At 41.6% G+C, this 72089-nt stretch overlaps 1 protein-coding gene and 1 pseudogene across 1 annotated transcript; both read left to right on the forward strand.

Annotated features, from left to right (window-relative positions):
* The first annotated feature begins 22134 nt into the window (after window positions 1–22134).
* On the forward strand, window positions 22135–23196 carry LOC143274047 (speckle-type POZ protein-like). The gene has a single exon (XM_076575320.1). The coding sequence runs from the start codon at window positions 22135–22137 to the stop codon at window positions 23194–23196; it is 1062 nt and encodes a 353-aa protein (XP_076431435.1).
* Window positions 23197–45222: 22026 nt separating this feature from the next.
* On the forward strand, window positions 45223–46311 carry LOC143273758 (speckle-type POZ protein pseudogene; annotated as a pseudogene).
* Window positions 46312–72089: the final 25778 nt, after the last annotated feature.

The raw sequence follows: 72089 nt of genomic DNA on the forward strand, positions 1-72089 counted from the left end.
CACTCAAGAAAACTCTGGGGATGTGTGAGGTAGGTGGGTAAACACCCCACACAGGAGGAAGTTTTTTTTTTTCCCCAAGAGATCACTAGGGGTCATAGTGAGGGGTATTATTCCCTTTTCTACTACCTGGTGCCTGGACCCACGGATCTGGGCTGTGGAGAAACCGGCCTCCTGACTAATCCTACACCAGCCCTCGGGGTTGTTGTCACTTCATTGGCTCTATAACTGTGTCTTCAAAAGTTCTTAACAGCTGTTTCAAGAAGTTAGTGAACCAGGTACATCCAGTGGAATCCATGATTGTGGGGCATAGTTACACCTCTCTGTCTGAGAATTGAGCATCTTGGTCAGAAACTACACTGTGTGGAATATGTGAGAGTTGACAAAGTTAGTCTCTGTGTGGTAGTTTTGGTAAAATCATTACAGGCAGGAAATGCAAATATATAACTAGAGTAAGTATCTACTCCAGGAAAGACAGAGTATTGTCCATTCCACAGAGGAATTAGCCCAATGTAGTCATTGTTTCATGACTTTGTTGGCTGGTCAGCCTGGAGAATGGTGACATATCTGGGGCTCTGTATTGGTCTCTGTTGTTGGCAGATCTGGCATTCTGCAGCAGGTGTGGCAGCTGCTATAACCAGGTCACTCTTGATGAGTGGATAGCTATGTTGTCAATCCATGCATAACCCATATCTCAGCTACCACAGGTACTTTGATCATGGGCCCATTGTGTAATAATGAGGATAGCTTGTTACAGAATCTGAATGTACACTAAGTGGGTCATCCTATCGACTTGATTATTGACCTTCTCTGATGAAGGCATCTTTCATGGGCATTAAGAGGGGACAAAAGATCTTCACATTCTCTGCTCCTTTGCACATCTGTCCAAATACTACTACCCCGCATGTCTTTATAATTTTTACTTTTTTTTGTTTTTATTTTCTCTTCACTCAAACAGTCCCATCTGACCACAGTCTCCCCTCCCTCCACTCCACATATATGTACTGCTCCTGTTTCCCTTCAGAAAAGCAAAGGTCTCCTGGGGATATCAAATGAACACAAGATAACAAGTGTAATAATAGTAGGCACAAACCCTCATATCAAGGCTGGAGGAGCCAACTCAGAAGGAAGAAAAGTTTCCAATATCCTACAAACAGTTCTGAGATTCCACACACTCCTGCTGTTAGGACTCTCACAAACCCCCTGAGCTGAATTAGCACAGTAAGTCGAGAGGATTTAGTATAGACCAATGCAGGCTTTGTGATGGACTCTTCTGTTTCTGTGAACCCCTATGAAGCCTGTATAGTTGAATCTGTGAGTTCTGTACCCCTTGTGTCTTTGATACCTTTTACAACTCTGCCTTCTCCTCTTCCTTGAGGTTCACTGAGTTCTGCTCAATGTTTGGCTGTGTATCTCAGTATATGCTCCCAACATATAGATGTTGGAGAAATCCCAACTGATGTTCATTGAACTAGGCAACAATCTGAGTATAACAGAATTCATTAGGTATTGTCTCATTGATTGTGTTTATGTGTGTGTCAGTGAAGACACTGCACCAACTTCTACAGCTGAGCACAGCTGGAGGGAAAAAAATAGCCGTTTTCAAACAAACGCCACTGGAATCCAAAAGCTGATTTTACAATTTTAATTCATTTGATATTTTATTTGGGTATTTTATTTAATCAAGATGGATGTGCCCATGGAGAAAAGAAGAGTACTGAACAAAAGGTCCTCTGCAAGAGCAACCGTTGCTTTTGCGAACTGAGTCATCTCTCCTGTCCCAAACACTGAGTTAGGAGAAAAACTTTCGTCATTATCTTTGCTTCTATTGTAATCAAATGTTCAGGTTTGTTTTCTCCTTTCTGACTCCTTGACCATATCTCCTGCTCAGTTCAATCCATTTAGGTTTTTCCAAAGAAACCCTGTTGTAATGTGCTTGGTGCCAGCAGTTAAAATGAATTTCAGATTCTAACTCCTCAGACAAAAATCAACCCAGTATAACAACAGGGTAGAGGCTATGTAGATTGTACCAGAATCCAAGGCTCCCTGTACCTCAACCTGACATTGACTCCTTTACATCTGTTTAAAGCCTCAGCCACAATGCTGTTATTCCATAGATCCACTGGAAATTTTCCACACATCCCATAGTCTAGCCAGGTATTGGTAACACCATGAGTACTGCCTCTGGGAAACAAGTGTAGGACAAGGTTTGCCAGGTCCTAGGATCACTTCAAGCATTTAATAGGGTGCTCCAGGAAAGGGTGGTGAGCAGGTAAGGAACCATAAACTTCAAACACTAAGTGGGGACATGAGCCCACCATTGTCTTCCAGTCTGAGGTCTCAGAGACCTCAGAAGCATGAGCTGTAATGAAATCCAGTGTCTGGGTTTTCAGCTGCCCTGAGCTGTGGTGGTCAGCCAGGAAGAGAGTGTGGGCAGCATTCTCCACAGAGAGGTCCCTGAAGAGGGCATCGTTACACATGACCTTCAAACGCTCCAGGCCATACTTGTCAGCAGCTGCCAGCAAGGCAGCTGCCATGCTATTGAGGTCTGGTACTGTTCCTGTGTAAATGAAGTCCATCATTACCTTGAAGACTTGTGGCTCCAGGTCAGGGATCTCAACATGATTCTTTCTGCTCTCCTCCATGTCATGTTGAAACCTGGCTCTGAAAACTGGAGAGCAAGCTGCTAAAATGGCCTTGTGAGCCCAGAATTCCTGGCCGGCTACCACTAGGCAGCAGTCTGTCAACTGGGAATTCTCCCATAGCTCTCCTAGCTCCTCTGCCAATGTGCATCTGGGAACCAGAATTCCTGCCTTCTTGTTCTGGTCAGAGAGGCTCACAGAGACCGGGGCCACGCTCACCTTGCAGACAAGGGTGATCTGGTCATCTGGGAGAAGCCAAAATGCATGGGACAAGAGAAAATCTTGAAGAATAAACTTTTTGTAACCCCAGTCTTGTCCTGGCACTAACCTAAATGCTCTTGGGCTCTTCTTGACTTGTGTATTCTCTCCTTCTGCACTTATGATTCAGAACTGGAACTTTGCCCAAACAGGACTCTTTAGACAGCTGAGCAACACTAGGTAAACTGACAGGTAATCTGCACTTTCTTCATCGACTCTGTTCGGGTGTACTCTCAAACACCATTTGTCATTGGCTCCTATTGAGAAAGTTGGGCTTCTAATGCTTTGCCACATTTCCTCAGCAACAAAAGGGAAGTTGCTGATGGTCCACCTGTAGGAAAAATCCTGAATGCTGATTTGTGTGTGGTCCCATCTCTGGGCGATCTCATCTCCTGCCATTTCTCCTGCAGGTAGTTTGAAGGTTCAACTGGATTGAAAATGAAGAACTCGCAATTGTTTTCTCTTCACCCTGTTAGACACAATAACAGACAGGATTTTGATTTTAGTTTTTGTTTCTTATCTGTTTCCTCTTCTACCAGTTTGGAAACTTGGGTCTCTGATATTTTCTATGCAGATTTCAATGCTAATTTCAGAGAACACAGTCTAGGCTACTTGATACCCTTACATTACTCCATTATTTTCTAGATTGAATCTTAGGTCAATAGGTAACTTGTTTTGACAATTATACACAGCTTTTGGATAGTTTTGATCACTCATTCTATTAATTCATATCAAAAATGTTGCTCTAGGTTTCTCTAGAGGAACAGAATATATACAAGGAATATGAATATATATATATGTAGATGTAACCAACCGTCTTATTAAATAAGAAACACAGAAACAATGTAAAAGAGAAAGCCGAGAAGTCAGAGCTCAGAGCTAAAATCTCACCCTTCCTCCTGCTGTCCCAGCTTCGCCAAAAGAGACCTACTTCCTGTCGGTTCGTTTTTTTATAGTATGTTGTTCTGCCTTCTCATTGGTTGTAAACCCAAACACATGACTGCCTCGTCACTGTCTGAATGTACAGCCCCCTAGGTCTTAAAGGCATATGTCTCCAATGCTGACTGTATCCCTGAACACACAGAGATCTTATGGGATTAAAGGCGTGTGCCACCAAAGCCACACTCTTGCTATGGCTCTAATAGCTCTGACCCTGAACACACAGATATCTATGGGATTAAAGGCGTGTGCTACCACCGCCACACTCTTGCTATGGCTCTAATAGCTCTGACCCCCAGACAACTTTATTTATTAACATACAATCAAAATAATATTTCAGTACAATTAGATTACCACCACATTTCCCCTTTTCTATTTTAATAAAAAGAAAAAAAAGCAAAAGGTTATAACTAACAAAAGAAAAACTATATACAAAAGTACAATAACTATATACAATATATATTTCTCTAGAGGAACAGAATATATACAAGGAATATGAATATATATATATATATATATATATATATATATATTCTCATCAAAGGGGATTTATTAGAATAACTTTGGCCTGCAGTCCTGCTAATCCCACATTACTTGTGAAGGGAAAGACCAAGAATCCAGTACTTAACTCAGTCCAAGAACTTTGGATGTATCTGCTGGTCTTCAATGTATGCTGGTGTTCCAAAAATTTTGTATGGCCAGGGTAGGGATGTACTTGTAAAATGTAAAATGTATGGAAATAGAAAATATAATTGTGAGTGAGGTAATCCAGACTCAGAAAGACAAACATGGTATGTACTCACTCATAAGTGGAGACTGGAGGTAAAACAAAAGATAATCAGATTAATCCCACACATTCAGAGAAGCTAGGAAACAAGGAGTAACCTAAGAGGGATTCAGATCATCTTGGGAAGGGGAAACAGAGGAGATCCCCATGATTGTACTGGGGATGAGGTGTGGGCAATAGAGGATAGGGAACGGGGGATGTGATGTGAGGAAACGTGAAGATTGAAGTGGGGAAAAGATGGAGTGGGAGAGCAATGAAGGAGATGTCTTGATAGAGGGAGATGTTATGGGATAAGGGAGAAACCTGGTGCTAGGGAAATTATCATTAATCCACAACCCCAGATTAGACTAATAGCAATAGTAGTGATGGTGCCTGAACTGGCCTACCCTGGTAATAAGGCTGATGAATACTTTGTGTTATCATAGAGCCTTTGTCCATTAACTGATGGAAGCAGATACAGAGATTCACACCCAAGCACCTGGCTGAGCTCCAGGTGTCCAGTTGAAGAAGGGAAAGAGGGATTATATGAGAAAGGGGGTCAAGATTATGATGGAAAAATCTAGAGAGACAACTGAACCAAGCTCAAAGAAACTCATGAACATTACACCTATAGGTGTGGAACCTCCATGGAACCAGACTAGAACCTCTGCATACGTGAGCAGGTGTGTAGCTGGGTGGGTTTGAGGTGCCCATGGCAGTGGATCAGGATCTATCCCTGGTCCATGAGCTGGCTTTCTGGATCACATTACCTAGGGCTAGACACCTTGCTCACCCTTGATGCATTGGGGAGGGGCTTGGTCCTACCTCAACTGAATGTACCAAGCTTAGTTTGTCCCCTAATGAGAGAACTTACCCTGTTGGAAGAGGGGATGATTGCTCGGGGAAAGGAGGGAAGTCGGGGTGGGGGAGTGACAGCATGAAGAAGGATGAGAGGGTAATCTGTTGTTATATACATTGAAAAAAACTAAAAAAAAATAATAGGTCCCATATAGCACAAATGAAATCAAGATCATATATGTATTATAAACAGACAGAAGAACACTAGTAAAATAGAATGATCACTAGAAGCCTCCCCACCAAATGAAACCCCGAAAAAGATAGCTTTGGTACAGCAATTTACCTGCTATTTGAAGACAAGTTATTTCCCATCCTCCTCAAATTATTCCAGAAAATAAAAACATTGGATACTTGCCCAATTTATTGTACGAGTCTAAAATTACACTGATACCTAAATCACAGACCAATTCACTTATAAACACTGAAAATATACTCATTAAATAAATGGGAATTGAGTCCCAAATTATTCAAAAATAATTTACCATGATGAATTAGGCTTTGTCCCAGATGTATAGGGATTGTTCTATATACAAAAATCAAAAAATATAATTGACCATATAAACCCACAAATGATTAAATCTCAGGAAGACATAAACCACATTATCATATCATAAAATTCAGGAACAGCATTTTTCAAAACTCAATATTTCTTCATGATAAAAGACAAGGAGAGATTGGCACATAGGTGACATACCTAAATATAATGATGACAGTTTAAAACCTTTCCATAGTCAACATCAACTTAATGAAGAGAAACTCAAACAATTCCACTAAGGCCTGAAAAATGACAAGGTGTTTCATTTCTTTCTATCTGTTCAATATGACAATTGAAGTCTTAATTAAATCAGTAAGGCAAGTGACAATAAAAAGGATACAATTTGAAAAGGAAGAAGAAAGAATCTTTATTTGTAGAAAACACTATAATACACATAAGTTATGTCAATGATTCAACAGGGAATTTCCTACAGCTAATAAACACTATCAACAAATCAGCTTGATAAAAAACTAAGGAAGTGAAAAGTCTGATTAGGATGCATTGTCTAAGTAAAGAATCTACTTTCAGTAATAAAATATTTTAAAAACATCAGTAGTCCTCCTAAATACTAATGAGAGACAAACTGGGAAAGAAATCAGAGAAAAACACCTTTCACAATAGCCCAAATACTAACAAAAATACCTTGGGGATAACTCTACCAAAGTAAGTGAAAGACTTGTATGATAAAACTTCAAGTCTTTTAGGAAGAAATTGGAGAAGATATGAGAAAATAAAAAGATCTCCCATGCCCATTGTCAGTAGATTAACATCGAAAATTGGCCATACTACAAAAGCAATCTACAGATACAAAGCAATCTGTTTCAAAATGACAATACAATTCTTTCCATATCTTTTAACAACCATTCTCAGCTTCACATGGAAATACAGAAAGCTTTGGATCACTAAAATATTACAGAATGATAATAGAATTGTTGCAGGTCTCATCATTCTTGATTTCAAATTTTACTTTAAAGAGCAGATGATTGGAAGGAGTCCATGGAAGACTAAGTCAAGTCTACAATACAGAGGCCATGCCATTCCAAGGGGTGTGTGACTCAGGTTCATGGTGACTTCCAGGACCTAACTGCTTTGGGAGGTTATGTCTGGGTCCATGGCCCTAATGCAGCAAGGTTCTTTGCCCCAACATGGTTCTTTGACTCTTTGGACAGTTGAGCAACACCAAATAAACAGACAGGAAATCTTGGCTTTGTTCATAGATCATTTCAGGCATTCTCTCAAACACTTATTTCTCTTTGTCACTGGCTCCTGGTGAATAAAATTAGCCAAGTCCCTACATCACCAAAATTCATCTGCAACACTCTCACCAACTCTCAGAAAACCCTTAGCCTTGCATTTTTAGAATTTCAAAAACCCTACTTCTCCTATGTTCCTGGCTATTTTCTCAGTCCAACCATTAGGGAAAAACCTACCATGGCAGGAAATAGCTTATTTAATTTGACTCAAATATTTTGACTCAATTAATATTGAAATGAATAAAAGTTCTTGCTATTCATTAAATTAATATTAAAGGTAACCTTTCAATATCATTTTTTTTAAAGTTAACAGTATTGGTTACTGTGATTAAAGAGAAATTCATGAACTAGGCATGATCTGAAAGTCTATGGCATTGATCAGAGCAGTCTGAAGGGAGAGACTGACTGAACTCGCTAGTCTGAGGTCTAACTTGGTCCATAGAGCAACATCTAGGGGAGCCAGACATGGAGAGTAGAAAGCAATTAAAAATGAAATCAATAGGAATGAAATCATGATTACCTCTGAATTCCTGCTAAAATATTTCAGATGACAATGATTTAGAAAGGATTTAGTCTTTCAGAGCTGTTCCATCCTCCTTAAGAAAGTAACTGTGATGGTATGGAGAAATGGTTCAGCAGTCAAAGGTGCTGAATACCTTTCCAGAAGACTGCCATCCAACTCACTTCATTAACAAGTCAGCTGACAACAGTCAGTAATGCAGTTATCCAGTTATCCAGGGCATCCAACAGAGTCTTTCAGCCTGTGAGGTACCATATGCTCATGGTGCACTGACCCACATGTGTAAGAGGGACCAGACATTAGCAGGCCAACATGGGTAAGCACAACTGTCTCCATGAAGGAAGTACCATTCTAGGTGTAAAACCCAGCACTTGCTGAAAAAAACAGTAACCCCTGACACAGCTAAAACAAAGGCTTAATCCACCAAACTCCATAGTTCTAGGAATATCTCTATATGTTCAAACCTTGCTTCAAATATAGTAACAATTTTGGCTTCTGTAGTGCCACTTTGGGCTATCTTCTTATTAACTGAAGTTTGTCAACCCAGAATATGGAATTTTGCTTAAAAGCCCACACTAAGAAAGGCCTAGTTGCTTCACTAGAATCCCAAATATCTCATGTGTTTGCCAGCTGGCTAAGAAAGATTTTCTATTTTCCTAAATCCATTTTCAAACAGTCTCTTCTCTCTGTCTCTGTCTCATATATATATATATATATATATATATATATATATATATATATATATGTGTGTGTGTGTGTGTGTGTGTGTGTGTGTGTGTGTGTGTGTGTGTGTTGTTGTTGTTGTTGTGTTGTGTTTTTTTCAAGTCATTCTACATGTTACTTTTATTGTTTTTCTGTATTGACTGTTGGATTTCTCTGGTGGGGACACCTCTGCTGCTTAAGACTTTGTCTTTTCCTGTTGGGAATCTGAATCACTTTGGCTTTAGCATGTCCCCCAGAGAACTGTCTACCTGAAATAAAACCTACGCTTGTTCCATTCCTGGAATGAGAAACTATATGAAAAGATCTTGTACTTGAGACCCAGGCAGGAGTCAGTTCCCCATTGAGAGAATTGCTCCCACTCTGCAGGAGCATGCTCATGGAAGGTCAGGACTTACAGGTGGAGCACTTGACTTAAAAATGAGGGGTCTTGTAGGAATTGTCAAACTTCATTACAAATGAGATATTTGAGGGAAGGGGTTTCTGCCACCCTGGCCCTTAACACATACAGAAAAGTCACAGAGGCTACTAGCTAGCCTCCTGCCAAAGGTTCCAAAATGAGTAACCAAAAATTCAGAGATCAAAACCAATTGATTTATTCTGAACTGAGGGATGAGCAGCATTAGAACCAGATTTCAGGAGAGCTAGGAAGGGAATTGCTGAGTTTATTGAATCACTGAAGGTATTTCCCAGTCCTCTAGGCTTAGTGAGTCCCTCTAGACATGATAAAATAGAGAGAGGTGATAGATGTGGGGAGCATTTTACAGATCACATTCTAAGAAGAACTGTTTCAAAACCCCTTCTTCAGTAATTGTTGAATATATCTGCACCCTTTGAAAAGCAGAATACTGTCTCACTTTTAAGGTCCATCAGAGTAAGCATGGAAGTTCAAAGTTTAAAGAAAACAGAACTCACCAGTGGAGGATGAAAATTATGAGGTATTGAGAATCTGAATCATGGCAGTCAGGTTCATGGAACTGAGAACTTAGGATCTTCCCATAGCACACCCTTAGTAGATCTAGAACTGTTTTTGCAAGGAGGATTATCTGACAGGGAGGGGCAAGATCACCACTGAAATTATATGGAGACATCCCAGGGAATGTAAGTCTGGATGAAAGAAAACTGCCACTTTCAGAGTTGCTGCCTGGCTCTGCTACTTGATCACCACATATGAATTCTTCCACACTGAACTCCATGTTGTGAACACTGAGACCCCTGACAGAGTAAGAAAGCACCTCTCTCCCGATCATGATAGTGGGAGGACTTATTGCAAAACCCTGAGAAGAGGAAATAACTGCTGTGTAGCAATAGACACCATCCCTGTTTTATTTACCATGTATCCACAATAAGCAAAATACACTTGTGCTGGTTTTTGCTGGTTCCCAACTTAACAAGACATGGAATTAAATAAAACCCTACAATGGAGGCCACAACAGAGAGAAGGGTTTTGCTTCATTTGATGTAGGTAGATCCATTTAAAGGACAGACTTTGGAGGTAAAATGACACAAACATTTAATCGGAATCTCAAGACCTGAAGACAAACACATCTTTAATCCAGATCTTAAGGCTGGAAGACACACCCTAAATTGGGCCACACCTTCTGTTAGAAGCACATAAAATGACATGGAAGAAGGAAGCTCTTGCTATTTGCCTGCTTGCCCTCACCTTGCAGCAAGTCCATCCCTACCCTGGCAATAGAGAATTTTTGGAACACCAGCATATACTGAAGACCAGCAGACATATCCAAAGTCCTTGGACAGAGTAAGTACTGGAATCTTGGCCTTTCCCTTCAAAGGTAATGTGGGCATTGCAGGACTGCAGCCCATAGTCATTCTAATAAATCCCCTTTGATTATAAATATATATATATATATATATATATATATATATATATATATATATATATATATATGTATATGAGACAGGGGGGATGCTTTGTATATATTCTGTTCCTCTAGAGAACCCTAGTGCAACATTTTTGATATGAATTAATAGAATGAGTGATCAAAACTATCCAAAAGCTGTGTATAATTGTCAAAACAAGTTACCTATTGACCTAAGATTCAATCTAGAAAATAATGGAGTAATGTAAGGGTATCAAGTAGCCTAGACTGTGTTCTCTGAAATTAGCATTGAAATCTGCATAAAAAATATCAGAGACCCAAGTTTCCAAACTGGTAGAAGAGGAAACAGATGAGAAAGAAAAACTAAAATCAAAATCCTGTCTGTTTTTGTATCACAGGGTGAAGAGAAAACAATTGCGAGTTCTTCATTTTCAATCCAGTTGAACCTTCGAACTATCTGCAGGAGAAATGGCAGGAGATGAGATCGCCCAGAGATGGGAGCACAGAAAATCAGCGATCAGGATTTCTCCTACAGGTGGACCATCAGCAACTTCCCTTTTTTGCTGAGGAAATGCAGCAAAGCATTAGAAGCCCCACTTTCTCAATAGGAGCCAATGACAAATGGTGTTTGAGAGTACACCCGAACAGAGTCGATGAAGAAAGTGCAGATTGCCTGTCAGTTTACCTAGTGTTGCTCAGCTGTCTAAAGAGTCCTGTTTGGGCAAAGTTCCAGTTCTGAATCATAAGTGCAGAAGGAGAGAATACACAAGTCAAGAAGAGCCCAAGAGCATTTAGGTTAGTGCCAGGACAAGACTGGGGTTACAAAAAGTTTATTCTTCAAGATTTTCTCTTGTCCCATGCATTTTGGCTTCTCCCAGATGACCAGATCACCCTTGTCTGCAAGGTGAGCATGGCCCCGGTCTCTTTGAGCCTCTCTGACCAGAACAAGAAGGCAGGAATTCTGGTTCCCAGATGCACATTGGCAGAGGAGCTAGGAGAGCTGTGGGAGAATTCCCAGTTGACAGACTGCTGCCTAGTGGTAGCTGGCCAGGAAATCTGGGCTCATAAGGCCATCTTAACAGCTTGCTCTCCAGTTTTCAGAGCCATGTTTCAACAAGACATGGAGGAGAGCAGAAAGAATCATGTTGAGATCCCTGACCTGGAGCCACAAGTCTTCAAGGTAATGATGGACTTCATTTACACAGGAACAGCACCAGACCTCAATAGCATGGCAGCTGCCTTGCTGGCAGCTGCTGACAAGTATGGCCTGGAGCGTTTGAAAGTCATGTGTGAGGATGCCCTCTTCAGGGACCTCTCTGTGGAGAATGCTGCCCACACTCTCTTCCTGGCTGACCACCACAGCTCAGGGCAGGTAAAAACCCAGACACTGGATTTCATTACGGCTCATGCTTCTGAGGTCTCTGAGACCTCAGACTGGAAGACAATGGTGGGCTCATGTCCCCACTTAGTGTTTGAAGTTTATGGTTTCAGGCCTGCTCACTGCCCTTTCCTGGAGCACCCTATTAAATGCTTGAAGTTATCCTAGGACCTGGCAAACCTTGTCCTACACTTGTCTCCCAGATGCAGTACTCATGGTGTTACCAATACCTGGCTACTATGGGATGTGTGGAAAATTTCCAGTGGATCTATGGAATAACAGCATTGTGGCTGAGGCTTTAAACAGATGTAAAGGAGTCAATGTCAGGTTGAGGTACAGGGAGCCTTGGACTCTGGTACCATCTACATAGCCTCTACCCTGTTGTTATACTGGGTTGATTTTTGTCTAAGGAGTTAGAATCTGAAATTCATTTTAACTGCTGGCACCAAGCACATTACCACAGGATTTCTTTGGAGAAACCTCTCTGGATTGGATAGAGCAGAAGATATGATCAAGGACTCAGAAAGGAGAAAACAAATATGAATGTTTGATTACAAGAGAAGCAAAGATAATGAAGAAAGTTTTTCTCCTAACTCAGTGTTTGGGACAGGGGAGATGACTCACTTGGCAAAAGCAATTGTTGATCTTGCACAGGTCCTTTTCTTCAGTCCTCCTCTTGTCTCCATATGCACATCTATCTCTACTAAATAAATTACCAAAATAAAATATCCAATGAATCAAAATTGTAAAATCAGCTTATGGATTCCCGTGGTGTTTTTGTTTGAAAACGGCCATTTTAGTCCATCCAGCTGTGCTCAGCTGGAAAAGTTGGTGCAGTTCTTCACTGCCCCCCCCACACCCATACACACTCTTACACACACAATCCATGAGACAATACCTAATGAATTCTGTTACACTGGGATATTGGTGCTTAGTAAAATGGACATCAGGTGGGATTTCTCCAACAGCTGTTGGGAGCAGATACTGAGATTCATAGCCAAACAATGAGCAGAACTCAGTGAACCTCAAGGAAGAGGGAAAGGCTGGGTTGTAGGAGGCATCAAAGACACAAGGGGTACAGAGCTCACAGAGTCAACTAAACAGTGTTTATAGGGGCTCATAGACACTGAAGAGGCCATCACAAAGCCTGCATGGGTCTGTACTAAGTCCTCTGTGTATTTAATGTGCTTGTTCAGCTCAGGGGGTTTGTGGAAATCCTAATGGCAGGAGTGTGTGGAGTCTCTGAACTGTTTGTCGGATATTGGCTCCTTCTGAGTTGGCTCCTCCAGCCTTGATATGAGGGTTTGTGCCTACTCTTATTACATTTTGTTATCCTGTGTTCATTTGATATCCCCAGGAGACCTTTGCTTTTCTGAAGGGAAACAGAGTAGTATATGTATGTGGAGTGGAGGGAGGGGAGACTATGGTCAGATGGGACTCTATGAGAGAAGAAAAAATAAAATCGAAAAAGGAAACTAGAAATATGGAAATACATTTCAGGAAGTAGTATTTACACAGATCTGCAAAGGAGCAGCTAATGTGAAGTTCTTTTGTCCCCTGTAAATGCTCATAAAAATTGCCTTCATCTGAGGAGTTTAAAAATCAAGTAGATGGGATGACCCACTTAATGTACAGTCAGACTCTGTAACAAGCTATCCTCATTATTACACAATGGGCCCATGATCAAAGTACCTGTGGTAGCTGAGATAGGGGTTATGCATGGAATCACAACATGGATATCCACTTAAGAGTGACCTAGTTACAGCTGCTGGACACCAGCTGCTGAATGCCACATCTGCCAATAACAGAGACCAACACAGAGCCCCAGATATGTCATCATTCTCCAGGCTGACCAGCCAACAAAGTTATGAAACAATGACTATATTGGGCTGCTTCCTCTGTGGAATGGACACCACTTTGTCCTTCCTGGAGTAGATACTTATTCTAGTTACATATTTGTAACTGTAATGATTTTACCAAAACTACCACACAGGGACAAACAGAATGCCTTGTCAACTCTCATGGTATTCTATACAGTATAGCTTCTGACCAAGATACTAAATTCTCAGAGAGGTGTAACTCTGGCCCAAGTTCATGGATTCCACTGGGACACACAGGTTACAAACCACAACTCTAGGCCATGTGTGCCAGAAAACGAGGTAGGCTGCCTTCAGCTCTTTTCTGCTCTCTGTTCTTTCACATCCAATCCCCCAGTCTCATCCCAAGCTCTGCAGCAGAGCACCCTGAAACCTTCTCTGCACCCATGTGTGCAGATCCCATACATCTTCCCCTTCTAACTTCCCCACCCCCCGACTCATTGCTTTGTCCCAGCTCCCAACTCAGCAAGGCACCCTTGCTAACCCACTCTTTCCAGGGAAACAAGTAGGCTGAATGCAGATTCACACCTCTACTTTTGCTCCTCTACTTTCAATTTTCCTGGTGTCATCCTCTCCTCTGTAGTAGAAAATCTGCTGTGGTCTCTTTCCTGTGAGACCCTGTCCCCACTTGTTCACAAAGATCTTCTTCCCCAATCTTCCTTCCCCCGACTCAACCCATCATCCCAGCCTCCAACACCAGCAGGCATTCACTAAGAACACACCAGCAGAACAAGACAAAGAAATAGGTAAGCCAACTGAAGAACTTCCTCCTTCCCTGCAAATCCAATCCCCCAGACTCATCCCTAGAATTGCAACAGAACACCAGCTGCAGCTTTCTTCCCCACCCACCCACCCACCCACCCAGCTAAAATCTCCTATGGATTCCACACAAATTCTCCCCTGATTTTTTCAAAATATTTTTACTGATTATTTGGAAATTTCACATCATGGATCCTGAGCATTCTTGCTTCCCAGTCCCACTAGTTCTGACACCCCACCAGGACACCAGTTCTGATACCTCACAAGGACAACAAAGTAGATCTGATCTTGTTGGTGGGGTGGTGATGCAGGTGAGACAGCCTGAGGGTGAGAGGACAGGAGAGGTGACTGTACTCCTTGCTGCCTGCTGCAGTGGGTGAGCTAGCAACAGCAATGCTAGACAACTCACCTTGTTGGTGTTCATGAAGGAAAGCTGGGAGGCTGACCAACCCAGCTACCACCCAAGCCCAGAACCAGGACTGTGAGGTGGCCCATCCAACATTCTCCTCATGTATGAACTGCTGGAGCATGTGAAGTGGCTGGACCTACAGATCCAAAGCTGCAGGATCTCTGTGACACAAAGGATCTCTATGACACAAGGCAACAATGAAGGTTATCGAAGAGGAGTCCCAGTGAGGACCCATGTAGCAGTATAGGAGAAGCCAGAGACCTCAGACCAGAACACTGACTCATTGCAATGAACACTTACAAGTAAAGATGTAAAGTAAAGTAAAGATGGACTAAAGGGTACACTGTGGGACTCACTATGTCACACTACAACTTCCACCCTGGGACTTTATTTTTGTGTGGTAGTTAGTTTGGTTGTTTTTGTTTTGATTTTTTGTTTCTCTTTTGAATTTTGTTTTGTTTTGTGGGAGAGGTTGTAAGGGTGGAGGGTGGATATGAAGGGACAGGGAGATGGATGACTCTGGATGTATGACATGAAACCCACCAAGAATCAATAAAAAATTGAATTAAAAAAAGCCAAGTATTTAATCTCAGCACTCAGGAGGCTGAGGAAGGCAGATCTCTGCATTTTTGAGTCCAGCTTTCTCTTTAGATTGGGTTCAGACAGCCATGATGTTCGAACAGCTCTGAAAAACTAGTCTGTTCTCTAAAGCTTTGGCAGTCTGAAATATTATAGCAGGAATTCAAGCGGTGTGGGGGACAAGCCCCCACCTTTTACAGGGTTCCTATGAGGAGGAGAGAGGAATACAGAACTTGGAATGGTAGGCCTAGCCAAGAAGAAGGAAGACAGAAATACAAGATAGCTTCAGGAGTACCTGGGTCAATACCCAATGGCCCAGAACTTTATTCAAAAGTGCTTTTTATAACCATGGCAATGGGAGGAAAAAAGTCCTCCCCCTTGATAGATACAACCAAGTATAGACCCTTCCAAACACCTGGCTTCTAGGCCCATGATCCAGTCATCCTCTTATGCAGTCCTGCTAGGTAAAGCAAGCACAGATCTCACTAGGAAACCTCTGTAGGCTCCCACAAAGAGGTAGGTAGTCATGATTCGTTTCCTATGTCCCTTGTTCTTTCTTTTTTGATGGATTTTCACTCTGCATGTCTGGCTCTCCTAGAAGATGCTCTATGGACCAAGTTAGCTTCAGACACATAGAATTGAGTCAGCCTTTGCCTTCAGACTACTGTGGTCAAAGCCATAGACTACCACATCATGCCAAATTCATGAATTTCTATTTAATTACCTTAACCACACTGTTAGTGTTTAGCAAATGGTATAGAAAGCTTGTGTTTAACATTAATAAAGAACATCAAGACTTTATTATTATTATTATAATTATTATTATTTTATTTTTAAATTACACTAATGATATTCATTAATTATACTCATGATATAATCACATTTGTGGTATTCATAGATTTCATTCGCAGTATTCACAATTATCTATATATTTTAATTTTAAATGATGAATGTCATTTATTGAAGGAGGGAGGAGGTCTTAAATACAGGCATACAAAACAATGGGAGAACCCCGGAGGGCAGAAGTTCGCTACTGATGTGTTACAATCTTGCATCTAAGCTGTTAATGCCCATTATTCAGGATACACAGACAAGGAACTTCCCTTAAGCATTCAGGAGGGTGGAACCTGGCAGGGAATTAGCACAGGGAGGATATCAAGGTCAAGGGCAGCAAGCAAGGCAACAGTTACATAAATGGGGGCCAGGGACCTACAGGTCCCACTTTTATTAAAAAATGAGCTTCTGACTTGGGTTGCTTGAGATGTCAACAGGTCACCTTACCCTTCATGGAGATGCCTGCCCAGGCCACACAGGTGCTCTGTCTCAGGTTGGTGAGTGCCCCCCAGGCATTACCTGTCTCTGAATACTCATTATTATACAGGCTCAATCATGTGTGAGCTGCAGAGTTAACTGCTGCCAAAGATGTCAAAGTGGCACTGGGCTTGCAATCTGTGTGTTCAACACAGAAAAGACCAACAGAGGTCCTATCTCACCCATAGCCAGTAGGCTAAAGGCAGCTGAGCCATTCCCTTCCTTAATGAGCCATTATAGTCCTTGTAAGATAGTATCACAAAAGCAGCTGGAACTTGAGTTTATAAATTTATAATTTTCAAAGCCAATCGGGATGTATGTAACTACTGATCATTATTATTATTTTTATTAGTATACTTAAAGCATCATCATCATCATCATTACTATTAGTTTGTGATATGATCTCACTAGGTAGTTGTGCCTATCTAGAATTCCTGATGTAGAGCAGATTGGTCCCCAAATCTTACACTCTGTGAGTGCTGAGATTAGAGACGTGAATCCCCATGTCCCCATACAACAAAGAATGAGTAACATCCATCTCAGAATTACAGTGCCAAGTATTCTGTGTTCTTGCTAGAACCAGTTCTCTCTGGGACAGTGATGAGCCTTAAGAAAGGAAGAAATGAAGGGAAGGCCCAAGGAGGGTAAAGTGTGAAAATATAGTTCAGAAGTAGGGAACTTGCCTAACATGTTGGACATTCCTGACTTTATCTCCTGCAAAACACACAGATGCAGCTGCTCACAGATGAGAGCATGCATATGTGCAATACCACAGAGAGAAGAATGCTGCCTGGAGATCAAGTGGAGGCTGTCAGAGACTCATTGAATATTTCGATTTATTTATTCCCCAGAGCATTCCTTAAAGGGGTCAAGAGTCAGGATGGGTGGTGCTCATGCATAATCTTCTTACCTGCAAGGATGAGGTAAAAGGATTGTAGGTTCAAGGCTAGCCTGGCTCTGCATCAAGACAGTCTTAAAATAAAAACAAATCAATGAAGTTAATATATATACATATATGGAGAAACAGAGATCATGAGAAAAATCTCTTTCGCTTTGGGCTGGGGGCAAGAGAAAAATCAAGCAAAATTCAAAGGTGGAGAGAAATGTCTTAATGTCTCCCTGTTGTTTTCTTTCATTTCTTCATGCTGTGGTGAAACTCAGTATACAGCGCAGGCCAGAGGACTCTTGAATACATTCCCTCAGGCTCTGAGTGCTAGAGTACATAGGGCCTACCACCCACATTCCACTAATTTAGGAGTAATTTTTGGCCGGGCAGTGGTAGTGCAGGCCTTTAATCCCAGCACTCTGGAGGCAGAGGCAGGCAGATTTCTGTGAGTTAGAGTCTGGCCTGGTCTACAAAGCGAGTTCCAGGAAAGGCACAAAGCTACACAGAGAAACCCTGTCGCGAAAAACCAAAAAAAGGAAAAGAATATTTTTTTAGTATGTCTTAATCCTACCCTTGCCAATCATTTTACTGTTGTCTCTCTAATAATTTAAGAATTCAAACATTTGATACCAGGCCTCAAAAGGCAGAGGTAGGCAGATCTCTATGTTTTTCATCCAGCTCGGTCTATACAATGAGTTCAAAGACAGTCAAGACTGTGGAAGGACACTCCATTTCAAAAACAGAAAGGGAAAGAACCCAAATCAGGCTGAAAACTACTTTTCATTGTGTGTGTGGTTAACCCTTACAGCTCAAGATACTCTTGGGACTGGCTTAGGAAGATTGCGTATATGCAGGAAGGTCATTGTGAAAAATGTCTAGAAATAGGTCAAATTCACTATATTTCCTCCATATATGTAATAAATGTATAATTTAATCTTCCTTCTTTGGCTTAGGCTTGCATTGGGAAACAGAGGAAGTAGGAATCCTGGATGTTTGAGGTCCACATCCTTTAATATGACCTCCTCCTCAAAGAACAGATTCGGAGGCTGGAAATAGTGATGTCCTTTTTAATTATATTCAGGAGACAATGGCAATCTGCAGAGGCAGCCTAGAATACATAGGGAGTTTAAGGGGAGCCCTGGGAAACAGTTCATTTGAGTTGAGACTGTCCTTCTTAAGTGGCTTAAACTCAAAAACCCAAACACACAAAAATTAAATGTAAGAGGAAGCAAATCAAAGGTATAGTATAATTTTTTAAAACAATTTAGCAGAGACATCATCATGAAGAAGAATATATAAGTGGTGAATAATATGTAATTATTAAAAAATTGAAGTAGCACCAATTAAAGGTGTATCCCCAAGCCTCTAGGTCTGGATTAAAGGTGTGTGTCTTCCTTCCTCAAAAGTCCTTGTTTAACATGGATCTATCTACTTCAATGTAAGCAATAATTTCTCACAGGTGTGCTCTCAATTTTGGTGTTTTGTTAATTCCAGATATAGTGAAGTTGAGAACCAAGATCACAAGGGTGTGTTATTTCTTGTGGTTTGTCTTCCATCAGTGTGGGATCATGTCAACATTTGCATAGCTATTATTTACTCTTGTATGTTGTTACAATGACTGCTGCTATAAACACCATCAGGGAAGGGGTGTTTTTCTTAACTTGTCAGTGGTCTTAGTTTTCACAACATGGATGGCTGGTGAAAACCTCATACATGGTGAGGTGGAATCAGAGCCAGGAACTCCTGAGGGTGACTCTATTCTTTCCTCCTTTTATTCCAGGCAGACCCAGAGTCCCAGGATGACTCCAACAAACTTTAGTGATGGTCTTTCCCCTGCCTCTCAGATAATCCTTCTGAAAGACCCTAACCCTTCAGGCTTACACCCCCAAGCCCCAGAAAATAAGGAACTAAAAAGAAAACTAGTTTCAAGGGCTACCTGACTCAGCCATTATTCAACCTGTAACAATGTAACAATGTAAAAAGATTTCTGTTAAGAGATGTGCTCAACTGTGACTGGGATAGTTGCAAGTGTTCCAGGAAGGACCACTGTGACCTTTATGTATACTCCACTACCACCCTGATAACCACCTTGAGGTTTCCAGAAGAATGTACATGGGGACCTGACTGTATCCACTCTGTAATCAGACTATGATCCTGTGAAATGAAATTGTATGGGAATTGTAATCTTATGGCTTTTGTGTGTTTTCCTTTAAAAACCCCCATGTGGCTGCAGTAAGATGTGGCTCTTGCTCTTAGGAGTAGAGTTTGCCTGTCTGTACAGTTGCTTCAATAAAAACCTCGTGCTGTTGCATCAACTGGACTGGAGTCTGGGTTCTTGGGACACCCACTCAGACCCTAAACCCTTGGGGTACAACACTGCTTAGAAACAGTCTTCCAGATCCATCTAAGGGAACCAACATAAACAAAGTCAGAAACAATAGGTCCCACTTAGCAAAATAAAATCAAGGTCAGACATGTGTTCTAAACAAACCAATAAATCCTAGTAAAATAGCATAATCACTAAAAATCTCCCCACCAGAAAAAAAAAGCCCAGGACCAGAGAGTTTGAGGGAAGCAGTATCTGCCACTCTGACCCCAAATCCACTTGGAGAATAGTCACTGATATTACTAGATAGTCACTTTCCAAAGGTTCCTAAGAGGAAACAAAAATTTAGGCATCAAATCCAGTTGATTGATGTGTTCTGTATTGAGGGATGAAAAGCACTGAAGTCAGACTTTAGGAGAGCTAGGCTGGGAATTGCTGAGTTGATTGAATCACTGATGTATCTTCATGTCTTCAAGGCTTAGTGAATCTCTCCAGACCTGAAGAACTGGAGAGAGATGACAGATGTGGAGAGCATTTAAGACATCACATTCTAAGGGGAACAGTCTCAAAACCCCTTCTTTGGTAACTGTTGAATATTTTCTGCACTATTTGGAAACCAGAATGGGGTCTCTCTTTTTAAAAATGGTTTGCTTACTTATTTAAAGTTTTTTTTTTTCATTTTGCATACCACACACTGTTATCCTATCTCTCTTTGAAGTCCTAGCAAAGTAAGCATGGAAGTTGAAAGTTTAAAGAGGACAGAACTCATCAGTGAAGGATGAAAATTATGAGGTATTAAGAAGCTGAAACTTGGCAGTAAGCATGATGGAATTGAGAAGCACTTAGGATCTTCTCCTAGCACACCCTTAGCTGGATCTGGAAGAGTGTTTCTAAAGAGGATTATCTGAGGGGGAGGGAGTGACCACTATCAAAAGTTGGTGGTGCACGCCTTTAATCCCAGCACTCGGGAGGCAGAGCCAGGCGGATCTCTGTGAGTTCGAGGCCAGCCTGGTCTACCAAGTGAGTTCCAGGAAAAGCGCAAAGCTACACAGAGAAACCCTGTCTTGAAAAACCAAAAAAAAAAAAAAAAAAACAAAAGTTGGTGGTGCCATCCTGGGGACTGTCAGTCTGGATGAATAAAAGTCAGGAAAAAAGATTGTCACTTTCAGGGTTCCTGCCTGGCTCTGCTTCTTACCCACCGTATATGAATTCTTACCCCCTGACCTCCATGTTGTGAACCGTGAGTCCCCTGACAGGGTAAGGAAAACACCTCTCCTGGATCGTGTTAGTGGTAGGAATCAGTGTAAAACCCCTAGAAGAGTAGATAACAGCTCTGTGGAATGGACACAAACCCTTATTTTACAAAAGCTGAACCACAGAAAGCAAAATACACTTTTGGTGGTTATTCTTGATTCTCAACCTAACTAGACATGGAATTAACTAAGATCCTAATATGGAGGGCAAAACGGTGAGAAATGTTTTGCTTAAGTTGAAGTAGGTAGATACACTTCAAATACAGACTTTGAAAGTTAAAAGAAACAAACATATAATCCAGATCTCAGGGCCTGAAGACACACACCTTTAATCCAGATCTGGAGACTAGAAGACACACCCTAAATTGGGCCACACCCTCTGTTAGAAGCATATAAAAGGACATGGAAGGAGGAATCCCTTGCTCTTTGCCTGCTTGCCCTCACCTTGTAGCCATTCCATCCCTTCCCTGACATTAGAGAATTTTTCTTCAGAATTCCAACATATACTGAAGACCCAGGGACACGTCCAACCTCCTGGACTGAGTAAGTACTGGATTCTTGGATTTTCTCTTCACAGCTAGCCAATGTGGGAATAGCAGAAATACAGCCCTAAGTCATTCTAATGAATCCCCTTTGTTCATACACAGAAAGATTAATTATATATGTTCTGTTACTCTGCAGAACCCTAGTATAACATCTTTGATATGAGTGTATAAAATGTTCCAAATTTTCAAGTTGTCTATAGTTATGAAAACTGGGTGCCTATTTACCTAAGATTCAATCTAGAAAAAAATAGAGTGATGTAAGAGTCCCTAGTAGCCTACACTGTCTTCTCTGAAACTAGTATTGAAATCTGGATAGAATATTTCAGACCCAAGTTTCCACCATCATAGAAGATGGAACAAATGAAAAATAGAAACTGAAAATCTAAACCAGATCAATTATTGTATCCCACAGAGTGAAGAGAAAGCAATTGCTAGCTCTTCATTTTGGATCCAGTTTAACATTCAAACTACGTCCAGAAATGTCAGGAGACCAGACAGCCCAGAGATGTGACCACACCCAAATCAACGTCCAGAATTTTTACTACAGGTGGACCATCAGCAACTTCCGTTTTATTCCAGAGGAAATTCAGGAAAGCATTAGAAGCCCAACTTTCTCAATAGGAGCCAATGACAAATGGTGTTTGAAAGTACACCCGAAGGGAGTGGATGTAGAAAGTGCAGATTACCTGTCAGTTTACCTAGTGTTGCTCAGCTGTCAAAAGAGTCCTGTTTGGGCAAAGTTCCAGTTCTTGATGTTAAGCATGGAAGGAGAGACAACCCACGGAGAGAGCAAACCTATTGTCTCTAGGTTCGAGCCAGGTGTTGAACTGGGATATAAAAAGTTCATCCTTCGAAACTTCCTCCTGTCCTTTGCACCATGGCTTCTCCCAGATGACAAGCTCACCCTCCTCTGCAAGGTGAGTATGGTTGACGACTCTATGCCCATCTCTGACCAGAACAGAAAGCCAAGAATTCACGTTCCCAGATGCACATTGGCAGAGGAGCTAGGAGAGCTGTGGGAGAATTCCCAGTTCACAGACTGCTGCCTGGTGGTAGCTGGCCAGGAATTTCAGGCTCACAAGGCCATCTTAGCAGCTCGCTCTCCAGTTTTCAGAGCCATGTTTCAACATGACATGGAGGAGAGCAGAAAGAATGGCATTGAGATCCATGACCTGGAGCCACAAGTCTTCAAGACAATGATGGACTTCATTTACACCGGAAAAGCACCAGACCTGGACAGCATGGCAGCTGCTGTGATGGCCGCTGCTGACAAGTATGGCCTGGAGCGTTTGAAGGTCATGTGTGAGGATGCCCTCTTCAGGGACCTCTCTGTGGAGAATGCTGCCCACACTCTCTTCCTGGCTCACCTCCATAGAGCAAGGCAGCTGAAAACTGAGGCACTGGATTTCATTACAGCACATGCTTTTGAGGTCTCTGAGACCTCAGGCTGGAAGACAATAGTGGAGACATGTCCCCAGTTGGTAGCTGAAGCATACCATTCCCTGGCTTCTGCTCACCGCCTTTTCCAGCAGCCCACTTAAAAGCCTAAATCGACCCTAGTACCTGGTCTGCTGTGACCTACATGTTTCTTCCAGAAGCAGCAGCCAGTGTAGTGATCAATTACACCTGGGTAGACTATGGGACCTATGTAGCATTTACAGTGAATCTGGGGAAAGACAGATGGTGGATGAGGCTTTAATACAGGTGTAAATGAGTTGAATGGAAGGGTGTGGGAGGGGAAGGTCTGGACTCTGGTACAATCTACTCAGCCTTTTCCCTGTTGCTGTACTGGTTTGATTTTTGTCTAATGAGTTGTAAACTGGAATTCATATTTAATTGCTGGCCCCAAGCACATTACAACAGGGTTTCTTTGGAGAAACTTGTCTGGATTGGACTGAGCAGAACATATGGTCAAGGACTCAGAAAGGAAAAAAACAAACCTGAATATTTGATTACAAGAGAAGGGGAAGAGAATGAAGACATTTTTCTCCAAACTCAGTGTGTGGGAATAGAAAGATGAATCAGTTGACAAAAGCAATTGTTGCTCTTGTAGATGATCCTTGTACAGTTCTCCTCTTGTCTCTATGGGCACAAACATCTCTGTAGACTGTACCTAACCCCCCAAAATACAAAATGAATAAAAATTTTAAAATCAGCTTCTGGATTCCAGTAGTGTTTCTGTTTAAAGAAAGCCATTTTAGTCCATCCAGCTCTGCTCAGCTGTGGAAGTTTGTTCAGTGTCTTCACACACACACACACACACACACACACACACACACACACACACACACACACACATCAATTAAAGAAACCTAATGAAATTTTGTATATTCATAGATTGGAAACTAGCCCAATCGTCAACTTTGGTGGTATTGTGTTCCTCAAAGTATTGTGCGCCCTAATAAACTTATCTGGGTTCAGAGAAAGTATAGCCACTAGATACAAAGGCTAGAAAAGGGTGGCACTCAAACCTTTAATCCTAGCATTCCAGAGACAGAAATCCCACTGGATTTCTGTGAATTCAAGGCCACATTGGAAACAGCCAGGCATGGTGACTCACGCCTTTAATCCCAGAAGGTGAGCCTTTAATCCCAGGCAGTGATGGCAGAAAGCAGAAAGATATGTAAGGCGTGAAGACCAGAAACTAGAAGCATTTGGCTGGTTAAGATTTTAGGCTTTTAGTAACAGTTCAGCTGAGATTCCTTCTGGATGAGGATTCAGAGGCTTCCAGTCTGAGGAAATAGGATCAGCTGAGGGATTGGCAAGGTGAGGTAGCTGTGGCTGGTCTGTCTCTCTGATCTTCCAGTATTAACCCAATACCTGGCTTCCAGGTTTGATTTTACTAATAAGACCTTTTAAGATTCCTGCTACAGTCAACAGTAGGCATTCTTTCGCAGCTGATGGGAGCAGATACTGAGATCCACAGCCAAACATTAGGCAGAGGTCAGGGAACCTCAAGGAAGACAGGAAGGCAGGATGATAGGAGGGATCAAAACCTCAGCCAACAGATCACACAGATTCAACTAAACACAGCTCATGGGGCTTCACAGAGACTGAAGAAGCAATCACAGAGCCTGCATGGGTCTGAACCAAGTCCTCTGTATATATACTGTGGTTGTTTAGCTCAGGGCTTTTGTGCAGCTCCTAACAAAGGCAGATTGGGGAGTCTCTGACTGTTTTGTCTGATCTTGGGTACCTTTTCTTCCTTCTGGGTTGGCTCCTTGAGCCTTGACATGAGGGTTTGTGCCTACTCTTACTCCATCTTCTTATGCTGTATTCATTTGATATCCCCAGGAGGCCTGTGCTTTTCTCAAGGGAATCAGAGGAGTAGTACATCTACATGGAGTGGAGGGAGGGGAGACTATTCAGGATGTATTGTATGACATAATTAAAAATAAAAACAAAGGGGAAAAATAATGAAAACTTGGAAAGACATTTAAGGAAGAAGTATTTGGACAGATCTGCAAAGGAGCAAAGAATGTGAAGATACTTTTGTCCACAGTAAATGTCCATGAAAGATGCCTTCAGCAGAGGAGGAGGTCAATAATCAAGTAGATAGGATGACCCATTAGTAGGACAGTCAAACTCTTCCCCAAGTCATCCTTGTTATTGCCCCATGGGCCCATGATCAAAGTAGCCATGGTAGCTGAGATAGGGGTTATTCATGTATTTAACAACATGGATATCCATTTATCAAGAGTGACCTGGTTACAGTTGCTGCTGAATGTCAGATCTGCCAACATCAGAGACCAACACAGAGCCCCAGAGATGTCACCATTCTCCAGGCCGACCAGCCAACAGCTTAGTGATAGGATGACTATTTTGTCCTTACAATAGTTGATACCTATTCTAGTTATGGATTTGCCTTTCAAGCATGTAATGAACTTACCATAACTACCACACATGGACTAACAGAATACCTTGTCAACCACCATGTTATTTACACAGTATAGCTTCTGACCAAGGTAAGGGAAGAACTCCTGACTGGAGCCACAACAAACATTTCATTGAACTGGAAGCTCAGACTTCTCCCAAGCCACTTTGAGGTTTTGATGTCCTTAATCCAACAGGCTAAGAATGAAATAACAGTGTTAGGAGGGGTGATTGACCAAGATAACCATTAGGAAATTGGATCGCTTCTCCACAATGGATTTAAGAAAGATTATGCCTGTCAGGAAGGAAATCCTTTAGGGCTCCTCATGGTACCCCATTTTCCAATGAATAACAACACTGGGAGACTCCAACAATCTAACCCAGGCAGATGACAAAAGGTACAGACACATATATATTACAACTCCCTTATAGAGGCAAGATGGGTAGTGATATTCTGACTGAAGGAGTGTAAAGACCACCAACACAAATATTTTGTGTCAAATTAAATAAGCTTTATTTTCTGCTATAATCGGTTTTCTTCCTACACCCTGGTTTGAGAGGATAGCCAGGAAGATAGGAGATGTCGGGTTTTTATAATCCCCAAAATGCAAGGCTAAGGGGTTTTGAATAGTTGGTAGGGTTCCAGAGGTATTATGGTGATGTAGGAAATTGGCTGAACTTTCTTACCAATAGCCAAAGACAAACAGAAATAGTATTTGAGAGTATACCTGACCAGGTCCATGATGAAACCCAAGACTACCTATCCGTTTACTTAGTGTTGCTCAGCTGTCCAAAGAGTCAAGTTTAGGCAAAGACCCTTATAGATGTAACCAACCATCTTATTAAATAAGAAACACAGAAACAATGTAAAAGAGAAAGCCGAGAAGTCAGAGCTCAGAGCTAAAATCTCACCCTTCCTCCTGCTGTCCCAGCTTCGTGAAAAGAGAGCTACTTCCTGTCGGTTCGTTTTTTTATAGTATGTTGTTCTGCCTTCTCATTGGTTGTAAACCCAAACACATGACTGCCTCGTCACTGTCTGAATGTACAGCCCCCTAGGTCTTAAAGGCATATGTCTCCAATGCTGACTGTATCCCTGAACACACAGAGATCTTATGGGATTAAAGGCATGTGCCACCACCGCCACACTCTTGCTATGGCTCTAATAGCTCTGACCCTGAACACACAGATATCTATGGGATTAAAGGCGTGTGCCACCACCGCCACACTCTTGCTATGGCTCTAATAGCTCTGACCCCCAGACAACTTTATTTATTAACATACAATCAAAATAATATTTCAGTACAATTAGATTACCACCACAGACCCTGGCTGCATTAGGGCCATGGACCAGACATAGTTCTCAGCAGCAGTCAGGGCCCAGAGGTCACCATGGTCCTGGGTGGCAGCACAGGCCTCTTAGAATGGCATGGCCCCTGTATATAGATTTATGTCTGAGTCTTCCATTCAATTCATGCCAATAACATGCTCTTTGATTACCATATCTTTGAGTACAATTTTAAATCAGGAATGGTGAGACCCAGAGCAGTCCTTTAATTGTTCAGGTGTGTTTGAGCTCTCTAATTCTTCTTGTATTTCCATATCAAGCTGGGACTAGTCTTTAAAAGATATGGAACAAATTGTGTTGAAATTTTGAAGTAGATTGCTTTGAATCTGAAGGTTGCTTTTTGTAGAAAGGCCATTTTTATATGTTAATGTCACTGACCCACGAGCATGGGAGATCTTTCCATTTGTGATATCTTCTTCAATTTCTTCCTCGAAGACTTAAAGTTTTTGATAATACAAGTATTTCACTTTCTTTGTTAGTGTTACCCCAAGATATTTTATATTGTTTGAGGCTATCGTGAAAGGTGTATTTCTCTGGTTTCTTTCCTAGTCTGTCTCTCATTTGGACATAGAAGGACAACTGAATTTTTTTATTATTTTATTACTTAAAATGGGTTCTTCTCTCATACAATAATCCTAACCAGAGTTTTCAATCCCTTAGATTTTTGTCAAGCTAAAATGCTTAAAGTGTTTATTAGCTATAGGAAATTCCCTGTTGAATTGTTTACCTAACTTATGTTTAATATATTAACTTCTACAAATAAAGACTTTTTATTCTTCCTTTCCAGTTTGTATCTCTTTTATTGTCAACTGTTTTTTGAATTATTTAAGACTTCAATTGTTATATTGAATAGATACAGAGAGAATCAAAAAACTTTGTCTTGTTGCAGATTTTAGTGGAATTGTTTGAGTTTCTCTCTATTTACGTTGATATTGACTATGAAATTATTTTAAACTGCCATTATTGTATTTCCATATATCACTTATGTTCCTATCTGTCTTTGGGTTTTATCATGAAAGATACTGAATTTTGAAATATGCTTTTTCTGCATTTAATGATATGATCATGAGGTTCACGTCTTTTTGGGATTTCTGAGTATTGATGTTTTTGGGTTTTATATGGTCAATTACATTTTTTGATTTTTGTATACTGAATCATCCCTGCATATCTGGGACAAAGCCTACTTCATCATGGCAAAATGATCATTCAATATTCTGGGATTCAGTTTGTAATTATTTAATGAGTATTTTTGCATCAGTGTTTATAAGGTTTTGGTCTGTGATTTAGACATCAGTGTAATTTTAGACTTATAAAATTGGGCAATGGTCCTTTGTTTCTACTTTCAGGAATAATTTGAGGAGGATGGGCATGCATTCTTTGAACGGTAGGTAGATTGCTGTGCCAAAACTGGTCCTGGGAAGTTTTTGGTGGGAAGACTTAATGATTATACTCTTTTACCGGGGTTTATCTGTCTGTTTAAAATAGATATCTGATCTTGATTTCATTTTGCTAAGTGGTATCTATTGTTTCTGAATTTGTTTATCTTGATGCCCTTTTCCTTCGATGAGTATGTAGTGTCTTTACTTATTTCTTTTGATTAGCTTTTGGTGAAGTCTATTTTGTTAGTATAAAAGTGAGTACACCAGCTTACTTCTTAGCTTACTTTTCAGGTCTGTTTGCTTGTAATGTCTATTTCCAATCCTTTGCCCTGAGATAATCTTTACCCATTCGGTTGAGATGTGTTTCTTGCCTGCATCAGAAGGATGCAACCTGTTTTCACATCCATTCTGTTAGTCTGTGACTTTGCACTGGGGAATCAAGATCACTGATATTGAGAGATCTGAGTGACCAACCATGTTGATTCCTTATATTTTGTTATTGTTGTTGTTGCTTTGGTGGTGGTAGTGTTTGTGTGTATGTGTGTGATTCCCTCCTTTTGCCTTTACTGCTCTCACATTATTTACTCCCTATATTATTCATGGTTGTAGTAATTTACCTTAAGTTGGAGATTTTCTTCAGCTACTCACTACAGGTATGGATTTGTACATAAATATCGCTTAAATTTGGTTTTATTGTGGAATATCTTAATATTTCCATCTATGGTAATTGAAAGTTTTTCTGGGTATAGTAGTCTGGGTCTGCAATCATTGTCTCTTATAATCTGTTGCACATCTGGATAGGCTCTTTTGGCTTTTAAATATCTTCAACCCCTGAGGTTCTCAGGCTACCCTACAAGAGTCTGCAGTTTCCACTGAGATTCCAGAGACAAGACCTTGAGACACTAGGGTTCTCAGAGTAAGTCAAAGAAAAAGAGTGTGGTTGTCAATGAACTCTAGAAATAGTACAAACTGAGTTCAAGGTCCCCAAGGTTGCCTGTGATCAGCTTCTGCCTAATACTTTGGCGAAATCTAACATCTGAACCTGGTCTCACCTCTGCATGAGGAATATGATTGATAAGTTCTGTCAGGAAAAGTTGGCCTTGGCCAGCTGCTTCAGTGTCCAGAATATGTGTGAGATGTCACCATATTCCATGGTGGAAGTACCACTCAGGATGCAAAATCCATCACCTACACAGCACAAACTGCCAAAATTAAAACAAGGACGTAATCCATCAATGTCCATAGTGTTGGGGAAGCTCTCAATGTTCTACCCCTATGGTTTGACTTCCATAGTTCTGCCTCTGGATAACTCTTCTTGTTAACAAAATAGTGTCCATAGAATATGGAATCTATTCTTAAAAGCACACCTTAGAAAGGCTTCCTGGTGGGCACTCAGGCAGGGGGATAGGGATCTGTCCCTGGACTATGGGCAGGCTTCTGGAATCCGGTGCCTGTGATGTGACACCTTGCATAGCCTTGCTGCAGTGGGAAGGGGCCTGGACCTGCCTAGGCTCAGTGTGCTAGGCTCTCGATTTGGGGGATGTAGGGATGCCGGGTGGCTTGGGAAAGAGTGCTAGGGGGTGAAAGGAGGGAGGAGGGGGATCTGTGGATAATATGTGGAGTGATTAGAAAATTTCTTAATAAAAAAATGAAAAAACCAAAAAACAAAATCCCAAACAAAACAAAACAAACAAAAAAGAAAGGCTTTCTGGTACACAGATTTCCTGAACACCCAGTGTAATTGTCAGCCTACCAACACAGAATTTCCAGTGGCTTAAATCCATGTCCTAGCAGTCTTCTCTGGTGGCTACTCTTGTATATTCCTAAAGGTTCCAGTGAGATCCCAGAGACCAGAAATGGATACGGTGGTGGCCTCAGAGCCCCTTGATGTAGGGATGTGTATGGAGTACATAGAACTTCTAGGGTGTGCTCATCCTTAGTTCCAGGCACACAAGACTCCCTTTGATCAATTCCTGCATTACATTTCAAAGGAATCCGACACTTTCACACAAATAGGAAACAGACTTGAAGTCATTTGGCCTCTCAAGTCTGGAGGAAAGTTTTGTTAAAGCATTTTCCGTGTGGACATAAAGGAGAGGAGTGTCATGACACTACTATCCATGGTTAATTATTTGTGCAAGATGAACGCACAGAGACTGAAGCAGCAAGCACCTTTATGTGTATGCACCAGGTTTTCTGTGTATTTACTATAGCTTTTATTTACTATTTTTATTAGACTCCTAAGTATGAGAACAAGTGGGTCACTGAATCTTGTGCCTGCTCTTAGAACTCTTCTTCTTCTGTTGGGTTGCTTTGCCCAACTTTAATATGAATTTTTTCATCTCTTGTTCTATTTTTTTTGTCATGGTTTATCATTATCTCTTAGAAGACTGTTGTTTTCAAATAAGAGACAGAAAGGGAGTAGATCCAGAGGGAAGAGGATGTGGGGAGGAACCTGGAGAAGTACAGGGAGGGGAAATTATAATCAGGACATATTGTATAAGAGAAAAAATCTACTTCAAAAAAAAGGAAAAAAAAGGATTTGTTAAGACTTCACCTGATTCTGTCTGTCTACTCAAGTGTAGGTAGGAATATGTGTTGGACAGTCCTGGTGGTCTATAGTGTGTCTCTCTCTGTGTGTGTGTGTGTGTGTGTGTGTGTGTGTGTGTGTTTCATTGTGCTTCTGTCAATTTGTTTTCCTTTTATGAACATTGGCTCTCTCAGGTAGGTAGACATCCTACTTCAGGTTTAAGATATGTGCCCCTACTGTTGGGGATCTGAATACTTTTGGCTCTGTCAAGTCATCCTGTGAAGCTACCACCAATGGGAAAAAAAGAAAAACTCCACCTGTGTCTCTCCATTAATGAGAGACTTTGTGAGCAAAGCCTAAGCTTACTGCCCAGGGATTCTCAGTTCCTCTGTCACAAGTCACACCTGCGCTCCAGGAGCATTGGGGACTCATAATTTAGAGCATGTTTCTTACAAACAATGGGTCTTGAAGTGATCACCTACAAACCCCTCAAATGACAGATATGAGGCAGGGGTATCTACCACTCTGACCCTGAACTTGCCTAGTGAATAGTCACCCATGCTACTAATTAGCCATCTTCACAAAGTCTACCAGAAAATTCAAAAATCAAGTAGTCAAAACCACTTGATTGAATTATCCTGTATTGACAGATAAGAAGTGTTGGAGCCAGACTTACAAAAGAGCCAGACTGGGAATGGCAGAGCTAAATGAATCATTGTACTTATTTCTGTGTTCTCTAGGCTTGGAGAGTCTCTCCAAGACAGGACTAACAGAAGAGAGATGAGATGAAGGGAGCATATTGCTGATCACACTACAGAGGGGGATGCATCCCAAAGGCTCCCATATAGTGGGTAGACATTCCAGCTTTGATCTGGAAGTTCCAACCCCATTGAGGCTTCGGGTAACTGTCAGGCCAACAAGGCGGGGCCGAAAGAGGACACTGAAGACCAGAGATCCAGATGTGTCTGGCTCTCTTGGTTCCTGGACCCTGGACGCTGGAGGCAGACCGAGCAGAATTCTCCAGAGAACACCGCCAGACTTTGCCACACCTTTCCCAGACCCTGTTACATATCCCTTCACTTGTAAGTTACCCCACAAAATAAACCTCCCTTTTAACTATGTAGAGTGGCCTTAATAATTTAACCAATAACCCTCTCCCCAATTGGTTTCTGTTGAATGTATTCTGCATTTCATGGAAACAAGAATAATCTCTCACTTTAAACAACCAGCATAATAAGCATGGCAGTTCTAACATTTAGGAAAGAACCCAATACTGGAGGGCTAAGAATATGAATTCTTGGCTCTGCTTTCCACTCACCATGTATAAGCTCTTCATCTGCTGTTCTTGTTGTGAAAACTAAGTCCACTGACAAGTTAAGGAAAACACCCATTCCCTGATGGTGCTTTTAGCGGCAATCATTGTTACATCATCACAAGAGTGAATATTAGCTATGCAAAAGTTGATGGAATAATAACCACATGAAGCAAAACATAATTTTGATGGCTATTCTTGGTTCTCCACTTGACTATACCTGGAATTAACTAAACCCCAAAATATAGACCACACCTGTGAGAAATTACTGTTTAAGTTGATACAGGTAGATCCATCTGAGTAATGAAGACACATACCTTTAATCCAGATTTCAGGCTGGGTGATACAATTAAAATTGGGCCACTTCATTTTTTACATTTTTTTTTTAATTTTACAACACCATTCAGTTCCACATAATAGCCACAGATTCCCCTGTTCTCCTCCTCTCACCCCCTCCCCCTCCCCCCAGCCCACCCCCCATTCCCACCTCCTCCAGATCAAGGTCTCCCCCGAGGACCGGGATCGACCTGATAGACTCAGTCCAGGCAGGTCCAGTCCCCCCCTCCCAGACCGAGCCAAGCGTCCCTGCATAAGTCCCAGGATTCAAACAGCCGACTCATGCAACGAGCCCAGGACCCGGCACCACCGCACAGCTGCCTCCCAAACAGATCAAGCCAAATGACTGTCTCACCCATTCAGAGGGCCTGATCCAGTTGGGGGCCCCTCAGCCTTTGGTTCATAGTTCATGTGCTTCCATTCATTTGGTTATTTGTCCCTGTACTTTATCCAACCTTGAGTGAGGCAACCCAGACTCAGAAAGACAAATATGGTATGTACTCACTCATAGGAAGATGCTAGATGTGGAACAAGGATGACTGGACTGCTACTCACATCACCAGTGAGGCTACCTGGAAAACGGGACCCCAAAAAAGACACGGAGAAATGGATGAGGTCAACATGAACAGCCTGGTCATGAGTGGGAGCAATGAAGGGCGACGGTTGAGGGAAAGAGAGTGGGAGATCCTAGCTGGATCAAGAAAAGAGAGGGAGAACAAGGAATAGAAGACCATGGTAAATGAAGACCACATGAGAAGGGGATGAAGCAGAGAGCTAGGGAGGCCCACGGAGATCCACAAAGATACCCCCACAAAAGACTGCTGGCAATGGTCCAGAGATGGCAGGAACTGACCTACTCTGGTGATGGGATGGCCAAACACCCTGATAATTGTGCCATAAACCCCATCCAAGGACTGAGGAATCTGGATGCAGACATATACGGCTGGGCCCCTGGTGGAGCACTGGGAGTCTAATTAGTGAGAAAGAGGAGGGCCACTTCATTTTATTAATCTTTACATATTATTCATTACCTACATATTCTCCTTGATGATGATGTCTCTGCTCAACTCTCATTTTAAAAATAATGCTTGGCCATTGTTTTATTTTTCTTTCATTAAATTTTTATTTGTTTTGTCTTTAGAGGTTAAGTCACTTAAGAAAGACAGCCTCAACTCAAATGAACTATGTGTCCCAGGGCCCCCTTAAACTCCCTGTATATTCCAGGCTGCTACTACACATTGCCTTTGTCTCCTGAATATAATTACAGAAGAACAGACCTTCAGAATATGTCCTTTGGGAGGGGGGATGTATTTAAAGGAGTGGACTTTGGGGTGGGGTGTTATTGGGTTTGTTTTGGTTTTGGAGACAGGATCTCATCTCCAAACACACCGATCAAACGCCCAGCGTTTCTGCTGCCTCAGTCTCCTGATCAGTAACCTCCTCTGTAGGAGAAAATCTGTTGTGGTCTCTTTCCTGTCAGGCCCCATTTCTACTGGTTCACAAAGATCTTCTCCCCCAATATCCCTTCCCCCAACTCATCTCATCATCCCAGCCTCCAACATCTGCATGCATTCATTAAGAACACACCAGCAGAAGAAGACAGGAAAATGGGTAAGCCAACTGAAGAACTCCATCACTCCCTCTTTCCCTCCAAATCCAATCCCACAGTCAGATCCCTAGAGTTGCAACAGAACATCAACTGCATCTTTCTTCCCCCACCCACCCACCCCACATCTCCTGTGGATCCCATCCAAAATTCTTCCCCGATTTTTTCATAAGATTTTTTATTGATTATTTGGAAATTTTATGTCATGGAACCCAAGCACCCTTGTTTCCCAGTCACATTAGTTCAGACACCATCCCACCTTTGGGCCTTCCTCCAGAAAAAACAGAAGGTAAAAATGAACAAGTCCAATTTTTGTTGCCCATATACTCACTGGAACATGGTCAAACTCCTGGTGTCCAGTCCCTAAAAGAAAACCGAGTCTTTCCCAACTGCTCCTCAACCCAATTCTGGAGAGTTACACATCTGCATCCTTATCACAGGATGCAGTTTTTAAGATTTCTCTTTGGTGGCTTTCTGTCTAGGCTGTCACTTTTGGGAAGGATGGTGGAAGTAGAGGTTGTGACAGATGTCTTCTATGTTTCTCTTTTGCAACTCTGAGTCTGTAGTCATCAATACCACGACAGAAGGAGCTTCCTTGCCCTTACAGTTATCACGAGCATGGATCCTGGACTTAAATATGGTTTCTGGTGACAGCATACACTATGGAAATTTACATGCTCCCTGGCATCAACACATGTCACTGACCAAAGCCTAGTCTCCTATGGCAATACAGACCACAGACATCAACCTAGCTGTCAGTCCATGGACACCATCACAACCCTGAGTGGCAGCACACACCAAGGGAATCAACATGGTCTCAGATGGCAACACAGGTCACTCACATCAGTCTGTACTTTGGAGGTAGCAGAGCCCACAGGCATCAACATAGGTTCAGGTTGCTGTGGTCAGATGTTTTCTTGTGTTCCACCTGATCCTGCAGCCTCATGGATCCAAGTAAAGACACAGAGGCTTATATTACTTACAAACTGTATAGTCCAATGGCTCAGGCTTCTCACTAGCTAGCTCTTACAACTTAACTCAGCCCATTTCTATTAATCTATGTGTTGCCACGTGGCTGTGGCATTACTGGAACTCATGCAGCTTTTAAACACCTTCAGCAAAGGAGCAGGATACAAGATTAACTTAAAAAAATTATCAGTAGCCCTTTTATATATAAATGACAAATGGGCTAAGAAAGAAATCAGAGAAACACCACCCTTTATAATAGCCACAAATAATATAAAATACCTTGCAGTAACTCTAACTAAGCAAGCAAAGGACCTGTATGAAAAGAACTTTAAGTCCTCAAAGAAAGAAATTGAAGAAGATGTCAGAAAATGGAAAGATCTCCCATGCTCATGAATAGGTAGAATCAACATAGTAAAAATGGCAATCTTACCAAAAGCAATATACAGCTTCAATGCAATTCCCATCAAAATCCCAATACAATTCTTCACAGACCTGAAAAGAACAATACTCAACTTCATATGGAAACTAAAAAACCCAGGATAGCCAAAAGATTCCTGTATAATAAAACAACCTCTGGAGGCATCACGATCCCTGACTTCAAGTTCTACTACAGAGCTACAGTAATAAAAACAGCTTGGTACTGGCATAAAAACCAACATGTGGACCAATAAAACCAAACTGAAGACCCTGACATTAATCTGCACACTTATGAGCTTATGATTTCTGACAAAGAAGCCAAAACTGTACAATGGAAAAAGAAAGCATCTTCAGCAAATGGTGCTGCATAACTGGATGTCAACATGATAGATCCATATCTGTCACTGTGTACAAATTTAAGTGCAAGTAGATCAAGACCTCAACATTAATCCAGTTATTCTAATCCTGATAGAAGAGAAAGTAGGAAGTAGTCTTGAATGAATTGGCATTGGAGATCACTTCCTAAATATAACACCAGTAGTACAGACACTGAGAGAAACAATTAAAAATTGGGTCTCTTGAAACTGAGAACCTTTTGTAGGGCAAATGACACAGTCAACAAGACAAAATGACAGCCTACAGAATGAGAAAAGATCTTCACCAACCCCCTATCTGATAGAGGGATGATATCCAGAACATATAAAGAACTCAAGAAATTAGACATCAAAATACCTAACAGTCTAATTAAACAATGGGCTATAGAGCTAAAAAGAGAATTCTCAACTGAAGAATCTCAAATGGCTGAAAGACATTTAAGGAATTGCTCAACATCCTTAGTCATCAGGAAAATGCAAATCAAAACGTCTCTGAGATACCACCTTACACCCTTCAGAATGGCTAAGATCAAAAACACTGAAGGCAGCTTATGATGGAGAGGATGTGGAGCAAGGGGAACACTCCTCCACTGTTGACAGCAATGCAAACTTGTACAGCCACTTTGGAAATCAATATGGCACTTTCTCAGAAAATTAGGAATCAACCATCCTCAAGACCCAGCTATACTACTCTTGGGCATATACCCAAGGAATGCTCAATCATACCACAAGGACACATGCTCAACTATGTTCATAGCAGCATTATTTGTAATAGCCAGGACCTGGAAACAACCTAGATGCCCCTCAACTGAAGAATGGGTAAATAAAATGTGGTACTTATACACAGTGGAGTATTACTCAGTAGAGAAAAACAATGACATCATGAAGTTTTCAGGCAAATGGATGGATCTAGAAAAAAAGCATCCCAAGTGAAGTAATCCAGACTCAGTAAGACAAACATCGTATGTAGTCACTCATAAGTGGATACTAGATGTAAAGCAAAGGAAAAACATACAGCAACTCACAACTCCAAGGAGGCTACCTAGTAAAGAGGGCCCTAAGAAAGACACAGGGATCACTCAATAACAGAGAAATGGATGACATCTACATGAGCAAACAAACTGGAGGTCTTGCCTCAACTGAATGTACCAGGCTTAGCTGTCCCTCCTTGGGAGAACTTACTCTGTTGGAGTGCAGGATGATGGAGAGAGTGATCTATGGTTGATATGTAAAATGATAAAAGGTAAAAATTTAAAAAAAGAAACAATAGGTCCAATTTAACAAAATGAAATCAAGATCATTTATATATTATAAAGAGACAGAAACACACTAGATAAATAGCATAATCACTAAAAGCATCCCCACCAAATAAAACCCAGGAACAGATCGTTTTGGCACAACAATCTACCTGCCATTGGAAGAAGAGTTATTGCCCATATTCCTCAAATTATTCCAGAAATTAGAAACATGGGATTATTGCCCAATGTATTTTATGAGTAAAATTTCACTGATACCTAAATCACGGACCAATTCCCTTATGAGCACTGATGAAAAAATACTTATTAAATAATTGCAAAATGAATCCCAAACTATTCAGAGATAGTTTACCATGATGAATTAGGCTTTGTTCCAAATATGGAAGGATGGTTCAATATACCAAAATCAAAAAATGTGATTGACCATAGAAATCGCATTATCATGTTATTAAATGCAAGAAGGACATTTTTCAAAACTCAGTATTCCTTCATGATAAAAGTCAAGGAGAAACTGGCACATTAATGACATACCTAAATATGATAATGGCAGTTTAAAACCATTCCATAGTCAACATCAACTTAATGAAGAGAAACTCAAACAATTCCACTAAAATCGGAAACAAGACAAGGTTGTTCACTCTTTTTGTATCCATTCAATGTAACAATTAAAGTCTTAATTAAAGACTTAATTAAATCAGTAAGGTAAGTAACAATAAAGGGGGTACAATTTGAAAAGGAAGAAGAAAGAATCTTTATTTGTAGAAGACACACTATATTACACATAAGTTAGGTCAACGTTTCAACAGGGAATTTCCTACAGCTATAAACACTTTCAGCAAATTAGCTTGAGAAAAATCTAAGCGAGTGAAAACTCTGGATATGATGCATCATTTAAGAGAAGAATTTTTTTTTTTTTAGTTTTTATCCTTTTATTTTATTTTACAATACCATTCAGTTCTACATATCAGCCATGGGTTCCCCTATTCTCCCCCTCCCACCCCCTCCCCTTATTCCCAGCCCACCCCCCATTCCCACCTCCCCCAGGGCAAATCCTTCTCTGAGGACTGTGATCAACCTGGTAGACTCAGTCCAGGTAGGTCCAGTCCCCTCCTCCCAGACTGAGCCAAGCGTCCCTTCATAAGCCCCAGGTTTCAAACAGCCAACTCATGCAATGAGCTCAGGACTAGGTCCCACTGCCTAGTTGCCTCCCAAACTGATCAAGCCAATCAACTGTCTCAACTATTCAGAGGGCCTGATCCAGCTGGGGGCCTCTCAGCCTTTGGTTCATAGTTCATGTGTTTCCATTCGTTTGGCTATTTTTTTCAATAATTGAATAAAACTGATATTTATTATAAGCTACAGTCGTCCTAGGGACCTCCATGCTATATATATAGCCTCCGTGGTTCTATGGGTTGTGGTCTGATTGTTCTTTATTTTATATCTAGAATCCACTTATGAGTGGGTACATACCATGACTGTCTTTCTGGGTTTGGGTTACCTCACTCAGGATGATTTTTTTCTAGTTCTATCCATTTGCCTGCAAATTTCATGCTTTCATTGTTTCTCTATGCTGAGTAGTACTCCATTGTGTATATGTACCACATTTTTTTTAATCCATTCTTCCATTGACGGGTATCTAGGTTGTTTCCAGGTTCTGGATATTACAAATAGTGTTGCTATGAACATAGCTGAGCATGTATCTTTATGGTATGAATCAGCATTCCTTGGGTGTATGCCCAAGAGTGGGATGGCTGGGTCTTGAGGTAGTTCGATTCCTAATTTTCTGAGAAACCGCCATGCTGATTTCCACAGTGGTTGTACAAGTTTACATTCCCACAAACCGTGGAGGAGTGTTCCCTTTGCTCCACATCCTCTCCAACATTGACTCTCATTGGTGTTTTTGATTGTAGCCATTCTGACAGGTATAAGGTGGTATCTCAGAATCATTTTATTTGCATTTCTCTGATGATTAAGGATGTTGAGCATTTCTTTAAATGTCTTCCAGCCATTTGTGTTCTTGTTTTGTGAATTCTCTGTTTAGCTCTTTTTTTTTTTTTGTGGTTTTTTCGAGACCTGGTTTCTCTTTTTAGATTTGCGCCTTTCCTGGAACTCATTTGGTAGCCCAGGCTGGCCTTGAACTCACAGAGATCCACCTGCCTCTGCCTCCCGAGTGCTGGGATTAAAGGTGTGCACCACGACCACCGGCTCTCTGTTTAGATCTTTAGCCCACTTTTTAATTGGACTGTTCAGTATTTTGATGTCTAGTTTCTTGAGTTCTTTATATACTGTGGAGATCAATCCTCTGTCAGATGTGGGGTTGGTGAAGATCTTTTCCCATTCACTTGGCTGTCTTTTTCTCTTATTGACTGTGTCTTTTGCCCTGAAAAAGCTTCTCAATTTCGAGAGGTCCCATTTATTAATTGTTGTGCTCAGGGTCTGTGCTGTTGGTGTTTTATTTAGGAAATGGTCTCCGGTGCCAATGCGTTCAAGAGTGCTTCCTACTTTCTTTTCTATTAAGTTTAGTGTAACTGGATTTATGTTCAGGTCTTTGATCCACATGGACTAGAGTTTTGTGCATAGTGACAGATATGGATCTATTTGCAATCTTTTACATATTGAGATCCAGTTATGCCAGCACAATTTGTTGAAGATACTTTCTTTTTTCCATTGTATAGTTTTGGCTCCTTTGTCAAAAACCAGGTGTTCATATGTGCATGGATTAATATCAGGGTCTTCAATTAAATTCTATTTGTCTGTATGTTGGTTTTTATACCAGTAACAGGCTGTTTTTATTACTATAGCTCTATAGTAGAGTTTGAGGTCAGGGATGGTGATCCCTCCAAAGGTTGCTTTATCGTATAGGATTCTATTAGCTATCCTGCATCTTTTGGTTTTCCATGTGAAGTTGAGTATTTTTCTTTCCAAGTCTGTGAAGAATTGTGTTGGGATTTGGATGGGGATTCCTTTTGGTAAGATTGCCATTTTTACTATGTTAATCCTATGTATCCATGAGCATGGGAGTTCCTTCCATTTTCTGATATCTTCTTCAATTTCTTTCTTTAGAGATTTAAAGTTCTTATCAAAAAGGTCCTTCACTTTTTTAGTTAGTGTTATCCCAAGGTATTTTATATTATTTGTGGCTATTGTAAAGGGTAATGTTTCTCTGACTTCTTTCTCAGCCCTTTTATTTTTTGTGTATAAGAGGGCTACTGATTTTTTTGAGTTGAGAAAAGAATCTTTTTTCAGTAATAAAATACTCTATATACATATGAGAGACAGACTGGGAAAGAAATCAGAGAAAAACACTTTTCAAAATACCTAAATAATATAAAATACCTTGGGGGTAACTCTAACAAAGCAAGTAAAAGACCTGTGTGATAAAATCTTCAAGTATTTGAGGAATAAATTGAAGAAGATAACAGAAAATAAAAAGACCTCCCATGCTCATGGATCAGTAGAATTAACATCTAAGAATGGCCATTCTACAAACAGCCATCTACAGATAAAAAGCAATCTGCGTCAAAATTTCAACACAATTCTTTCCATATGTTTTAAAGACAATTATCAGCTTCATATAGAAATACAGAAAGCACTGGAGAGCTAAAACACTCCTGAACAATAAGAGAACTGTTGTAGGTCTCACCACTCCTGATTTCATATTGTTCTTCAAAGCTGTGGTAATAAAATTCATGGTATTTGCATAAATTTAATGGAAGCCTCAGACATAAATCTACTTCAGGGGCCATGCCATTCTAAGAGGCATGTGACCCAGGTCCATGGTAACTTCCTGTACCTGATTGCTGCTGAAGGCTATGTTTGGGTTTATGGACCTACTGAAGCCAGGTTCTTTGCCCTAACATGACTCTTTGGACAGCTAAGGAACAACAAGTAAACTGACAGATAGTCTTTGCTTTCCCCATCCACTGGCTTAGGCATTCTCTCAAACACTTATTTCTCTTTGTCATTGGCTCCTGGTGAAAAAATTCAGCCAAGATCCTACATCACCCAAATTCCTTTGGAACACTCTTCCCAACCCTCAGAAAACCTTAAGCCTTGCATTTTTGGAGTTATAAAAACCCCACTTTTGCTATGATCCTGGCTATTCTATCAGTCCCAGTATTAAGTAGAAAACCTATTATGGCAGGAAATAAAGCTTATTTAATTGGACTCAAAATATTTGAGTCAAATTAATTAATATTGAGATGAATAAAAACTCTTGCTATTCATTAAATTAATATTAAAGGTAACTTTTCAATGTTATTTGTTTAAGACTAACTGTGTAGTTATTGTAATGAAATGAAAATTCATGAACCAGGCATGATGTGATAGTCTATGGCATTGGTCAGAATAGTCTGATGGCAGAAGCTGACTCATCTCTGCCAGTCTAAGGCTAACTTGGTCTATGGAATAACTTCTAAGAGAGCCAGACATGCAGAGTGGAAAGCCATCAAAAATGAAAGACTAGATCAGGCCCTGTGGAAAAGTGAGACAGTTGATTAGCTTGAACTGTTTGGGAGGCACCGTGTCAGTGGGACAGAGACCTGTCCTTAGCACATGAACTGGCTGTTTGGAACCTGGGGCCTATGCAGGAACACTTTGCTCAGCCTGGGAGGAGGGGACTGGACCTGCCTGGACTGAATCTATCAGGTTAAGGTGAATCCCCAGGGGAGTCCTTGCCCTGGAGGAGATGGGAATGGGGAGTGTGCTGGGGGGAGTGTGTGGGGAGCAGTGGGAGAAGGGAGGACAGAAGAATCTGTGGCTGATATGTAAAATTAAATTAAATTATAAAATAAAAAATGAAAGAAAGATGTAGAAATGAAATCATATTATCTCTTGAATTTCTCCTAAATCATTTCAGATGCCAAAGCTTTAGAATATGAACTAGTCTTTGACAGCAGTTCCATTCTCTTTAAGAAAGTAACTGTGATGGGATAGAGTAATGGTTCTGCAGTAAAGTTGCTGGATAGCTTTCCAGAAGCCTGGCATCCAATTTACTGCTTTCAAGGGTAACTGACAACAGCCGGTAACTCCAGTTATCAGTTATCCACGAGATCCAACAGCCTCTTCTGACCTCCGAGATCACTATAGGCTCATGGTGCACAGACTCACCTGTGTAACAAGTCCCAGACATCAGCAGGCTCCCATATCTAAGTACAACTGTCTCAATGACAGAAGTACTATTCAATGTATAAAATCCAGCACTTGTGGAAAACACAGCAAATTTCTGTCACAACTAAAACCAAGGCTAAATCCACCTAAAGACCATAGGCTGGGAATATCTATAAATGTTCAAACGTTGCTTGAAATACAATGACATTATGGCTTATGTAGTGCGACTTCTGGCTAGCTGTTCTTGTTAACAGAAGTTTCTTATCCTAGAATACGGATTTTGTACTTAAAATCTCACCCAGAGAAAGGCTGGTTGCTGCAACAGAATCCAGAATACCTCATGCGGTTGCCAGCTGGCTAAAAGAGAATTTCTATTGGCTTAAATCCATGTTCAAGGAGTCTCTCAAGGAGTCTCTCTCTCTCTCTCTCTCTCTCTCTCTCTCTCTCTCTCTGCTTATGTTTGTCTACAAATCTTTCTATGTGTTACTGTAAGTTTTGTTTTGCTATATTGACCGTTGGCTTTCTCTGTTGTGTGGACACCCCTGCTGCTTAAGACTTGTGCATTCTCCAGTTGGAAAACCGAGTCCTTTTGTCTGTGCCAGGTCCCCCAGAAAACCACCTACCTGAAATAAAAGAGCCACCTGTCCCATTCCTGGAATGAGAGACTATATGAAAAGATCCTATATTGAGCCCCTGACAGGAGTCTGTTCCCTCATGAGAGAATGTTCCTACTCTGAAGTACCTGATCCCCTGATCCTAAATACACAAGGAAGAGTCACTGAGGCTACTAGTTAGCCACCTGCCAAAGATTCATAAATGTGGACCCAAACTTTCAGAGATCAAAACCAGTTGATTGATTTATCCTGGATTGAGAGAAGAGCAGCATCAGAGCCATACTTTTAGGAGAGGTAGACTGGGAATTATTGAGCAGATTAAATCACTGAAGGTATTGTCATGTTCTCTAGTCTTAGTGAGTCCCTACAGATGTGATGAACTGGAGAGAGATGATAGATGTGGGGAACATTTTACTTATCACAAATGAAGGGGAACAGTCTCAAAATCCCATCTTTGGTTACTGTTGAATATATTCTGCACCTTTTTAAACCTGAATACTGTCTCACATTTAAGGCCCAGCAGTGAAAGCATGCAAGTTCAAGGTTTAAAGAGGACAGAACTCACCAGTGAAGGATGACAATTATGAGGTATTGGGAAGCTGAATCTTGGCAGCCAGCATGATGGAATGGAGAGGCACTTAGGATCTACTCTTAGCACACCACACCCTTAACTGGAACTGAAAGAGTATGGCCAAGGAGGATTATCTGGGGGGTGGTGAGGGGCAAGAGCACCAATGCAAGTTGGTGGAGTTATGCTGGGGAATGTGAGTCTGAATTAAACTGACTGCCAATTTCAGCAATTCTTACCTGCCTCTGATTCTTGCCCACCATGTGTGAATTCTTCCATTCTGACCTCCAAGTTGTGAACACTGAGACACCTGATTAGGAAAGGAAGACACCTCTTCCCAGATCATGTTAGTGGGAGGAGTTGGTATAAAACCCTGAGAAGAGGAAACAACAGCTGTGTAGGAATGGACAACATCCCTGTTTTATTTAAGATGAACTACAATAAGCAAAATAAACTTGTTCCCGACTTAACAAGACATGGAATTAACTAAAACCCTAAAATGGAGGGCACAGGAGTAAGAATAGTTTCCTTTCAGTTGAAGTGAGTAGATACAATTCAAGAACAGACTTGGAGTTAAAAAGACATGTGGTGGTATTGTGTTCACCAAAATATTGTGTACTCTAATAAATTTATCTGGGGTCAGAGAACAGACAGCCACTAAATACAAAGGCTAGAAAATGGTGGCACTCACACCTTTAATCCTAGCATTCCAGAGATAGAAATCCCTCTGGATCTCTGTGAGTTCAAGGCCACATTGGAAATAGCCAAGCATGGTGACACACGCCTTTAATCCCAGAAAGCCAGCCTTTAATCTCAGGGAATGGTGGTAGAAAGCAGAAAGATATGTAAGGCGTGAAGACCAGAAACTAGAAGTTTTTTGGCTGGTTAAGCATTTGGCCTGGTTAAGCTTCAGGCTTTTGAGCAGTAATTCAGCCGAGACCCATTCCGGATGAGGACTCAGAGGCCTCCAGTCTGAGGAGACAAGACCAGCTGAGAATCCAGCGAGATGAGATAGCTGCGGCTTGTTCTGTTTCTCTGACCTTCCAGTATTCACCCCAATACCTGGCTCTCAGGTTTGATTTTATTAATAAGAACTTTTAAGAATCCTGCTACAAAGACATAAACATTTAATTCAGATCTCAAGGCCTGAACACACACATACAAACACACACACACACACACACACACACACACACACACACACACACACACACACCTTTAATCCAGATCTTAAGGCTGGAAGACACACCCTAAACTGGGCCACACCTTCTTCTGGAAGCATAAAAGGACAGGAAAGCAGGAAGCTTTGCTATTTGCCTGCTTGCCCTCACCTTGCAGCAAGTCCATCCCTTCCCTGGCAATAGAGAATATTTGGAACTCCAGTATATACTGAAGACCAGTGGACACATCCAACTTCCTGCACTGAGTAAGTACTGGAATCTTGGGCTTTCCGTCATAGGCAATGTGGGATTAGCAGGACTGCAGCCCTAAATCTTCTTTCATACACAGAAATTCCTTGTATATGTTCTGTTGCTCTAGAGAAACTAGTACAACATTTTGTGGTGTACATAATTTTCCAAAATATTCAACAGCTGTGTGTAATTGTCAAAACCAGTTACCCATTGAAGTAAGATTCAATCTAGATGAAAAATGGAGTGATGTAAGTGTAAGTAGTAGCCTACACTGTCTTCTCTGAAACTAGTATTGAAATCTGTATAGAAAATTTAAGAGATCCAAGTCTCCAGCCCCATCAAAAAGGGAATAGATGAGAAATAAAAACTTAAAATATAATTCATGTCTAATTTGTGTCTCACAGGTGAAGAGAAAACAATTGCTAGTTCTTCATTTTGGATCCAGTTTAATCTTCAAACTACCTCCAGCAGAAATGGCTGGCAATGAGATAGCACAGAGATGGGACCACACTCAAATCAGCCTTCAGAATTTCTCCTACATGTGGACCATCAGCAACTTCCGTTTTATTGTGGAGGAAATAACAGAAAGCTTTATAAGCCCAACTTTCTCAATAGGAGCCAATGACAAATGGTGTTTGAGAGTATACCCAAAGGGAATCGATAAAATAAGTGCAGGTTACCTGTCAGTTAATCTACTTTTGCTCAGCTGTCCAAAGAGTCATGTTTGGGCAAAGTTCCAGTTCTGGATCATAAGCAAAGAAGGAGAGAAAATGCAAACCAGGATGAGCCCAAGAGCCTTTATGTTCATGCCAGGCCTTGGCTATGGATTCAAAAAGTACATCCTTCGAGATTTCCTCTTGTCCCAAGCTCCTCGTCTTCTCCCAGATGATCAGCTCACCCTCCTCTGCAAGGTCAGCATGGTCCAGGACTCCTTCAGTATGTCTGATCAGAAAAGGAAGCCAGGGATTCAAATTCCCAGATGTACATTGGCAGATGAGCTAGGAGAGCTGTGGGAGAATTCCCGATTCACAGACTGCTGCCTGGTGGTAGCTGGCCAGGAATTTCAGGCTCACAAGGCCATCTTAGCAGCTCGCTCTCCAGTTTTCAGATCCATGTTTTAACATGACTTGGAGGAGAGCAAAAATAATCGCTTTGAGATCTCTGACCTAGAGCCACAAGTCTTCAAGGCAATGATGGACTTCATTTACACAGGAACAGCACCAGACCTGGACAGCATGGCAGATGCTCTGCTGGCAGCTGCTGACAGGTATGGCCTGAAGCGTTTGAAGGTCATGTGTGAGGATGCCCTCTGCAGGGACCTCTCTGTGGAGAATGCTGCCCACACTCTCTTCCTGGCTGAACTCCACAGCTCAGGGCAGCTGAAAACCCAGGCACTGGATTTCATTACAGCTCATGCTTCTGAGGTCTCTGAGACCTCAGGCTGGAAGGCAATGTTGGGCTCATGTCCCCATTTAGTAGCTGAAGCATACCGTTCCCTGGCTTCTGCAAATCTCCCATTCTTGGAGCCCCCTTTCAAACGCTTGAAGCAATCCTAGGAACTGGTCAGCTGTGTCCTATACTTCTCTCCCTGAAGCAGCAGCCGGTTGTTGTTACCAATGACACCTGGGTAGACTATAGAATGTGTGGAGCATTTCCATTGAAACTTGGGAAACACAGCATAGTGGCTCAGGCTTTAATACAGCTGTAAATGAGTTGATTGTCAGGTTAAGGGAGGGGAAGTACTCAGCTATATTATACACTACCCTGTTACTGTACTGATTTGATTTTTATCCAATGAGTTGGGAACTGGAATATGTTTTAGTTGCTGGCCCCAAGCACATTACAACAGGGTTTCTTTGGAGAAACTTGTCTGGATTGAATTGAGCAGAACATATGTTCAAGGACTCAGAAAGTAGAAAATAAACATGAATGTTTTCTTACAAGAGAAGTGGAAGAGAAAGTAGACATTTTCCTCCAAACTCAGTGTGTGGGAATGGAGAGATGACTCAGTTGGCAAAAACAATAATTGTTCTTGTAGAGGACCCTTGTTCAGTCGTCTTCCTGTCTCCATGGGTACCTCCATCTCTGGAGACAATACCTTCCCAAATAAATTATCAAATGAAATAAAAATTCTAAAATCAGCTTGTGGATTCCTGTGGTGTTTGTGTTTGAAGAATCCCATTTTAATCCATCCAACTCTGCTCAACACACACACATCAATGAGAAAATACCTAATGAAATTCTGTTACCCTCAAGATTGGTCCCTAGCCCAATTGCCATCAGTTAGGCTTTCTCCATCAGCTGATGGGAGCAGATACTGAGATCCACAGCCAAACATTAGGCAGAGATCAGGGAACCTCAAAGAACGGAGAAAGGCGGGATTATAGGATGGTTCAAAGACACCAGGTAAACAGAGCCCACAGATTCATCTAAACAGAGCTCATTGGGACTTCTAGAGACCTAAGAGGCAATCACAGAGCCTGAATGGGTCTGTAATAAGTCCTTTGCATACATACTGTGTTTTTTTTTAGCTTAGTATTTGGTGAGACAGCTAAGAAGGTGAATATGAGGAGTTTCTGACATATTTATCTGATCTTGGGAACATTTTCTTCCTTCTGGGTTCACTCTTCTAGGCTTGATATGAGGGTTTGTCCCTACTATTATTACATCTTGGTATGCTGTGTCCAGTTGCTATCCCCAGGAGATCTATGCTTTTCTGTAGGGATACAGAGGAGTAGTACATCTATGTAGAGTGGAAGGAGGGGAGACTATGGACAGTTGGCATTGTATGAGAGAAGAAAACAGAAAACCAAATAAGGAAATAAAGTAAAATTGGAAAGACACTTGGGGAAGAAGTATTTGGAGAGATCTGCAAAGGAGCAAAGAATGTGAAGATATATTTGTCCCCTAACAATGCTCATGAACGTGCATTCAGCAGAGGAGGAGGTCAATAATTAATTATATATGATGAACCATTGCATGGACTGTCAGACTTGTTCCCAAGTCATTTTTGATATTGCCCCATGGGCTCATGATCACAGTCACCACTGTAGCTGAGATGGGGGTTATGCATGAAATCAACAATGTAGGTATCCACTCTTCAAGACTTACTTGGTTACACCTGCTGCTGAATGCCAGATATGCCAAAACAAGGACCAACCCAGAGACCCAGAGATGTCACATTCCCCAGGCTGACCATCCAACAAAGTCATGACAGGATGACTACATTGGACCTCTTTCTCTGGAATGGACAATACTTCTTCCTTACTGGAGCAGATTCTTATTCTAGATATATATAAATTTGCATTTCCCACCTGGAATGATTTTTACCAAAACTACCACACAGGGACTAACAGAATGTCTTTTCAACCATCATGTTATTCCACACAGTATAGCTTGTGACCAAGATAAAATCCACAGACAGATAGGTGCAACTGTGGCACACTATCATGGGATCCACTGGTTGGAGCAGGTTCTCCAACACCCTGAAGCAGCTCTCGTGATATTTTGAAGACACCATTATGGAACCAATGAAGTGGCAGCAACCCTTAGGGCTGAAGTAGTATTCTCCAGGAGGCAGATTTCTCCATAGCCCAGATCCATGGGTCCAAGCACCAGGTGTTAGAAAAGGGAATAGTTCCACTCACTATTACCACTATTGAACTGTTGGGGAAAACTTTGCTTTCTGTTTCTATGACTTTAATTGTTTTGCTTGGAAATTATGATTCCAGTGTGATTGGTGGGGCAATGCTCCTGACTGGAGCTACCAGAAAGGGATCATTGAACTGGAAGCTCAGACTTCTCCCAAGCCACCTTGAGCTTCTGATATCCTTCATCCAACAGGCCAAGAAAAAAAATAACCATGTCAGGTTTTGTGATTGATCAGAATAAACATCAGGAAATTGCATGGCTTCTCAACAATGGAGGTAAGCAAGATTACGGCTTTTAGGCAGGAAATCCTCTAGGGTCCTCATGGTGCCACATTTTCCAATGATTAAAGAGGATGGGAGACTGTAACTGACTGGTGCAGGCAGATGACAGAAAGTACAGGCACACCAAGAATGAAGAAATATATCACAACTCCAGGAAAGTGGCCAACATGGGTAGTGATATTCCCACTAAAGGAAAGTAAACCACCAATAAATATATTTTGAGTCAAATTAAATGAGCTTTATTTTCAGCCATAATAGGTTTTCTCCCTAATGTAGATGTAACCAACCTTCTTATTAAATAAGAAACACAGAACCAATGTAATAGAGAAAGCCAAGAGGTCAGAGCTCAGAGCTAAAACCTTACCCTTGATCCTGCAGTGGTCCTTCCTCCCCGAAAGAGACCTACTTCCTGTGTGTATGTCTTTACATAGTCTTTCTGTTCTACCTTCTCATTGGTTGTAAACCCAAACACGTGACTACCTCATCACTGCCTGTATGTACAGCCCTCCAGGTCTTAAAGGCGTGTGTCTCCAATGCTGGCTGTATCCCTGTACACAAAGAGATCTACCTAGCTCTTCTACCAAGCGCTGGGATTAAACGTGTGCTGCGCCACCCCCGCTGCCGCCTCCGCAGCCGCTGCTGCTGCCGCCACTGCCATGCTCTTGCTATGGCTCTAATAGCTCTGACCCCCTGGCAACTTCATTTATTAACATACAATTAAAATCACATTTCAGTATAAATAAAATACCACCATACCCTAATACCAGGTTTGAGAGAATAGCCAGGAATATTGGAGAAGTCTGGTTTTTATAACCCCAAAAAAGCAAGAGTCAGATTTTCCAAGGATCGGGGGGTTCCAGAGGAATTTTTGTGGTATAGGAAATTTGCTGAACTTTCTCACCAGGAGTCAATGTCAAATAGAAATGTTTTTTGAGAGTATACCTGACTGAGTCCATGAAGAAAGCAAAGATTACCTGTCAGTTTACATAGTGTTATTCAGCTGGGCAAAGATCCACGTTTGAGCAAAGGCTCTGTCTTCAGTGGGGTCACTGACCCAGATATAGTTTCAGCATCAGTCAGGGCTCAGATGTCATCATTGACCTGGATGGAGGCAGAGGCCTCTTACAATAGCATGGCCCCTCTATGTAGATTTATGTCTGTCTCTTCCATTCAATTCATGCCAGTAACATGCTCTCTTTATCATATTGAAGCACAATATGAAATCAGGAATGGTGAGACCTACAGCAGTTCTTTTATTGTTCAGGAATATTTTTGTTTTCCATTGCTTTTTGTATTTCCATATGAAACAGCAAGGGCAGTGGATCTCTGCATCTGCCTCCATCAGTCACTGGACAAAGGCTCTATGATGACAGCTATGTTATTTACTAGAGTGCTCACCAGAGTAGACCAGTTCAGGTACCCTCTGGACCACTTCCAGCAGACAAAGGTGGGGTTAACCTTGTGGATTCCTGAGAGCCTCCCCAGCACTCTGCCTCTTCCTATTCCCATGATGTCCTCATCTATCATGGTATCTTCCTCCCTGCCCTCCCACTCTGTCCCTGTTCCAAGTTAACCCTCCCATTTCTCTATGTTCTTATCCCCTACTCCTTGCCCTCTGCCACCCCCCAGGTCAGTCATGTAGATCTCATCCACTTCTCCTTTTCAGGATCATCCATGTGTCCCTCCTAGGGTCTTTTCCTGTTAGCTAGCATCTCCAGAGTTGTGTGTTGCAGTCTGGTCATCCCTTCCCTCCCTTTTAGTATCTACTTATGAGTGAGTACATACTATGTTTGTCCTTCTGAGTCTGGGTTACCTCACTCAAGATGATATTTTCTAGATCCATCTATTTGCCTGCAAATTTCATGATATCATTGTTTTTTACTGCTGAGTAGTACTCCATTGTGTATATGTGCCACATTTTCTTTATCCATTCTTCAATTGAGGGGCATCTAGGATGTTTCCAGGTTCTGGCTATTATGAATAAAGCTCATGTGAACATGTGTCCTTGTGGTAAGATTGAGCATTCCTTAGGTATATGCCCAAGAGAGGTATAACTGGGTCTTGGGGAAGATTTATTCCCAATTTTCTGAGAAACCACCATACTGATTTCCAGAGTGGTTGTACAAGTTTGCATTCCCACCAACAGTGGAGGAGTGTTCCCCTTGCTCCACATCTTCTCCATCATTAGCTGTCTTCAGTGTACTGTGGATCTGAATGAAATAAATGGCAGAAAAAAAGAGAGTCGCCTTCAAGAGTTCCGGGCTCTGCTACCTGCTAATCAGGTATGAGCTCTTTTTATTTATTTACTTATTTATTTTTTTCATTTCTCTTTATTAAGAAATTTTCTACTCACTCCACATACTATCCACAGATCCCCCCTCCTCCCACCCCCAGCCCTCTTTCCCAAGCCACCCCACATCCCCCAAATCAAGGTCTCCCATGGGGAGTCAGCAAAGCCCAGCACACTGAGCCTAGCCAGGTCCAAGCCCCTTCCCACTGCAGGAAGGCTGTGCAAGATGTCACACCACCGGCACCGGATTCCAGAAGCCTGCCCATAGACCAGGGACAGATCCCAATCCTCCTGCCTGGGTGCCCCCCAAACAGTTCGAGCCAATCAACCGTCTCCATATCCAGAGGGCCTAGTCCAGTCCCATGGGTATTCCACAGCCACCAGTCCACAGTTCATGGGATTCTACTAGTGTGGCCAGTCATCTCTGCAAGTCCTCCCATTATGATCTCAACATCTCTTGCCTGCAGTATCTCTCCTCTCTCTCATCAATTGTATTTCTGGAGCTCAGACTGGTGCCTGGCCATGGATCTCTGTATCTGCCTCCATCAGTCACTGGACAAAGCCTCTATGATGACAGCTAGGTTATTTGCTAGGCTGGTCACCAGAGTAGACTGATCCAGGCCCCCTCTGGACTGCTACCAGCAGACCAAGGTGGGGTCAACCTTGTGGATTCCTGAGAGCCTCCCCAGCACCCTTCCTCCCTGCCCTCCCACTCTGTCCCTGTTCCAGCTTGACCCTCTCATTTCCCTATGTTCTCATGCCCCACTCCTCGCCCTCAGCAGTAACAAACAATGATATCATGAAATTTGCAAGCAAATGGATGGATCTAGAAAATGTATGAGCTCTTTACCTGTCATCCATACTGTAAAAATTAAGACAACTGACAAGTTAAGGAAAACAAGGAAAAGTGACTAGTGAACTCTGCCAAGACAGGGTAAGATGGTCTTCAAAAATACCTGCTTCTGAAAATGGTCTGTCAGCTATTCTAGGTCTGTAGACAAATTGGTTGCCCCAATGATGCTGAGAAACTTTAGGTGACTGTCCAGGCTGCCAGCTATCTCTGTCTATTCTCACAAGAATTTTGGAAATGGCTTGCTTGCATTTTTAGTTTTCTCCGGTTTTATTATGTTCCTTCTCTGGTCTTTGATGGAGTTGAAAACTAGATAGTTACAATTGCAGTCTTCTTGTGTCTTAGCTAGAACGTATGAGTACTAGAGTTAGAATCTTCACAACAGGACAGCTATTAGAGTAACTTCAGTAGTGTGCCATTTACCCCTGTTTTGGACATTTGGCATGTCTTTCTTGTTTAATGTTATTTGTGTTGGTTGGAATTCCATTTTTGTTTATGTCATTACCCTGTCTTTTTCCTGAACAATACTTAATAATCATTCTTATTGTATATTGTGTTCCCCAAAATATTTTGTACCCTTCTCTGGAGTCAGAGAACAGAACAGCTACTAGATATAAGGCCAGAAAATGGTGGCACACACGCCTTTAATCCTATCACTTGGGAGGCAGAGTTTAAAGCCACACTCAAAACTGCCAGACATAGTGAGTCATGCCTGTAATCCTGGGAAGTGAGCCTTTAATCCCAGGAAGTGATAGCAGAAAGCAGAAAGGTATATAAGGCATGAGGACCAGGAATTAGGGCTGGTTAAGCTTTTAGGCTTTTGAGTAGCAGTTCAGCTGAGATCCATTTGGATGAGGACTCAGAGGCTTCCAGTCTGAGGGAACAGGATCAGCTGAGGAATTGGCGAGGTGAGGAAGCTGTGACTTGTTCTGCTTCTCTGATCTTCCAGCATTCACTCTAATACCTGGCCCTGGGTTTGATTTTGTTAACAAGAACTTTCAAGATTCGTGCTGCAGTATATGGTTTGCATTAAGATTAGAACCTTTTCATTTAGATTAAATGGGCAAGTGTAGCAGTATTTGCTGCATCCATGACCTTGGGCTATATGACCCAAAGGAGGCGATGTTTCCTGGCATTGTACTTGACCTCTTATAAGGAATTAGAGAAAGGTCACAGGCCCCTGGTGCTAGGGAAATTTCCATTAACCCACAATCCCAGATTAGACTACTAGTAATAGTAGTGATGGTACCTGAACTGGCTTACCCTGGTAATAATTCTGGTGAATACCCTAAGAGTTATAATAGAGACTTCGTTCAGTAGCTGATGGAAGTAGATACAGAGAATGACAACCAAGCATCTGGCTGAGCTCCAGGAGTCTTGTTTAAGGGTAGGAAGAGGGATTATGTGAGCAAAGGGGGTCAAGATCATGATGGGAAAATCTACAGAGACAACTGAACCAAGCTCAAAGGAACTCATCAACATTAGACCTACAGCTGTGGAACCTGCATGGGACCAGACTAGAACCTCTGCATAATGAGACAGTTGTGTAGCTGGGTCGGTTTGAGGGGCTCATGGCAGAGTGATCAGGGTCTATCCATGGTGCATGACCTGGCTTTCTGGATCACATTTCCTAGGACCAGACACTTTGCTCACCCTTGATGCTTTGGGGATGGGCTTGGTCCTACCTCAACTGAATGTACCAGGATTTGCTTGTCTCCCCATGGGAGAACTTACCCTGTTAGAAGAGCGGATGAGTGGTGGGGACAAGGAGAGAAGGTGAGGAGAGTGGGAGCAACAGGAGGGATGAGAGGGGAATCTGTGGTTGCTATGTAAATTGAAAAAAAATAAAAAATAAAAAAATAATCAATAGGTCCCACTTAGCACAAACAAAATCAAGATCAGACATGTAATATAAGTAGACAGAAAAGCACTAGTAAATTAGCATGATTACTAAGTCTCCCTAACAAATGAAACACAGAAACAGATAGTTTTAGAAAATTGGGAATCAGCCTCCTTCAAGACCCAGCTATACCACTCTTGGGCATATATCCAAGGAATACTCAATCATACCACAAGAACACATGCCCAGCTATGTTCATAGCACCATTTTTTGTAATAGCCAGAACCTGGAAACAACCTAGATCTTCTTCAATTAAAGAATGGATAAATAAAATGTGGTACATATACATAATGGTGTACTATTCAGCAAATAAAAACAATGACATCATGAGTTTTGCAGGCAAATGGATGGATCTAGAAAAAAATCAACGTGAGTGAGGCAACCCAGACTCAGAAAGACAAACATGGTATGTACTCAGTCATAGGTGGATACTAGATGTAAAGCAAAGGATGGCCAGACTGCCATTCACAACTCCAGGGAGGCTAGCAAGTAAAGAGGACCCTAAGAAAGACAGAGGGATTGCCAAATGACAGAGAAATGGAGGAGATCTACATGAGCAATCTGGACTTGAGGGGTGGGTAATGAAGGGCAAGGGTCGGGGGAAAGAGACATTGGGGGAGTGGGAAGTCCCAGCTAAATCAGGAACAGAGGGGGAGAACAAGGAAAGAGATACCATGATAAAGGAAGACCCCATGGGAATAGGAAGAAGCAGAGTGCTAGAGAGGTCCCCAGGAATCCACGAAGATACCTCCACTATAGACTACTGGCAATGCTTAGAGAAAGCCCAAACTGACCTACTCTGGTGATCAGATGGCCGATCACCCTGGCTGTCATGATAGAACTCTCATCCAGTGTCTGATGGAAGCAGATGCAGAGATTCATGGACAAGCCCCAGTTGGAGCTCCAGGAGTGAGTGTAATTGGTGAGATAGAGGAGGGATTATATGAGCAAGAGATATTGAGACCATGATTGGAAAAAGCACAGGGACAAATAGCCAAACTAGTGGAAACACATGAACTATGAACCAGTAGCTGAGGGGCCCCCATGGAACTGGATCAGGCCCTCTGGATAAGTGAGACAGTGGACTAGATTGAACTATTTAGGAGGCCCCCCGCAGACAGTGGGAACAGGACCTGTCCCTTAGTGTATGAGTTGGCTTTTTGGAACCTAGGGCCTATGCTGAGACACTTTGCTCAGCTTTGGTGAAGGGAGGAGGGGACTGGACCTGACTCAACTGAATCTACCAGGCTGAACTGTATCCGTAGGGGAGTCCTTGCTTTGGAGGAGGTGGGAATGGGCCTAGATTGGAGGAAGGCAGGTGTGGGTAGGAGGAGGGAGGACAGGGGACTCCATGGCTGAAATGTAAAGTTAATTTTTTATAAAGTAAAAAAAGAAACATAGGATCCCCACCACCCCCATTCCCATCTTCTCCAGGGTAAAGACTCCCCTGGATATTGAGTTCAACCTGGTAGATTCAGCTCAGGCAGATCCAGTCCCCTCATCCCAGGCTGAGCTAAGTGTCCCTGAATAAGCTCCAGGTTCCAAACAGAGATGCCTCCCAAACAGATCAAGCTAATCAACTGTCTCACTTATCCAGAGGGCCTGATCCAGTTGGGGGCTCCTCAGCTATTGGTTCATAGTTCATGTGTTTCCATTCATTTGGCTATTTGTCCTTGTGTTTTTCCAATCTTGGTCTCAACAATTCTCACTCATACAATCCCTCCTCTTTCTCATCAATTGGACTCCTGGAGCTCCACCTAGGGCCTGGAGGTGGATCTCAGCATCTGGTTCCCTCAGTCATTGGATGAGATTTCTAGCATGACAATTAGGATGTTTGGCCATTCTATCACCAGAGTAGGTGAGTTTGGGCTTTCTCTCACCCATTGCCAGTAGTCTATTGTGGAGGAATCTTTGTGGATTTCTGTGGACCTCTCTAGCACTTTGCTTCTTCCTATTCTCATGTGGTCTTCATTTATCATGGTCTCTTATTTTTTGTTCTCCCTCTATGTTCTTGATCCAGCTGGTATCTCCCACTCCCCAAAGCGCTCTTTCCCTTGAACATTGCCCTTCATTACCCCAACTCATGTCCAGGTTGTACATGTAGATCTCATCCATTTCTCTGTCATTGGGCAATCCCTCTGTCTTTCTTAGCATCCTGTATTCTAGGTAGCCTCCCTGGAGTTGTGAGTAGCAGTCTAGTCATCTTTGTTTTACATTTAGTATCCTCCTATGAGTGAGTACATACCATGTTTGTCTTTCTGAGTCTGGGTTACCTTACTCAGGATGATTTTTTTTTCTAGACCTATCCATTTGCTTTCAAACCCCATGATGCCATTGTTTTTCTCTGCTGAGTAGTATTCCATTGTGTATATGTACCACATTTTATTTATCCATTCTTCAATTGAAGGGCATCTAGGTTGTTTCCAGGTTCTGGCTATTACAAACAATGCTGATATAAACACTGTTGAGCAAGTGCCCTTGTGGTATGATTGGGCATTCTTTGGGTATATGTCCAAGAGTGGAATAGCTGGGTCTTGGGGGAGATGGATTGTCAATTTTCTGAGATAGCGCCATATTGATTTCCAAAGTGGTTGTTCAAGCTTGCATTCCCACTAGCAGTGGAGGAGAGTCACGTAGCTCAGCATCCTCTTAACATAAGCTGTCTTCAGTGTTTTTGATCTTAGCCATTCTGACGGGTATAAGGTGGTATCTCAGAGTCGTTTCAATAAATGGTACCGGCATAACTGGATATCAATGTTTAGAATGCTGAAAATAGGTCCATATCTCTCACCGTGCTCAAAACTTAAGTCCAAGTGGATCAAAGACCCCAACATAAATTCAGTTACTCTGAACCTGATAGAAGGGAAAGTAGGAAGTACTCTTGAATTCATTGGCATAGGATATCACTTCCTATATATAACACCAGTAGCACAGACACTGAGAGAAACAATCAATCAATGGGACCTCTTGAAACTGAGAAGCATTTGTAGACCAACGAATATGGTCAACATGGCAAAGCCACAGCCTACAGAATGGGAAAAGGTCTTCACCAACCGCACATCTGACAGAGGGCTGATATCCAGAATATATAAAGAACTCAGGAAATTAGACATCAAAATGCCCAACAGTCCAATTAAGAAATGGTCTATAGAACTAAACAGAGAATTCTCAACAGAGAAAGGTCAAATGGCTGAAAGACATTTAAGGAATTGCTCAACATCCCTCATCATTAGGGAAATGCAAATCAGATAAACTATTTAAATAGACCAATAACCCCTAAGAAATAGAAACAGTCATTAAAGTCTCCCAACAACAACAACAACAGCAACAACAAAAGTCCAGGACCAGATGGTTTCAGTGCAGAATCTACAAGATCTTCCAAGAAGAGATAATACCAATACTCTTTAAATTGTTCCACACAATAGAAACAGAAGGAACATTACCAAGGTCTTTCTACCAGGCTACAATTACCCTTATTCCCAAGCCAAAAAAAAGATGCCACAAAGAAAGAGAACTACAGACCAATCTCCCTCATGAACATTGATGCAAAAATACTCAATAAAATATTGGCAAACAGACTCCATGAACACCTCAAAACAAGTATCCACCATGATCAAGTAGGTTTCATCCCAGGGATGCAAGGGTGGTTCACCATACGAAAGTCTGTCAATGTAGTACACCATATAAACAAACTGAAAGAATAAAAAACATGATCATCTCACTAGATGCTGAAAAGGCCTTTGACAAAATGCAACATTTACCATGGTATCTCTTTCCTTGTTCTCCCACTCAGTTCCTGATCCAGCTGGGACATCCTGCTCCTCTAAGTTCTCTTACCCCTGAAATCAGAGATACATCACTGTTACAATAGTCACAAATGATATAAAATACCTTGGGGTAACTCTAACTAAGCAAGTGAAGGACCTATATGACAAGAACTTTAAGTCCCTGAAGAAAGAAATTGAAGAAGATGTCAGAAAATGGAAAGATTTCCCATGCTGATGAATAGGTAGGATTAACATAGTAAAAATGACATTCTTACCAAAAGCAGTATACAGATTCAATGCAATCCTTATCAAAATGCCAACACAATTCTTCACAGACCTAGAAAGAACAATACTCAACTTCATATGGAAACATAAAAAACCCAGGATAGTCAAAAGAATCCTGTATAATAAAACAACCTCTGGAGGCATCATTATCTCTGACTTCAAGCTCTACCATAGAGCTACAGTAATAAAAAACAGCTTGGTACTGGCATAAAAACCAACATGTGGAACAATGGAACTGAAATCAAGACCCTGATATTAATTCACACACCTATGAACATATGACTTTCGACAAAGAAGCCAAAATTGTACAGTGGAAAAAAAGAAAGCATCTTCAACAAATGATGCTGGCATAACTGGATGTCAACATGAAGAAGACTGCAAATAGGTCCATATCTCTCACCGTGCACAAAACTTAAGTCCAAGAGGATCAAAGACCACAACATAAATCCAGTTACTCTGAACCTGACAGAAGAGAAAGTAGGAAGTAATTTTGAACACATTGGCGTCAGAGATCACTTCCTAAATATAACACTAGTAGCACTGACACTGAGAGAAACAATTAATCAAAGAGACCTCTTGAAACTGAGAAGCTTTTGTACGGCAAAGGACATGGTCAACAAAACAAAATGACAGCCTATAGAATGGGAAAAGATCTTCACCAACCGCACATCTGACAGAGGGCTGATATCCAGAATATATAAAGAACTCAAGAAATTAGACTTCAAAATAACCAACAGTCCAATTATTTCTCTTTTTCATTGGCTCCTGGTGAAAAAATTCAGCCAAGATCCTACATCACCCGAATTCCTCTGGAACACTCTCTCCAACCCTCAGAAAACCCTTAGCCTTGCATTTTTGGAGTTTAAATCCCCCACTTTTGCTATGATCCTGGCTTATCTCTCAGTCCAAGGATTAAGGAGAAAACCTATTTTGGCAGGAAATAAAGATTATTTAATTTGACTCAACATATTTTAGTCAAATTAATTAATATTAAGATGAATAAAAAGTCTTTATATTCTTTAAATTAATGTTAAAAGCAAACTTTCAATATTATTTGTTTAAGACTAACACTGTGGTTACTGTGATTAAATAGAAATTCATGAACCAGGCATGATGTGATAGTCTATGGCATTTATCAGAGTAGTCTGAAGGCAGAGACTGACTCAACTCTGCGAGTCTGAGGCTAACTTGGTACATACAGTAACTTTTAAGAGAGCCAGACATGCAGAGTGGAAAGCTGTCAAAAATGAAAGAAAGATGTAGAAATGAAATCATGATTACCTCTTTAATTCCTGCTAAAACCTTTCAGATGCCAAAGCTTTAGAGAATGAACTAGTATTTCAGTGCTGTTCTGTCCTCTTCAAGAAAGTAACTGGGATGGGATGGAGTAATGGTTCAGCAGTAAAAGTTGCTGGATACCTTCCCAGAAGATTGGCATCCAATTTACTACATTCATAGGGTACCTGACCACAGTTGGTAACTCCAGTTTACACTTATTCAGGAGATCCAATAGCCTCTTCTGACCTCTGAGGGCACCATATGCTCATGGTGCACAGACCCATCTGTGTAACAGGGCCCAGACATTACCGGGGCCGCACACCTAAGTACAGCTGTCTCCATGACAGAAGTACTGTGCATGGTGTAAAATCCAGCATTTTTGGAAAAAAACAGCAATCCCCTGTGATAACAAAAAGGAAGGCTTAATCTACCTAAGTCCACAGCTCTAGGAATACCTCTAAATGTTCAAACCTTGCTTGAAATACAGTAACATTTTGGCTTCTGTAGTGCCGCTTCTGGATAATTGTTCTTGTTAATTGAAGTTTGTGAACACAGAGTATGGTTTTTGTGCTTAAAAGTTCACCCTAAGAATGGCCGTTTGCTGTACCAGAATCCAGAAGTTGTGAACACTGAGATCCCTGACAGAGAAAGGAAGACACCTCTTCCCAGATCATGTTAGTATGAAGATTTATTGTAAAACCCCGAAAAGAGGAACTAACAGCTGTGTAGTAATGGACGCCATCCCTATTTTATTTAAGATGAGCCACAGTAAGAAAAATACACTTGTGCTGGTTATTCTAGTTTCCAACTTAAAAAGACATGGAATTTACTAAAACCCTAAAATGGAGGGCACACAAGAGAGAAGTGTTTTCGTTCAGTTGAAGTAGTTAAGATCCAATTCAAGTACAGACTTTGGAGGTAAAAAGACACAAATATTTAATACGGATCTCAAGGTCTGAAGACACACACCTTTAATCCAGATCTTAAAGCTGGAAGAGACACCCTAAATTGGGCCACACCCTCTGTTGGAAGCATGTAAAAGGACTTGGAATCAGGAAGCTCTTGCTATTTGCCTGCTTGCCCTAACCTTGCAGCAAGTCCAACCCTTCCCTGGCATTAGAGAATGTTTAGAACTCTAGTATACACTGAAGACTAGTGGACACATCCAACCTCCTAGACTGAGTAAGTACTGGAATATTGGACTTTTCCTTCACAGCTAGCCAATGGGAGATTAGCAGTTCTGCAGACCTAAGCCATTCTAATAAATCCCCTTCCTTCATACACAGAGAGATTCCTTATATATGTTCTGTTACTCTAGAGACCCTAGTACAACATTGTTTGATATGAGTGCATAAAATTTTCCAAAATATTCAACAGCTGTGTTTAATTGTCAAAATCATTTACCTATTGACCTAAGATTCAATCTAGACAAAAAAGGGAGTGATGTAAGAGGTCCTAGTAGCACACACTGACTTCTCTGAAATTAGTATTGAAATCTGTATAGAAAATATCTGAGATCCAAATTTCAAGCCCCGTCTAACAGAGAATACAGGAAAAACAAAAACATAACATCTAATTCATGTCTGTTATTGTGTCTCACAAGGTGAAGAGAAAAAAATTGCTAGTTCTTCATTTTTGGATCCAGTTTAACCTTCAATCTACCTCCAGGAGAAATGGCAGGAGATGGGACAGTCCAGAGATGGGACCACACTCAAATCAGCCTTCAGAATTTCTCTTACATGTGGGCCATCAGCAACTTCCATTCTATTGTGGAGGAAAGGCTAGGAAGCCTTAGAAGCCCAACTTTTTCAATAGAAGCCAATGACAAATGGTGTTTGACAGTAATCCCGAATGGACTCGATGAAGTAAGTGCAGATTACCTGCCAGTTAATCTAGTTTTGCTCTGCTGTCTAAAGAGTCATGTTTGGGCAAAGTTCTAGTTCTGGATCATAAGCGACAAAGGAGAGAAAAAACAAACCAGGAAGAGCCTAAAAGCTTTTAGGTTTGTGCCAGGCCTTGGTTATGGATTCAAAAAATACACCCTACGAGATTTCCTCCTGTCCCATGCACCTCGTCTTCTCCCACATGATCAGCTCACCCTCCTGTGCATGGTGAGCGTGATCAAAGACTCCTTCAGCATCTCTGACCAGATCAGGAAGACAGGGATTCAAGTTCCAAGAAGCACATCGGAAGATGAGCTAGGAGAGCTGTGGGATAATTCCTGATTCACAGACTGCTGCCTGGTGGTAGCTGGCCAGGAATTTTGGGCTCACAAGGCCATCTTAGCAGCTCACTCTCCAGTTTTCAGAGCCATGTTTCAACATGACATGGAGGAGAGCAGAAAGAATCGTGTTGAGATCCCTGACCTGGAGCCACAAGTCTTCAAGGCAATGATGAACTTCATTTACACAGGAACAGCACCAGACCTGGACAGCATGGCAGATGCTCTGCTGGCAGATGCTGACAAGTATGGCCTGAAGCGTTTGAAGGTCATGTGTGAGGATGCCCTCTGCATGGAACTCTCTGAGGAGAATGCTGCCCACACTCTCTTCCTGGCTGACCTCCACAGCTCAGAGCAGCTGAAAACTCAGGCACTGGATTTCATTACAGCTCATGCTTCTGAGGTCTCTGAGACCTCAGGCTGGAAGGCAATGGTGGGCTCATATCCTCGTTTAGTGGCTGAAGCACAATGTTACCTGGCTTTTGCTCATCTCCCTTACCTGAAGCCCCCTTTCAAATGCTTGAAGCAATCCTAGGACTTGGTCAGCTGTGACCTACAATTCTCTCCCTGAAGCAGCAGATGGTGTTGTTACCAATGACACCTGGCTAGACTATGGGATGTATGAAGCATTTCCAGTGAAACTAGGAAAAGTCAGCATGGTGGCTCAGGCTTTAATACAGCTGAAAATTAGGTGATTGTCAGGTTCAGGGAGGGGAAGTGCTGAGCTATGTTGTATACACTACCCTGTTACTGTACTGGTTTGATTTTTCTCTCCAATGCGTTGGGAACTGGAATACATTTTAGTTGCGGTCCCAAGCACATTACAACAGGGTTTCTTTGGAGCAACTTGTCTGTATTGGACTGAGCAGAAAATATTGTGAAGGACTCAGAAAGAAGAAAATAAACGTGACTATTTGGTTACAAGAGAAGGGGAAGAGAATTAAGGCATTTTTCTCCAAACTCAGTTTGTGGGACTGGAGAGATATCTCAGTTGGCTAATGCAATTGTTGTTCTTGCACAGGACCCTTGTTCAGTCCTCTTCTTTTCTCCATGGGCACATCCCTCTCTGTAGACTGTACCTACCCAAATAAAATATCAAATGAATAAAAAACTTAAAATCAGCTTGTGGATTCCAGTGGTGTTTCCGTTTGAAGAATGCCATTTTAGTCCATCCAGCACTGCTCAGCTTTGGAAGTGTGTGCAGAAATCACACACACACACACACACACACACACACACACACACACACACACCAACCCCCAGTTTGCTCATGTATCTCTCATCTATTTCTCTGTTTTTGTTGGGCAATCCTTGTGTCTTTCTTAGGGTCCTGTTTACTAGCCTCCCAGGAATTGTGAGCTGCACTCTGGTTATCCTTTGTTTTACATCTAGTATTTACTTATGAGTGAGTACATACCATGTTTGTCTTTCTGAATCTGGGTTACCCACTCAGCATGATATTTTCTAATTGCATTGATTTGCCTGCAACCCTCAGGATGTCATTGTTTTTCTCTGCTGAGTAGTACTCCATTGTGTGTATGTACCACATTTTCTTTATCCATTCTTCAGTTGAAGGGCATCTAGGTTTTTTTCAGGTCCTGGCTATTATAAATAATGATGCTATGGTCATAGGTGAGCATGTGTTCTTATGGTATGATTGAGTATTACTTGGGTATATGCCCAAGAGTGGTATAGCTGGGTCTTGAGGGAGGTTGATTCCCAATTTTCTAAGAAAACGTCATATTGATTTCCAAAGTGGGTGTGCAAGTTTGCATTCCCACCAACAGTGTAGGAGTGTTCCCCTTGCTCTACATTTTCTCCAACATATGCTGTCTTCAGTGTTTTTGATCTTAGTCTTTCTGAGGGGTGTAAGATTGTATCTCAGAGTTGCTTTGATTTGCATTTTCCTGATGATTAAGGATGTTGAGCAGTTCCTTAAATGTCTTTCAGACATTTGAGCTTCTTCTCTTGAGAACTCTGTTTTTGGATCCTGGGTCCTATGCTAGGCCACTTTGCTCAGCCTTGGTGTTGGGATGAGGGGACTGCACTGCCTTGGCTGTGTCTCTCCAGCTGGGCTGACTCTGCAAGGGAGACCTTGCCTTGGAGGAGGTGGGAATGGGGCTGGATTGGGGGGAGACTTGGGGCTTGCAGAATGAAGGATGAGGGAATACATGGCTGATATGTGAAATTAAATGAGTTGTAAAATTATATATATATATATATATATATATATATATATATATATATATATATATATATATATATATATGAAACTAACAGTAACACATAAAAAACATGCAAACACCCCCCCACAGACACAGAGACAAAAACAAACAGAGAGAAATACTCGACTTCTTATGGAAAAGAACAGATACTCAACTTCATATGGAAAACAAGAAAACTTAGGATATCTAAAACATTCCTTTATAATAAAGCAGTTTCTGGAGGCATCACCATCCCTGACTTCATTCTCTGTTATATAGCTATAGTAATAATAAAAAAAAAGCTTGGTTCTGGCATTAAAACCGAATTGAAGATCAATAACATTGGCTTCTGGTGAGAAAGTTCAGTCAACAAGCTACACTTGTTCCATTCCTGGAGTGAGAAACTATATTAAAAATCTTGTAATTGAGACCCATGCAGGAGTCAGTTCCCCATTGAGAGAATTGCTCCCACTCTGCAGAAGCATGCTCATGGAAGCTCAGAACTTACAGGTAGAGCACATTTCTTACAAATGAGGGTTCTTGTAGGTATTGTCTACCTTCATTACAAGTGACATATTTGAGGGAAGGAGTTTTCTGCCAACCATGGCCCTTAGCACATACAGAAAAGTCACAGAGGCTACTAGTTAGCCATCTGCCAAAGGCTCCTAAATGAGGAACCAAAAATTCAGAGATCAAAACCAATTGATTGATTTATCCTGGATTGAGGGATGAGCAGCATCAGAGCCAGATTTCAGGAGAGCTAGGCTGGGAACTGCTGAGTTGATTGAATCACTGAAGGTATTTCCTAGTCCTCTAGGCTTAGTGAGTCAGCTTGTGGATTCCAGTGGTGTTTCTGTTTGAAGACGACCATTTTAGTTTATCCTGCTGTGCTCATCTGTGAAAGTTTGTGCAGTGTCTTCACACACACACACACACAAACACACAATGAGACAATACCTAATGAAATTCTGTTACACTCAGATATTGGTGTTTAGTACAATGGACATCAGCTGGGATTTCTCCAACAGCTATTGAGAGCAGATACTGAGATCCACAGCCAAATATTAAGCAGAACTCAGTGAACCTCAAGGGAGAGGGGAAGGCAGATTGTAGGAAGCATCAAAGACACAGGGGGAACAGAACTCACAAAGTCAACTAAACAGGCTTCATAGGGGCTCAGAAACTGTAGAGGCAATCACAGAGCATGCATGTGTCTGCACTTAGTCCTTTGTGTACATGCTGTGGTTGTTTAGCTCATGGGATTTGTGGGAGTCCTAACAGAGGGAGTGTGGTGAGTGCTGACCTGTTTGTCTGATCTTGGGAACCTTTTCTCCCTTCTGGGTGGGTTCTCCAGTCTTGATATGAAGGTTTGTGCCTACTATTATTACATTTTGTTTTGTTGTGTTCAGTTGATAGCCCCCAAAGACCTGTGCTTTTCTGTAGGGAAATAGAGGAGTCGTACATCTCTGTGGAGTGGAGGAAGGGGAGACTGTGTTCAAATGGGAGTGTATGAGAGAAGAAAAATAAAAACAAAAAAGGAAATAAAGAAAAATTGGACAGACATTTGGGGAAGAAATATTTGGACAGATCTGCAAATCAGCAAAGAATGTGAAAACCCCAGTCCCTTAAATGTGGATGAAAGATACCTTTATCAGAGGAGGAGGTCAATAATCAAGTAGATAATATGACCCACTCTGTGGACAGTCAGACTCGTTAACTAGCCATCCTCATTATTATCCAATGGGCCCATGTATAAAGTAGCTATTGTATCTGAGATGGGGGTTATGCATGGATTGACAACATGGATATCCACTCATCAAGAGTGACCTGGTTACAGCTGCTGCTGAATGCCCGACCTGCCAACAACAGAGACCAACACAGAGCCCCAGATATGTCATCGTTCCCCGGTCTGACCAGGGAACCAGGTCATGAAGGATGAATACATTGGACTACTTCCTCTGTGGATTGGACAACACAATGTCCATCATGAAGGAGATACTTATTCTAGTTATATATTTGCATTTCCTGCCTGTAATGATTTTTACCACAACTATCATGCAGCGTCTAACAGATTGTCTTCTCAATTATCATGGTATTCCACACAATATACCATCTGACAAGGATACTAAATTCTCATTCAGAGGTATAACTCTGGCCCACAATCATGCATTCCACTGGTTGTACCAGATTCACAGACTTATTGGAGCCGCTGTTAGGAACTTTTGAAGAGAAAGTTACAGAGCCAATGAAGTGGCAGCCACTTGGAGGGTTTTTGTAGGATTAGTCAGGAGGCAGGTTTCTCCATAGCCCAGATCCATGGGACCAGGCACCAGGGGGTAGAAAAGGGAATAGTAACACTCACTATCACCCCTGGCAATCTCTTGAGAAAAAATTTCTTCCTGTCTCCATGACCTTAAGTTCTTCTGGCCTGGAAGTTCTGATTCCACCATGATAGGTGGTGTGGGCAGTGCTCCTGTTTGGAGCCACAAAAACAGATCATTGAACCAGAAGCACAGACTTCTCCCAAGCCACTTTGAGCTTCTGATATCCTTAATCCAACAGACTGAGAAGGAAATAACAATGTCAGGTGGGGTGATTGATCAAGATAAACATCAGCCAATTGGATTGTTTCTCCACAATGGAGGTAAGAAAGATTATGGCTGTCAGGCAAGAAATCCTTTATAGCTCCTCATGGTGCCTCATTTTCCAATGATTAAAGAGGATGGGAAACTGTAACTGCCTAATCCAGGCAGATGACAAAAGGTGCAGACACACCAGAAATGAAGAAAGATCTCACAACTCCAGGAAAGGGTCCAAGATGGGTAGTGATATTCCCACTGAAGGAAAGAACACCAACCCAAACATTTTGAGTCAAATTAAAGAAGCTTTATTTTCTGCCATAATAGGTTTTCTCTCTAATCCCAGGTTTGAGAGGATTGCCAGGAAGATAGGAGATGTGGGGTTTTTATAATCCCAAAAATGCAAGGATAAGTGTTTTCCAAAAGTTGGTTAGGTTCCAGAGGGATTTTGGTGACATAGGACCTTGACTGAACTTTCTCTTCAGGAGGCAATGACTAACAGAAATAGTGTTTGAGAGTATGCATGTCTGGTCGATGAAGAAACTGAAGATTACCTGTCAGTTTACTTACTGTTGCTCAGCTGTCCAAAGAGTCAAGTTTGGGCAAAGACCCTGAATGCACTAGGGCCACTGACACAGACATAACCCTCAGCAGCAGTCAGGGCCTGGAGGTCTCCATACTCTTTTATTACTTTTATTATAGCTTTGAAGTACAATTTGGAATCCAGAATGGTGATGCTTACAGCAGTTCTTTTATTGTTTTGGAATGTTTTAGCTATCCAATGCTTTCTGTATTTCCATATGATGCTGAGGATGGTCTTTAAAGATATGGAAAGAATTGTTTTGAATTTTGGAGCAGATTGCTTTGAACCTGTAGATTGCTTTTTGTAGAATGGCCATTTTTAGATGTTAATATTACTAATTCATGAGCATCAGAGATCTTTCCACTTTCTGATATCTTCTTCAATTTCTTTGTTAAGAATTGACAAGACTTGAAGTTTTTTTTAAGATTTATTTATTTATTATTCATATAGTATTGTGTCTGCATGTGTCCCTGCAGGCCAGACGAAGGCACCAGATCTCACTACAGGTGGTTGTGAGCCACCATGTGGTTGCTGGGAATTGAAATCAGGACCTCTGGAAGAGCAATTAGTGCTCTTAACCACTGAGCCATCTCTCCAGCCCTGAAGTTTTTTTAATTTAATTTTATTTCACTTATTTTTTTTCCATAACAGTTTATTTATTTCTTCAAATCAGGTCATTTTCAATTACATTGTGAGTTTGACATTTTTGATACCCTTCTCGAAAAAACTGCCCCAAATAACAAACAACAACAAAAACAACAACAAACCAACAACAACAAACCAACAAAATATCCCCAGCTAATGTGTGTATATGCTGTAATCATTGTTTACAATGACCTTCCTGTATATAAACAATCCTCCTAAGACAATCTCAAAGGTATCATGAGATGCAGGCATTAACCACCACACACAATGAAATACAGCTTTCAGGCTGAATTGGGTTCTTTCTCTTTCTGTTTTTGAATGGGAGTGTCTTTACATAGCCTTGACAAAGAGCAAGCTGGACTAAAAAATGCAGAGATCTGCCTACCTTAGCCTCCTAAGGGCTGAGATTAAATGCTTGACTCCCTTTTTTAATTCAATTTTTTATTGATTCTTTGTGGGTTTCACATCATACATCCAGGTCCATCCATCTCCCTGACCCATCGTAGCTGCCCTCCACTCTTGGAACCTCTCCCACAAAATAAAACAAAACAAAATTCAAAAGAGAAACCAAAAAATCAAAACAAAGAGAACCAAACTAACTAACATACAAAAATATAGTCCCAGAGTGGAAGCTGTAGTGTGACACAGTGAATCACACAGTATACCCTTTAGTCCATACATCTTAACTTGTAAGTGATCATTACAATGAGTCATTGTTCTGGTTTGAGGTCTCTGGCTTCTGCTATACTGTCAATACTGGGCCCTCAGTGAGACTCCTCTTGGATAACCTTCATTGTTGCCTTGTGTCATAGAGATCCTGCATCTTTGAATCTGCAGTTCCAGCCCTTTCACATGCTCCAGCAATTCATACATGAGTTGTGTAAGCTGAAACTCTTGGGGTGGCAGGGTGCAGGTATCCTGACTGCTTGGGAAGTCTGGCTATACCTTGAGCTGCTAAGACAGCTATGGTGGCTGGAACTGTAATGAAACAGCTCAGCTCTAAAGGAAAAGGTATTTTGAATGCTCATAGAGTCAAGCTATAGCTTGAGCTGCTAGGACAGCTGTGGTGACTGGAGCTGTAATGGAACAGCTCAGCTCTAAAGGAAAAGGTATCTTGAATCCTTGGAGAGTCAGGCTATACCTTGAGCTGCTAGGACAGCTCTAGCTATACCTTGGGTTGGGGTGTAGTGAAGGATGGTCTCCCAGCAAGATATAGCAATCCTGCTATTCTCCTGGAGAACTGCTACAGCTGAGCTTTGCTGAGCCTCCGCTTATGAGGGCTTCTCAGCAGAGCTCTGCTTCTTCTCTGGCCCAAGATGTTGCTTCTTCTGTTTAATTCTGCTAAAAGGGAAACCCCTGCAGAAACATAGCAATCTCCTCTAGCTCCAGAGAAAAGTTTTTACTTTTTCTGCTCTCCCTTGCTCAGTCCCCAAAGGGACTTCTCAGCACAGTTCTTTTGTTCTGCTCTGACTTGCTCAGCTCCCTAAGGGAAAGTCTCTGCAAGTTTTTTTGGTGACAGTTCTCTACAGGACATCTTAGCAAGGTTCCTCTTTTCTGCCCCAGCAAATGAAGATCTTCACACCCAAGAGTTTTGAGAAAGAGATTTATTTGGGAAGGAGAAATCCAAGAGAGTGGCTGCCTCTACCAGGGTGGGAAAGAACAGATGACAACTAAACAGGCAGGTGGTTTATATAAGATTTCTTAGGGGTGGAGTTTCTCCAGGGACAAGGTTTTCTGCTCAGGGACTTGTTAGATTCATTGGTCAGGGGCAGAGATGGCTCTGATTACAGAGCCAAACTGTACTTCTTTTATTTGATTTCTAAGCTTTTTGGCTCTAATTCTAGGGCTTGGGCATATTTCTTTCACTTCTCTGATTCTGTGGATTAAGTGAATTTCTTTGGCACTAGTTTCAGAGTCAGAGCATGTTTCTTTGTTTCTGGGTTCAAGGATAAAGTGTTTCTTTCACTAGATCAGGTCCTAGATCTAGGATATATTTCTTTCCCTGGTTCTGGGCTCCAGGGTCAGGGTGGGTTTCTTTAGCTGGTTCTTTTTCCATACAAGGTGGATGTTGGGGATGGCCAAATTGTAGCCCTGGTTCTGGGCCTGGGTGGTAGCTGGGTTGGGCAGTGTGCCAGCTTTCCCTCATGAACAGGACAGGGCAAGCTCTCCAGCATTGCTTTTCCTACCTCACCCACTGAAGCTCCCAGCAAGGAGTGGGGTCATTTTCCAGCCCTCCTGCCATCAGGACATCTCTCTCTCTCTCTCTCTCTCTCTCTCTCTCTCTCTCTCGCTCTCTCACACACACACACACACACACACACACACACATACACACACACACACACACACACACACACACACACAGACAGAGAGAGAGACAGAGAGAGACAGAGAGACAGAGAAAGATACACACAAGCACAACCTTCTGACCAACCCCCATCAACAAAGTCAGATCTACTTTGTTGTCCTATTCAGGTACAGGGCCAGTTCTCCTGAGTATTGCAGCTGGTGAGGAGCAGGAACTTAAGCCATAAAAGAAACTACAGAAAACAGCAATACAGTTGACATGAGTAATTCTGTTGTATTTTGTTAAGAATGTGTTCGTACAGATATTTGTGTTTTCTTTCATTTTATTTATCAAATGGTATAACATCCAGTAAGAGATTAGCAATGGCTACCATATTTAAATTTGAGATAATGAGGGAATATTCATTAAGAGACATCACCAACTATACTAAATTCATAATGCATTTGTGATTGTTTGGGGGACAGTTATATTAGATGAAATTATAACCTGCTTAAATATATATTGCATTTGCAATTGTATGTGGGATAATTAAATTATGTTTAGGTATAATTATGGTTTTTGCTTTCATCTGGAATTAAGATGGATAAGGAGATATGATTGTGTGTGAAGTTGACAAGGTGTGAACTAGTAAAGGCTATTCTTGGTTGTCAACTTGACTATATCTGCAATTTTTTAAAATCTTAAAATGAAGCCCACACAAGAGGGATTTTTTGATTAATCTGAAGTAGGAAGAATCACTTCTAATCTGGATCTTGAGGTAAGGAAACATACTCCTTTATTCTGGGTCTTGATGAAAGAAGATACACTTTTAATTGGGCACCACCTTCTGCTTGGAGCCTATAAAAAGATGAGGAAGAAAAGATTTTGGTCTTTGCCTCCTTGCTCTTTCCAGGTGGCAAGTTTGCCTGCTAGCAGAGTCCACCCAGGTGGCTTTGAAACAACCACATTGGCTGCTACTTCTGGAAGTCACCTGTACATCAAAGCTGAACATGTCCATGGATTGTTTCAGACTTTTCAGAGGGAGTTCCAGGAAGAGACTCTGTGCAGAAGCAAGGGAACTGTATGCTTCAGCCATCAAGTTGGGGTATGAGCCCACCATTGTATTCCAGCCTGAGAACTAGGAGACATCAGAAGCATGAACTGTAGTGAAATATAGTGCCTGGGTTTTCAGCTGCTCTGCATTGTAATGGTTAGCCAGTATTAGAATGTGGGCAGCATTATCCACAGAGAGGTCCCTGCAGAGGGCGTGCTCAATCATGAACTTCAAATGCTCCAGATCATATTTGACAGCAGCTGCCAGTACAGCATCTACCATGTTGTGGAGCTCTGCTCCCTTCCCAGTGTAAATGAAGCCCATCATTGCATTGACGACTTGTGGCTGATAAGATAAATAGGAAGATTGTTTAATCTACTTTTAAAAAGGAACTACTGTTTTAAATAGGTTAAGTAATGAAACTTTTTTACCTGAATCTGTCAAATATTAATGGACTGGACATTGTTATTTATTAATGGAGTTTTTTCTCTGAATCTGTCAAATGTTAATGGACTCGACATTGTTAATGTAATTATTGACTATAACCTTCTTTTATTATATTAGACAAAAAAGGGGAAATGTGGTGACATATTGTGTCCACCAATATATTGTGTATCCTAATAAACTTACCTGGGGTCAGAGTACAGAACAGCCACTAGATAGACACAGAAGCCAGAAAATGGTGGCACATACACCTTTAATCCTAGCATTCTGGAGGCAAGATCCATCTGGATCTCTGTGATTTCAAAGCTACACTGGAAACAGCCAGAAATGGTGACACATGCCTTTAATCCCAGGAAGTGATGGCAGGAAGCAGGAGGTATATAAAGTGTGAGGACCAGGAACTAGAGCCTAATTAAGCTTTTAGGCTTTTAGCAACAGTACAGCTGAGATTCATTCTGGAATAGGACTCAGATGCGTCCAGTCTGAGGAATCAGGATCAGCTGAGGAACTGGCAAGGTGAGATGGCTGTGGCTTGTTCTACTTTTCTGATCTTCAAGGATTCACCTCAAAAACTGGCACGGTTTTTTTTTTTTTTTAATAAGACCTTCTAACAACTTGTGCTGCATGTGGCTCCTGGTCATGGATCTCAACCAGGTTTCTTTGGCTCTCCTCCATGTCATGTTCAAACATGGCTCTGAAAACTGGAGACAGCTGCTAAGATGGCCTTGTGAGCCTGAAAGTCCTGCCCAGCTAGCACCAGGCAGCAGTTTGTGAATGGGGAACTCTGCCAAAGATCTCATAGGTCATCTGCCATCATGCACCTATAACCTGGATCCCCGGATTCTTGCTCTGATCAGAGATGCAGAAGGAGTCCTTAACCATGATCACCTTGCAGAGGAGGGTGAGTTTGTAATCCAGGAGAAGCCAAAGTCCATGAGAGAAGATAAAATCTCCAAAGATGAACTTTTTGAATCCCCAGTGTCAGTTTTGCAGGAACCTGATGACTCCTGGACTC

The sequence above is a fragment of the Peromyscus maniculatus genome, chromosome 6 (assembly GCF_049852395.1).
Source record: "Peromyscus maniculatus bairdii isolate BWxNUB_F1_BW_parent chromosome 6, HU_Pman_BW_mat_3.1, whole genome shotgun sequence".
Taxonomy (NCBI): domain Eukaryota; kingdom Metazoa; phylum Chordata; class Mammalia; order Rodentia; family Cricetidae; genus Peromyscus; species Peromyscus maniculatus.

Excerpts from the sequence above, each read along its gene's own strand:
- LOC143274047 (XM_076575320.1), top strand. The coding sequence starts at position 22,135 with ATGTCAGGAGACCAGACAGCCCAGAGATGTGACCACACCCAAATCAAC.